Source organism: Fringilla coelebs (genome assembly GCF_963513975.1).
Source record: "Fringilla coelebs genome assembly, chromosome: 5".
Taxonomy (NCBI): domain Eukaryota; kingdom Metazoa; phylum Chordata; class Aves; order Passeriformes; family Fringillidae; genus Fringilla; species Fringilla coelebs.
This window is the reverse complement of record NC_140033.1, coordinates 10,993,928-11,066,016: the sequence shown is the minus strand read 5'-3', so window position 1 is coordinate 11,066,016 and position 72,089 is coordinate 10,993,928. Positions and strand designations below refer to the sequence as shown.

General features: G+C 38.4%; 1 protein-coding gene across 2 annotated transcripts; it reads left to right on the top strand.

Moving 5' to 3' along the window:
- Nucleotides 1-35,612: 35,612 nt before the first annotated feature.
- GNAI1 (G protein subunit alpha i1) lies at nucleotides 35,613-67,615 on the top strand. 2 transcript variants are annotated; one of them, XM_084206469.1, is made up of 9 exons: nucleotides 35,613-35,866; nucleotides 55,005-55,047; nucleotides 55,125-55,266; nucleotides 59,610-59,767; nucleotides 61,263-61,391; nucleotides 64,408-64,537; nucleotides 65,761-65,914; nucleotides 66,802-67,017; nucleotides 67,119-67,615. In XM_084206469.1, exons 1-8 carry the CDS (start codon nucleotides 35,749-35,751, stop codon nucleotides 66,990-66,992), a joined length of 1,065 nt encoding a protein of 354 aa, XP_084062595.1. In that variant the 5' UTR covers nucleotides 35,613-35,748; the 3' UTR covers nucleotides 66,993-67,017; nucleotides 67,119-67,615. The 2 variants fall into 2 exon arrangements, with proteins under 2 accessions (XP_084062595.1, XP_084062594.1); XM_084206468.1 differs by having other exon boundaries at nucleotides 66,802-67,615.
- Nucleotides 67,616-72,089: the final 4,474 nt, after the last annotated feature.

Below are 72,089 nucleotides of genomic sequence, written 5' to 3'. Positions count from 1 at the left end.
TTGTTTTTGGGGCACAAAATGTCTTAAGAAATTTTTCATTCCCTAATTCAACTCAAAGTCTAATGAACAGTGTTTATTTCCAGCTCTCCAGCACCCAGTGTGTTGATTCATCATTCTCTGCTTTATGAGGGAGAATTTTTGCCAGCAGGAACAGCAGAATGGACCCTGGGTTTGTATTGCAGCCTATTCATCCTGCTGCCTGTAATGAGAAGCCATATTACTTATCTGATGCCCATGGCTGCAGACATCAGTTGAAGGTGTTGTGAAGTTAATCTCCCCAATGTCTCTGAAAAAAGCTCCCAGGATCTGATAATGGCTGGTGTTTGATTAACTGCTTTGGCAGTTTGCAAAATTCATTTTATTATATGGCTTATGAAAGATGAATCCTACATGGTGTGACCCAAGGACAACAAGCCCTGTGTTGAGAGCCAGTTTAAATGAACTTATATATGTCTTTTTACATATGGTCCTGAATAAAGCTGTGCCTGGAGGGAAGTCATTAAGGGAGGGTCACTGGATGGGAACTCCTATTTCACTTTATAGTCAATGGAGAGAAATTTATGCTTCCCAGAAGGAAGGTAGAGGCAGAAATTTGTCTGACCTCCTTCAAATAACTCCTCTGGGCTGAGATGAAGAACAGCCAGAAATGTCCATTTCTTTGCACTGGTTATAGAGGGACCAGGAAAGGCAGCTTGGAGATGAGCTTGCCCAGAGGAAACTTGCTGAGGTCCTCAGGATGGAGCCAGTTGACCAGTCATGGTTCAGACCTGGGACACTGAGCAAAGATCCTCACTCAGGCGGGATGTCCATCCAGCACAGCTGGGATACAAAGGCAGAATGCAAGCAGTGCTGCAAGAGAGATGATGTTTAGGCGACAGGTCTGCTCTGGTCATTCACTCTTCTGATCTGGTCATGAGAAGGTGCAAGTCATGCTCCAGCTCACTGGGTTATGGGATGCACCTTCCATCTGTGTGATGGAACTGCATGTTACCCAAGGAATGAGGCAGTTTATTAAGTTTTATAAGCAGGAATCTCCATAAATGTACTACATTAACTTAAAAGCAGCACAAAGATCTGTTTTAAATATACTTTAACTCTTTTTTGTCCTTACAGCAGCCATTCACCAAACAAATTATCAATATTTCAAAGAAAAAAAATGTAATAACACATTAACACAGAAAAATAGTCCTATAGGGAGGTATATTTCAGCTATTTCAAAAGATCTATAAATTAACTGCATATTCTGAATTTGTTCCCCATGATTTTTCTTCATTCAGTGGGGAGGGATAGGCACTTTAAAGATGACCAACATTAGTAGATACATTTTGATAAGGAATCTTAAAACCTCTCTTTGGAGATGCCCATCTCTCTCCTTTACCTACAGGGAGCCAACACAGGCAGCTATCCTTGTACTTCCATGAGCAAACAGCAAGAGATGCTCCAGCCTTCATCTTTGCCTCTTCACTTTCTTTCCTCTCTCCCCTCTAGCTCATGTTTTTGGGCCATATGAGAACCCTCTAGGGCCATAACTGTCAGAAAACAAAAAGATAATTTTGACCTGCATCCTTTCTGTAAACATTGCTGTGGCCAGTTCCTGCTAGCACCAGAGGGGGAAAGCGCACAGGCAGGAAGGAGTAACCAATTCCAGGGGAACTGCTCAGCAGGTTTGGCAGCAAAGTGAAATCCCATGGTGACCACAGGAATTTAACTGAAATCTTCAAAGATTCCTCATCCCAAGCTGATTAGCACAAGTGCACTGTTTTATTTACATCCACGTGGGATGTTTGTCTTTCCCAAATTGGACTCCTGGCTGAGAAGCTCCAGTCACACTTGGCATGTGTGAGGCTGACTGCTTGGGGTGCCATGGGGAGGGGGCTGGTTGTCACCCTGCAGGGCACAGCAGTGAGTCCAGAACAGGGTCTGCAGCTGTGAAAAGGGACAATTATTGTATCTTTTGCAGTTTGGTTTCAACATATGCACAGTGGATTTATTCACTGTCAGTCTACATTCACATCTTCATTCTGCAGAAAAGTTTTCACCAGCTCATCCTAAATACACCTCTGCCCTTCTGAATCAAACAACATTTTTCAAATGTTCAGAGGCAAGAATTACACATGTCTTAGAAACTTCAAGTGTTGATCTATCTGGAGTTTAACAATCCTGGGTTTAAAGATTTCATTTGGAGTTTACTGAGTGCTAAATTTATCCTGGAGTGTATTTTCACAAAAAACACTCCTTTAAACATCTGCCTTCTTATCTCAATTGTAATCAAAATGGTTTTGGATCAGTATTCTCTAAATATGCAAACAAGCTGATGGGTGGGATTTTGTCTGTTTACAACATGCCACTACAATCCTGCATTTGTGAGTCAGCTGTGACATTCTGCAATTGATCCTGGGGCAGAACTTTAAAAGGCCTGTTAGTGTTTGCCCTGTTGAACAAATATTCGAAGATATTTGAAATCCCCACGTCTCATCTCTGCATTCCAGTGCAGTGCACACAGAACAATTGTGCCAACACTGCTGTATCCCATGTGAATAGCAAGGAGAAAGTTTTCCTATGTCAGGGTAGAAATATGGGTCCCCAAAAAATTATCCTGAGATGCAGTTCTGTGTTGAGGGCTATAGGGCAGTGCCAGGATGCCACCAAGCCTGAGGATTTTGACATTTGCAGGTTTTCAGTGCCACAGAGGTGTGCAGAGCCCAAAGGCCTGGTCAATCTGCCCATTTCCTTGAGAGTTCAGAAACCCAGATCTGAGATACGGGAAAATGGCAGATGGAGACAAGTGAGAGGACAAAGCTGGGCTCCAAACACATCACATTGCAGAAAGTTGCAATTCAAACACGCAGACTGCTCTGAGGAAGCTGCCTTAGTGCTCTAGAGCAGCTGTCTTGTATTTTATTGGACATAAACTCCTTTTGCAAAAATGGTGAAATGCTCTCTTGTGACATCTGTCTTGGTTGGAGAGAGATTATCAACAATAGCTGGTGAGAGCTGCATGCAGCCGAGGACAGAAGGCAAAAAGATATCTTTGCAATCTTTCAAGAGTATTTTGCAATGATCCAGACAATTTGAAACTGAGATACATTGGCCTCTTTCCTCTCTTACTCTGAGTGAGGGGTCCCCAGTTTCTGTTTTCCATTTACTCTGCAGTTTCAGAGAGATACCCATATTTATATGCCTCTCCAAGTAAACATTCACAGCTGCCACTAAAGAACTACAGGAGAGAAAAATATCCTGCTTTCAAGTAGAACTATTGCTAAACTAAAAACATGAGAAAGAGTAAGTCCCAAAAGACTGGTACTTTATGGCTCAGTCATGAAGTAAATCTCATAAAATACAAAGGGTCTTGAAAGCTTATGGGATATTTCCTGTCTCAGTATGGTTGTCTCTTGAGATAACTCTTCCAAAAGCATCTACTTTATGCATGAAATAGAAAAATTTATTTACACCTATTTCTGCACTCACTTTTAAGCACAGTTATTTTTATGAGGTTTTCTTCAGTCTAATAAACCTCAAACAACCATGTAATTTATAAAATCAGTATTTTGATGTGGGGTTGAGGTGTGTGTTTGTGCTCTATTTGGTAAATGCAAAAAGGAAGCAGTTTTATTTATGGATTGTACTAAAGGGCAGGGAGAATTCTGAGTGATGAAAGTCCTTCAGTTCACATCTGTGAAACTGTTGTAAGAGATGAGCTGTTCTCCAAGACATACCTGTGACTTTACCACAAAGAGTTGTAATATACACACTATATGTATACATGGCAATATAAACAGTTCATCATTTGTGGTAACATCTCTACCCTGCAGTTAAGGAGGAATTCAGTTGAACTTTCAGACTTCCCTTTTGTTTCTATCTCCCCAAAATAACTTAATCCAACTGAATAACTGAATTTTCTATGCTGTTTCTCTTTCCTGTGACCAGAGGGTTTGGGACTTTTTTTGACTTGTTTTGTTTGGGGTTTTTTGTTTGTTTGTTTGTTTGTTTGTTTGTTTTTAAAAGCAAATAAAACCACACGCGCGCACACACACACACACACACACAAAGATTGTAAAGTATTTCTTAAATTAGCAACTTGCCTGCTTGGGTAATTTTTCCCCCCATAACTCAACACATCTTCAAAATATTATTCTTGTTTTGCTGTGAGATTTCAAAGCTATAGGGACTGAACAGGCAAGGAAAGAGCTGACAGTTCTGCATGCAGACACAAACACTGAAGATAAACTTTAGTACATACACATTTCTGAGATAGTGTTTCTATCAAATTTTCTATTTATTTATTGAGAGGCTGGATTTACCTCTAAGTATCATGGAGACTTTTATACATCTGTACAACAATCCTGGTTTATTTAATCTTCTCTGTGGCTGTCATTTAGGAAAGTCAGAGTCCAGAGGCACTGAAAACATCCCCTGCAGGGCACAGCTCACTCCTCTCTGACATGAGCAAGCAGAAGGCAGTGTGAGGTTTTAAAGACACGTACCTGCTACAGGTGCCTACTTCATGAGAGATAAGAGATTTGGGGTTTCTTTCATCCTTCTGGGAGGCAGGGTTTAGAGTACACTGAGTGCCCAAATTATAGCTACACCTTAGGAGTGCTGCTTTCTTGTTCAAAAGGAGCTGCTAGACCTCAAACATTTCCTGCTTTGCTGCTTACAACAAGCCAGTGCTGCCTCTAGTAGTTGCAGAGCGATTGGGGAACTGCAGATGTGATGTTTGGAAAAAAGTGGTGCAGAGGATGAACAAACAGGCCAAATGATGTTTAACTTTGTCACAGCTTAAGACCTTCCATGCTCAAATAAATCTTTGGTCTTCCAACTGCTTTTCCTTATGTGGCATAATCCTGCCTCAGTGTTCTCAGCTGCTCAGCATTTTAAGTTGGTTTCCATAAAGCCTGCATTTTAAGCATTCATAGGCAATTCTTCTCATGAAAAATTATTGCTTTTAAAGCAGAGGGCAAAGGCAACATTTTCCAAAGTTGTTGGCTGCTAGAAAGATGGCCATTAAAATAAAGCATCTCTACTGCAAAACTGCTTTTTAAATTAAAACCAATTCTTTCAAACTACTTCCCTTGCCAGAATTGGGAGTTTGATGACTGAGGCCTAAAACAATAAAGAAGAAGGATAATCAGAGCTTAAGAAGTCCAGTGACAACGTGTAGCAAAGACAGAGCATGATTGATGAAAGGAAAAAGCTAAAAAACTAGCCTAAGTGCCTTTTTTATCTTCCTATTTTACTACTAGAGAAGACATCCCCATTAATCAGATCCCAAGCCATAAAGCTGAGAGAGCTGAGACATGGGAAGTGTAAGCATGGGAAGTTTCCATGAGCATCCCAACATGGTGCAGCAGTTGGTGCCTGCACACTCCAGGGAAGCTTGGGGAAGGCTGGACACGGAAAGGGAGTGAGGGCAGGTGGCTGAGCCCCAGGACTCAATACCTGGGTTCAGTGCACCCCTGAGGAAAGCTAGAGCTTATCACCAACTGCCCTTACGAGTCCCTCACCTGGAAGAAGAGGACATTGGTACTGCTGAACCTTGGGGATCTACAAAAATCCTCTAAATCTAAATTTTATTTACACTGCTAAAAACATGGAACTACTACTGCAATCCTGCTAGCAGAAGATGAGGTAAAATTGCTCCTGAAGCAAGCACAGTCTTTTCTGCCCTGAAAAGAAAACAAACTATTCCTGCTTGCTTGTATAGGCTTCTCTAAATCTCCTTACCATCAGGCCAGGTTGTTTCTCCCAAGATCCCTTCTCTGTCTGCACAAGAATTTCTCCTCTTCAATCAGACAGGTCTGAGACAGGTCCAGCTGGTTACTGCTCTTCTGGAAACCATGGAGTACCAATTTTGTTTCATTTTAGATCAACAAGTGATCTATGTGCAAGAAAAAGTGACTGGGCCTGAATTTTGTTCCCCATCTCTGCGCTCATTTTGTGTGCTTGCAGAGGGGGCAGGAAGATGCACACATCTTCCATTACATTTATTGGTGTCACACACACAGAGTGGTACCTAAACTTAACTCCTTTCTGGGCAGAAAGCCTCATTCTGCGCAATTTAAACTATTTAAACTATTTCTTAATCATTAATACAATTATTTATTAGTTGTGAAATCTGTTTCCAGCCTCACACAGGCAGAGATTTGCCAGTCAAAAAACTCCCTGGAACTTTATTCATTTGTTATTGCTAGCTGGATCCATATGTGCTTTTGCATGAAGTGATGAGGTGGTAGAAGAAAAACACACTTTTTTATTCCTTGTAGCTACTCTTTCATATCTCCCACATATATTAATATGAAATTAACATTTTACAGGAGAATGTGCAGTTTCCTCCATGCTAGACTCCCTTGCTGCTTTGCTAACTTTTTGTCATATGGTTTTCTAAACTTAAAACCTACAAAGATTAATGTTCATTTTATAACTTGGAGTTAATATTAAATATTTGGTATGAATACTAAACAAAAACAACAAAAACAAACTGTTCTGAATGTTTTGGAACAATGTAAAAAATTGTAATAATGCAAAACAAGAAGTATAGTCTTTTATTCAAGGCTGTAAAATCAACAGGCATCTTGTAGCTGAGATTTTGTTCCATTTGTGCAGATAACAAATGTTTGTGAATTTTAACCTAGACTTGACAATGTGACCATTTTAACAGGAGAAGTAATTAGAGAAAAGAGGTAAAATACTGAGAACAAATGCTGTTGTAAAAAACCCACTTACTACTGAAGTTAATGAGGAGCCAAGACACTACTAAATGGCACTGCAGAGGTGTTTTAAAATCATAGAATTAATTTGTTAGCAAATTATTATCACTGGAAACTGTATTTTAAGACTGAAAACATAAAGTTTTATGTCAGGGATTTCTTTGAGAAGTGTTTTGCAAGATACAATAAAAGAAGTGAGTTCCAATGGAAACATTTAACTTTCCTGTTGGGTATTCTCAACAACAACAGACATTTTTTCCTAGATTCTTGCAGGAACAAATATTTCAGCAGCAGGAAGGTAATTTCTTATAAAGAGATTTCTCTGCTTTGCAGAAAGACAGAATTCTACAAACAAATCACTGAAAAAGCCTATAGGTATAGAGAGGTATATGGACTTTTCCAGTCTGTAGTATACAGGGATAGCTCAATTACTATCCCTAACATCTAAAAGAAAACTAAATTTATCAAGAAATACTAGCAATAGAGATTAATGTCTTGGTGGAAATTCAAAGGATTTCTATGATTGTAGCTACTTCTAAGCAATTGATTTTCCAATATTCAATGCTTGATCAAACAGAAAAATATTTAATATAATGAAATTAAAATTATTGTGTGTTTAAGAGAATCTATACTCGGTATATTTCAGGTACAAACACCTAATTTCAGCCATGAAAAAGTTGCTTCTATCGTTGGCAGGTGGTCAGAAGTGACTGCCTGGGTGCAGGTGGGGGTGAAGGCAGGGCCCAGGGGATGCCTCCTCAGTCTCCCTGGTGAAGGAGAAACACTTGAGAAGGAGCAGATGGCCCTGCAATCAATACCCAGTTGTGCAACTGCTGTCATCAGAAGGGCTTTGGCTTTTAAAAACACAGAAACTTCTGAGAGGATTGAGGACTGTTAGGGATGGATGGGGTCCAGCTGACAGAGACAGACCAGAAGGTGTTTGCTCACATGATGACCTCACCTGGTGAGGTGTGCTTTAACCTAGAAATTGTGAAGGTTGGAAAGAACAATCCATGGGAGACTGCACTGAATTGTGTGGAAAGCAAAGGGGGAGGGTGGCAGGGACAAGAGATGCCTCAGAATCAATTGGAAAGGTAAAGAGGCATCAACTTTAGTAGTATATGAAGAGCTGCAACCTGTGGAGGAAGCAGGAGAAAGCAGAGCTCTGCACGGAGTCACTAAACTATTGGAATAACTGAGACAGGGTGGAACAGCTTGCAGAGCTGGAGGGAGCAACAGGATGGAGCAAGCCCTTCAGAAAAGGTGGGCAGGGAAGACAAGGAGGAGGGGTGGCCCACTGTGTGAAGGTGCAGCTTGGATTTATGGAGCTCTTCTGCGGGATGAATGCCCAGCTGGTGGAGAGCCTGTGGGTCAGGGACAGAGAAGGGGCTGGGAAGGCAGACACTGTGATGGGTTGTTGTTACAGACCCTGTGGTTATGGTGAAGAAATGCACAGAGATTGCTTTAAACTTAGGAGTATTTCTGGCCACATCCCCTGGTGCTCATGGGGAATTCAACCCAAGATCTGCTGGGTGGGAGGCTGTGGAACATAACCAGTCAGTGGTTTCTGAGCATTCTCAGGGGTAACTTCTCAATACAGGTAGGGGATGGGGCTGACCAGATCTCCCAGGCATCTGCTCTTGGTCAAAGTGTTCAGGGAAGACCATCAAGCATCACTGGGAGATTGATTCATTCATAATTGATTCAATGTCCATTCTGGGAGGGTTCCAAGTCCTGACTGGACTAAACCCTGAGCAACCTGGTCAGACCCTACAGCTACCCCTGCCTGGAGTAGGAGGTTACACTAGAGACTTCATGAGGTCTCTTCCTACCTGAATTGTCCTGTGATCCTATAATTTGCTGAAAAACAACTTGCACAGATGGATCATTAAAGCCAGTTCACAAATATCCCAGCTCACTCAGCCAAACCAAATACTGTCTGTTTACCAAAGAGGTGAAGCTGGCAGAAAGAAATAAGGGTCATAGTTTCAGGTTTCTACACCATGACAACCTGGGTCAAATGCACAGTAAAACAGTGAGGTATATCAGTCAATTGGCACACGATGACATACGTACAAGGAAGAAACCATTGTTCAACAGTTTACAGATGTCATGAATTAATTCATTTGAAGAAATATAGAGTAAACACCCTTACTGGGGACGACTAAAAATCTGTATTAGTCTTACCAAGGTTAAAGCATCAATGAATAAGTATTTTTGTATGAAGTCTGCTAGAAGTAAAGTCGGGTGGGACTTCGACTTTATTTATAAAGGTAATTCTTTAATTTTTGGGAGAGAGCAGATATAATATAAGTTGAACAATAAATCCTTTTAAGATTCATATTTGCCAGCATGAGTTACAATAATTTTCTGAGGGCCCCTTTTTTGATATTTTACTTTGAAATGCATTGAGGAACTTGAAAAAAAATTAGTTCTGCTTGTGCAAATTCACATCCAGTTCTGAGCTTTGCCTTCTTCCCCTCTGAATTTTGTCTTAACCCTTTGAATAAAGCTTTCCCACTTTAGATGGATTTTTATGGGACTTCATAAGCAGTCATTTGCTTTCTCTTGGAAACCCTGGTCAATCTGCCTGTAAAGGAATATTCACAAGGATGCCACAATGTGAATGAGCAACAAGGCAATCAGAAATGAGGACAGAATATCTGTGTGTAGTAGATGGTGGCTGCTCTCCTGATGGCTCTGACACTGAGTCCCCCCTTGCTGAGGGTGCCCTCAGCCCCTCCAGCCAATGCAATGCACAGGCTGACTGTCCCAGTGCTACAAACTCTACACAATTCTGGTTTCTCATCAGCTCATACAGCGGTCCCAATGACTGAGAAAATCTAGAAACAGGCCATTTTCTTGGGAAGAAGTATACATTATTCCCTTAGCATTTTAGGTCTTTGATGGTTTTCCTGTCTAGAAGGCACTTTGTTTTAGCCAACACCATACTGTTCTCATGAAGGTGTAATTTCACCAGCAATAATGAGCTAGCCCTCTCCAGTAAGACAAGAGCCCTTATAGTAAAAAAAAAAAAAAAAAAAAGGTCCCTGGAATTCTGGCATATATACAGAGGTTGAAATGGAAAAAAAAAGTTTGGCAAAATACTCAGGAAGTGAGTTCCATGCAACCTCCCAAGAAGAAAACATCAAAATCAAACCACATTAATATAATGCACCATAATATACCTTCATTTCATTTCTCATTTTTGTTCTCTGGCTTATAGACAAACACAGCTGTTTCTGTGATGCTAAACAAAAGACAGCTTTGTTGTAACTAAATACATCCCAGATGGGAGTGTCTCCGTGCAGTAAATCACACACTTAGTGCATGGTTTTGAAGAGACTTCTTTCAGAGATCCTGCTCGTTCAGAAGGGTTTCTCTCTGGGCTGTAGAGCAGCAATCTGCCTCCCTCAAAATACCAGTGCACCTGCAGCCTTGCTCCTGCAGCTGAAGTGTTAAAATGCTGTGTTTGGTAGGGGCTGCTGCTCAGCTATATTACAGAGTGAAGTCCTCTATCTAGTCTGAAAATCATAGCAGATAGAAACTATGAAAAATTCCATTTAACTAAAACCTTGAACAGAGCTAAAAGAATAATTATTTTAATCTTTAACAAAGTAATGCAAATCTGGAACATAAAAAAACTTTCCAAGCCAGATAATACTTAAAATAAAGAAGTTGGCTAATTCATCCCAACAAACTTTCAGTTTCTACTGAACATGTGGCTACTTTTCAGTAAAATTACTATGTTCCTTCTGGGAAGAATTGCCTGCCTGAACAATATACAGCTCACAGCATTGTAAGAAGATGCAAGTTGGAGAAGCAAAATCATACATGAGACATAAAGATAGAAACCACCACTAGGTGGCAAAATGGTGTTTTCAAAGCAGTAACATCGGGCTCCAAGTTCATTGATGCGGTTTTTAGAAACTTGTGCCCAAACAGGGGTGGTTAGATATCAATAGTGCGTTGTAATGTCGCAGTGTGTTTCACTTTGCTGGAAAACAACCACGGGTTTGTAGCCTGACTTCACACTGCTGCTGGCAGGGTTTCTCCTACTGGGTAACCAGTCTTTGGCAGAAATCAGTAGTCAGTACCTGCTCCTGTGCAAGCTCGACTGCCAGTTTGATTTCTGACACACCAAGTTTGATGAGACAGATAATCACTCACAGCATAGCATTGCAGACTGAAGGGTTTTCTTACTTTTCATCTCGTCTGGCACACAATAGGATAGGAGCCACTCTGACCTCGTTAGAATTGTGCAAGTATGCAACAGGTGAGATGGAGAGAAGAGTCAGTTCCCATGTAAAGGTAAAGCCTAGGTAATATTTCAAAGATGCTGTGAAATAAAATATTAAAAATTTCTGGTGCTACCAGGTAGATAAAACAGATTTCTCCTGCCAGCTGGGATGGGATATGATGCTGTGAGCTGCTGACCTGACCTCCGTGGGCTCTGAGCATCCATCAGCCCACGGAAACAGGCCTGTAATGTGCAAACAGTGCAAACACTGCACTGCAGGAAAGGGATAAAACCACTGCAGTTAATATCTAACCTGAAACTCAAATGAAAATAGGCATTGTGGGACATCCTTGAATACACATCCTTGTGTAAGGCCACAGGACTCACCACTGAGTCTAACTCTTTTCTCTTGGCTTTTAGTTGCCATGGTGATGGAATAACTTTTTCTCTGCAGCCTGTCCTCCAGCCAACACTAAATCTGTTCCCACCTCCTCCTTTGCAATGTGCCTTGTCCACTTCACACTTGTCTGTTCTCTTCTTCTCAGTCTGTATTAGTCTTGAACCACTCCTTTGTCTCTTCCACAAAATAAATTTGCCCTTATAAACCTGCCTTGGCTGCAGAGCACCTGGCTCCCCAAGGAAATACAGGATTTAACAGACCCCAAACTGCAGAGTAACTGCAAAGGGAAAAGTCTACTACAACTGTTGCAAATCAAACAGAGGCTAAGCACAGCTTGCTTTGCCTCTGAGCCTTTTTTCATTCCCCAAGAAGTTAATACTTAAAGTAAACAGCATGATTAGAGTGTGCTCCAGGATGGGACATTCCCTGGCTGTCGGTGAGCCAGCGATGTGCAGCAGCTGGGACCAACCCGGCCCAGTCTCAAAGGCAACTTCAGTCTCAGACAGCAAAACCTCAACATCTTGTCTAAATTATTTTCATCCTGCTGTGTCCTGACAAATCAACACAGTGTGCTGAAGTGAGGAAATGAAATGAAGAGTGTGGTCCCAAAGGGCATCTCACAATAACACCCTCAGCTCTGCACTGCAGCCTTCACAGGCACTGCTGGTCAGCCTTGTGTGCTCTCACCCGGGGTCACATCCAACGTGTAGTCCATGAAGTCATGAAATTAGGTTATTAATGGATGAACAGATGTAAATGCAAAAAAACCCCAGAAATATGAAATCAACATGAACTGGAAGGAAAAGGGAAAAAAACAATCAAACCTCAATATTCAATATTTCTCACAAAGTATCATAGTTATATGTTGGCTGACTTTTGTGCCTTTGGTTTAGTTCATACTATAATTATCTCACAATTAACTTTTTAATTAGTATTTTCTTCCATAATTATAGGCTTCAGAGGAAAATTCACTTTCTATTTACAATAGAAAATAAATGCTGTTTGGGAGGGGGAATGTCTGTTGGGCTGAGGCTCTGTGTTCTCTTGGTGACTAGCAGGTATGATATGTGATATTTGCCTGTCTTAATTTGAGTTAAAGCTTCATTCAGAGACCATTTTCATAGAATCAGGATGGTTTCAGTTACAATGGACCTTAAAGGCCATCTAGTTCCAAACCTACTGCCATGGGCAGGGACACCTTCCACTAGACCAAGTTGCTCAGAGCTCCATCCAACCTGGCCTTGAACACTTCCAGGGATGGGGCAGCTGCAGCTTTTCTGGGCAAAACATTCTGAAAAAAATATTAATGGATCTAAAAAGTAACACACAACAGGGTTTTTTTCTGGTTTTTTTTCTTTTCCTATAATTCCTATATTTTGTAACTCCAAAGCTTAAATATACATTTGCACAGAGAGAAACGAGCCATCTTTGGTCTTTTGAAAAAAATGTCAGAGGACAGGACCCAGATGAGTAACATTCAGCTTCTGTCTTGATAAATTTCTCTCTTGATAAATGCACATTATTTCTGCAGAAATACAATCATTGCTATAGGGTTCACAGTTCAATATACACCCAAAAGCCTTTCCAATAAGATGAAGAGAAGTCCCATGATTGTGTAGGGTGGGAAAATCATTTTCATCAGATTTGCCACACTTGCCAGTATGTTCAGGCCAGTATGTTTCTGAGAAAACAACCCAAACACTGATAAACCCGACAAGCCCCAGGCAGGTCTGCTCCCTCCCAGGAACAAAGGGACTGGTGTTATTTGCAGAGTACTCACATTACAGAAAATCAAGGGAATGAGAGTGCAATAAAGACTTGCACTGGCAGATGCAGAGCTGAATCAGTCAATATTATTGTACATAATTCAGCTAAAAAGTCCCATTTGTAATCTACTGGAAAACCTTCTTAAACAGGACATGCTAATGGCAAGTCTGTTCTCTCTTGAGTGGGCATACTGAATAAAAACCTGTTTTCTAAAAATGCCTGGAATATAAAAATTTGAATGAAATGAAATACTGACCTTCCTAAAAAAATACTCACCACCTTACAATTTGGCCTAATATTTTTTTGACTCCTGTAATCCCAATCAGGCCATATCTTTATAAAGGCTGAAAATGCAGGTTTCTTTCATCTGACCTGACATGGCCTGACCTCTTGTTGCCAGAAGAACATACATGTGTTGTACTGAAATTATAACAAAGAACAGTGTCTGTGGTGCATTCTGGGCACTTGAGTGTCTCATGTAATGCATCATGATTGTCACTAGGTGACTTCAGAAGTTGTCTGAGTTTTAGCCCTCTGTCAGAGCAGGTTTACAGGACCCAGGTCTGATTTATCTGCCAGTGGTCACCAGAGACTCAGAGGTGAAAAGGCTCCAACCCTTGCTGCCAAAACTGGAGCTGCCAGGATGAGAGCAGCTGTCAGGATGAGAGCAACCATAGGCAGGATTTGTGGAAAAACAGAGCTGGTCAAACAGTAAGAAAGAGTCCTGAAATCACACATCCAGTATGTGGTGGAAATGAAGCAAGAAATAACCAGCTAACTGCAGCTTAAAAGCTTCCCCTTTAGGCTGTGCAGCATTTTGTATGTGCCACAATGCATCCTGCTTCAGCACAGTAATGCACAACTTGGTTGCCCTTCAAACAGCACATCAGTTACTACACACTTCCCGTGTGTCTGAGAGTGACTCATAGTCTGAATTATCACAACAAATCATTTTAATAGATGTACTTGTGTTAATAACCAAGTGCCTATAGCTAATGTAACATTGTATGTTACTTAAAATATTGCTCCTTAGTGTTTTATTAAACAGTTGAATGCTTTCAAAAATTGGAATGTCAGACTGTCTCATATTGCACCATTTCACAGTTATTTTTAATTAAGCACTCTGACAGGAATGAGTATTTACTTAGTTAAAATAAGTCAAATTTATACTTAGACATATCACAGGCTCAGCATTTCTTACAAAACTGATGTGAAAGGCAAGTTCTGGCATCTGTTGGTCTGTCCAAGGTCACGAGCAGAACCTGTTGTTGATCCTGCCAGTTTACTGTAAACCCAACACACCTTCCAGGCCACACCCTGCTCACCTGGTTTCTGTGAAGGTGACTGATCTGCAGCCTTTTTCAACACAATGTTTGGATTCCTTGTCCCTGTGTCTGAAGGGGAGCATTACCAAGAGAATCAATGTTAACTCTGATGAACTTGGGATGAAAACCATCAGAAGAATTCGGTCTGTTCACACACGTCAGTACTAATTAGAATTGCTTTGAGCAAATGTTGTTTCAGTAGAGCTTGAAAAATGTGATTTGTTTGACAAAACTATTTAGCATTTCACAGAATCACAGAATCCCAGAAATAACTAGGTTGGAAAAGACTTTTGAGATCATCAAGTCCAACCTAACACCACCTTATCGACTAAACCATGGCACTGAGTGCCACGTATAGTCTTTTTTTAAATACCTCCAGAGACAACAACTCCACCACCTCCCTGGCAGCAGAGGAAGTCAGTGAGCTGTAAGCATAATACATGAGAAAGGGAAGTCCAGCAGTCCTTAATATTTCACTCTACTGTCACTAGCATTTCAAACTCGGTGCCTCTCACACATTTGGTACAAACATATAAATGTGATTGCCACAGTTTTCTTTTGGAGTTGATACACCCTGAACTCACAGACCAACATATTCACATGCCAAACCCCCGAGCCTGGTTCCTGGTCACCCTGCAGCTGCAGTCTGCACATTGCCACCGTGCTGGTGCAGACCCAGAGAGCTCACACAGCCTCACGTGGGGACTCTGGGGACTGGGTCATGCCTCCTGCTCTCAGCCCTGGCAGCTAACGCTGCTCTTAGAGATGAAAACACGGCACTGAGTCAGCCACTCCAGCTGTATGAACAGTTTTCATGCTATTTCAGATGAGCAGTGAGATTCAACCAGCACTCCACTCATTTCTCTGAGATCTCCTTGTCCTCCCTGTAGGACCACGAGCTTGAAAAATGCACCCACAACGAAATAAACACTGTGTTCCTAATTTAAAAGATGTATCTATACGAGGACCTAGTTCACAGAAAAAACACATTTTTTAGGCTCTAAAGCCGAAACATTTCTTTGGGCATGCTGTCAAGATCATCTATTTGAAGTAGTGTCAACTATTCAAAGCTACACAATATGCTGTTTGTTTATTGTGTGCTATAAATAAGAATGCACAAAAGAAGAAAAGACGCAATTGTGTTTCATCTTGGACAGTTAAATGGAGCAATTATTTCTGTTTTCAGATTTCTCTTTACACCTTCTAAATAATGGAATTTTTTTTTCAAAGCTTTCCATCAAAATACATAGTTTCAAAAGCACAGTTGGCATAAATCAGTTTTGCTGTGCTTAGTGGAATTCTGTTTATTTGTAAAGTTGATAATTTGCTCACAGAGCTGTTGTGCCTAGACATATCCATAGCTCAACTCCATTAAAATATTGTCAAACATTACCACTACATATGAAAAAAACAAAAATACATTTACACATTAATTAAAATATTAATGAGCAACAATGATTAAAATTATTGATAAATAATAATTAACAATAAAATTAATTAACTTGGAGGATCTTTTTTCAGTGGAAACATAAGAGTTTTAACATACCACGTGACGTCTCCACTTTTGGGGTATGTAGTATGGCATTTTGTAACAAAGCTTCATTGCACTACAAACTCATTTACAATAGTCATTTACTACAATGATATGTGGATCTAGTGTTTTAGTACTTCTATTGCTTTTCTTCTTACCATCTATGCGGCCCTATATTTCAGCTTCCTTCACTGAAATATTTCTTCAACCAATTTCCCTGCCATTCAGGTTAGGTGGAATCCCTGTGTTCAAGCTTTAACATCTGAAAAGTGTCACAATCTAGGTTAGTCATACAGGTTTCCTTTGTAATCACTGGAAAGGGTCTGATAAATCTGAGGAGTGACTCATCTAATCCCCAAATGATTGAACACAACAGGAGACAAAATGTCTTTCAGAAGTGTCTCTTCCACATTGCTTATATGACTGGACAAATAGCTTGGATTGGATACCTCATTTCTAGACAGCTAAAATGAGAAGTAAAAAAAATGTCTTGACCCGTTAGTCATGGGAGGGGAGTTTGGAGACACCTTTAACCACTGTGGCAGCACAGATGTCAGCTTGCACTGTGAACCCACCTGAGCCAAAAAGAAGGTAAACCTGTGGCCAGATCCAGGGTGCTCTCTCTGTACTCCTACAGGTACCAAGCACAGGGCAAGTGTTCTGCGCAATGTCTGCAGTGCCAGCCAAGTGCAGAGGTGAGAGAGATGGAAAGTGTAGGCTGAGACAGACAGGTCAGAGCACAGTAGGAGTACTACTGCACATCAGTGTTCACTGAACTGAGCACATCTAGCTTTCATTGTCCTGGAAGAATCTGAGGATTCTTTTTATTTCTCTGTGTAGAAAATTCTACAATGCATGTTCACATCCACTATATACCAACACATTGTAAAAGACATTTTGAGTAATACAGCTCCTCCTGATACCTTCTGCATTAAAATGAAGATGTGCTAGCAGTATGAATCCTGGCTCCCTCCTATTTCCTCCTTCAACCCCACACACCCACTTCCTCACTTCCACCAATTATGACAGCAAATGAAGCAAAGGGCTCACGACTTTCCCTGGCTAGTAGCACTTATTGGATCCAGTCATCTCAGCCTATTACTGCCCTCAGCAGTCAGTACACTTTCTTTGCAGCAGCAAAGTCACTTTCTTTGTATCTGCAACAGGAGGAGCAAAAGTCAATGTACATCAGCTTCTCAACTGCTACAGGTCACTGCCAGCCACGTTTGATTAGAAGGATACTGGGTGATGACAGGGAGAAAAATGAGCTGAACACAATCTTCTAACCATTGTTCTGTCAGATGTATTTGCAAATCATTATGATTTGTATTATTTTACATAGGAGTAATGAGAAACTCAAATAAACTCTGAGAACTCCATCTTTGTGCTAATAAAAAGCATAAAGCTAATTTCTTACAAATAATACCAAAAAAATTAACAAAGTTGTCATCCTGATTAGTTGCAGTTTGGGTGAATAACTGGGACAGAAGAGATGTGGAGAATTGGAGGCTATAGGAAAAAAATTTCAACAACTCTTCAACCTTTCCATCCTTCTCTTCCTGCCTACCAAAAGGACCCTTCTCCTTTCCTGAGATGTGACACGTGGCCAGTGAAAGAACCAGAACCAGGCTGTGAGTCTGAGGAAAGGCAACATAAAACTGCACAAGATAATGATTAAAAAACATCTAATTGAAAGAGGGAAAAGTCACTGAAGAAAAAATATTTATGATCTGGCTGTGCAATGAAACATGTGAAGCCAGACCAGGTACCTAGAAAGTCAACTGGAAGGTAATCACTGCAGTCAGAGTTTTCCTTTCCCACCATTAAAATAATTCTGTTGATCAACAGTAAATAATACACTGTGGGCAGGAGCTCTATACAGGGCAGAAATACAGAAACAAAAAACAGATTAAGCTTTTGTTATATTTAATTCTAATTGACAGAAGTACAATGACAGGCATTTCTCCAGTATTTCATAATTAATTGAGAAGCAGAACTAATGAGGTTTTCTGGAATCAATAGTGGCAGTCAAAAGCACCAGCCCCTTTTGGGCATGTTTTTCACACTAACCATGGTAACAGTGTTGTTTCCACTAATGTGACTCTATGTCACCTGCCATACTATGCATTATTTAACGACCTTTCTCAGACATATAATTGCTTTTTAAGATTAACAGGTGATTTGTAAGATTGTTTGATTGTATCCCTTGGAGTCAGCTGTCATACCAGCCCAGCTTTATGGTGGTTTTAAGAGCACAGGAAGAAATGAACTGGCTAAATAGAGAGAGCAAGTGCTCACACAATGCCCAGACTGAAAACCCAAAGGGATTTCATAGTAATCTGATGTTCAGAGAATGTAATAATATAAATGACCTATTCAAAGGCATAGAAACAGCTGTAGAGTTTAGCAAAAGGTCCTATGATTCTCTGCTAGCTTCTCATTTTGAACACTGTATCAATCCCTGATGTTTTTCCCAGGTTGATTCAATGGCTTTATCAGCTTTTAGTGACAGCGTTTGATTTCTACATCCTTTTCAAATTTTCAGTACAAAATCAGAAGCTTTTTGTCAGACTTGGTTGTCATCCCTCGTTCCTTCTTTTCAGCTGTGACTGTTTATTTATTGAATTTATTCCACCTACCCTCCAGCTATTAGCTACATATTGTCTCCATAGCAATCCCTCTCTTCTCCTCAGCACAAAAGCAAAGAAGAGGCCTGGTAATTGTGATTTGAAATGCAAGGTGTTATTTTAATGCTTTCAGCAGTGCAAACAGCAGGGAATATGGCACTTCTGATACTTTTGGACATCATCACTGTGTGCATTATTTTTTCCATATTCATGTTTCATCAACCATTTGCAAATTCTCATTTATCTTGGCTGACTTTAACATTGACTTTGCTCACATTTTATAATCAATATAAATTTAATGATACTGTGTTTTCATCAGGCTGCTTTCCTCATTTAATTTTACATTTACACTATGTGTCTTAAGAGGTCTTTATAGGTTTTCCTTCCTAAAATCACTTGGTTAAATTCTCCAGAAAGCAGGTGAATAAAGACTCTTTCTCTCTTTTTCCCACCAGCCTTTGCTATATATTTTCTAATATTTTGTGTGGTTTTTTTACAACAAACCACTATTGTGAATATCAACAGTTTACTTTCTCTCCTCAGCTGACAACAGTTGGTATATACCTATTCCCTTGAATCCTTCACAACTCATCCTATATTTGTGAGAAAAAAATACATTTTTGTATGGGTATGTTAAGAACATCCTCCAAGGGATTGGATGTTTTGTTTCTGCTTCATCCAAGGTTCTGCTTCCACGTTGAAACAGTCTTTGTGTATTAACAGAAATGGCAACCTATATTTAAAGTTTACTACAAATAACTGAGTATTGTACACATTTACCATTGATTGCAATGTTGCTAGACAGGAGCTGGAACAGAAAAATGACCTCTCTGTCACCAGGTGTTTTGTATTTTGTATTACTACTTACAGATAGAATTAAGTGGGGATGGTTCTTAGGAACACAGTGGGCTTTAGGCTCTGCCTTGGTTAGTTTCCTGTCTAGTGTGAGCCTTAACTAAACTTTATGTAACAACACTACACTAGGGGTGGACAGTTTTACATATAACAATATGGAGTGGAGGAGCAAAGTCAAAAAGGGCTGGCAGAAAATTGATAAAAAAGTTACCTACATTTAATATGGAAAAATCAAGCTGAGCCCCCAAAGAGGTTAGTGAAGTATAACATTTTCAACTGTGAAGAACCACAGGGAAAATTTAAATGGAGTTTAATGACCCAAAGTGAGTTCAGGCAGCATTTTAATATCTGCTTTTGAGAAATACAGCAAAGGGTACTGTGTTATTAAACACTATACTTATACAGATTAATTCATCCAAGTGAAATGAAAAGGATTAAATATTTATAAGTCTGTACTTTTGCTTTGACTTGAAGTAGATGATGGTCACTATTAAATACTCTGTGCAGCAAGAGCATTATCAGAAGCTCTCTGCAATTCTCTTACTTATAAGTTCATTGGGATCAAGATAAAAGTCTAAAAAAGATTTTCATATCCTTTCTGTTGTAAAGCACTATAGTCCCCTGAATCTTTTCCCATGCCCTTTGTAAATATCTCTTAGTCTTTTTTGTAGCCCCCTTTAGCTACTGAAAGACTGCAAAAAGATCTCCCCAGAGACCTCTCTTCTCCAGTCTGAATGACCCCAACTCTCTCAGCCTGTCTCCATAGGAAAGGTGCTCCAGCCCTCTGAACATCTTTGTGTCCTACTACAGGCTTGCTCCAGCAGGTCCATGTCCTTTACATATGGAGACTCCAGACCAGGACACGGAACTCCACATTCCAAGAACAGAGCAGAGCGGCAGAATCCCCCCTGTCCCTGCTGCCCACGCTGCTTTGGATGCAGCCCAGGACACAACTGGCTTTCTGGGCTCCAAAAGCACATTGCTGGGTCATGTCAAGCATGTCATGACCTCATCAACACCTCCTCCTCAGGACTCTCAATCCATTTTTCACTCAGCCTGAATTTGTGCTTGCCCTGACTCCACAGTGACATGCAGAGATGATGCACTGCTTCAAAACAAAAACAGCCTCAAGACATTAATTTGTATCAAATTCAGGACAATCATATTGGTAATAAGCGCTGATTGACAACTCAAGCTACAAAGACATTTTGTATTAAACAAAACTTCTTCAGTGTTCAGTGTTGTTTTGAACCAAATCTAATTTTCACTTTCCTTACATTCAGTCTTTTGTATACTTGTTCCAGACTGACAGCACACATCTTGCCAAAAAGCAGCAGCAATCCAAACAAGCTAGCCTTGAAGCAGAAGACTGCATGACAAGGAGTAAAGGCCTTTTTTATGACTTAACATAAAAAACCCCCTTCTTGATAAAATTCACCCCTCTAATCCAGTTTATACATATCAAAATCAGAAACCTAAAGGCAGATATGGAAATCTTGTTTTCACTGCAGCTTATAATTCACTTCTTCACTACAATAAAATAGTTTTGTGACTAAAAGGAGGTTTAAGGAGGGGGAAAATAGACCAGAGTGAATAATAAAATAATAAAATCAAGATTCTAATACTTGCAGCACCAGTTTGTATAAACAAACCATTTAGTAGTCTCAGCTACAAAAAGGTTGCCATGTTGATGTGTTCTTACCTGATTGTGCATTACAGTATTTTGGAATACTTACTGGGCTACATTAAGAGCCAGCTATTCTCAAGGAAGGAATGCCATAAAAGTATAATTAATTTGAGATAATTTTACAATTGCTGCATGTTAGTAATAGCAGTCTCATCCTGGAAGAGAAAGAGAGAATGCAAAGGAGGACCATAAATTATCCTTCAGCATCAACAGATTTCTCTTCAGGCTACAGGGAAAAAAAATATTAGCAGAAATACCAAAGAAGCTTTACTATAATATCCCTGCAGAAAATTAATATATATACACCTGTAAGACTTTTTACTGCAGTTAATTTTATTTATATATGCATATTTATACATCTCTATAGCTGTATCTGTATGTAAAGCCTTTGGCTTACACACTACAAATTACATACACTGAAACACCACAATTCTATGTAGTTTAAGACCTTATTTTTTTCACTGAGAGAAAACTGACACTGCTGTCATGTGGTGTTTACTGATGCAAGCGCAATTTTTCAGATATTTTGTTGATATTTTTTTGCAAAATTACTGTTTTGGCATAAGAAAGAGAAAAGCATTAACTCAAAGTCCTAAGCATCATTTTTTTTCAGTGGAGAAAGCAGGAAGAAAAGCAGGGGTGGCAAGAAGATTTAGCAGTGAGCTAAATTATTTGATTTGTGAATTCTGGAATTCAGTTCTGTAACTAAATCAGTCTATGGCTATTTTAGAGTCAGAGCAAAATCTCTCTAAATCAAGACATATGTTATTCATAGAGATCAATAGCAGATATGATCCCTCATCTGTAGCTTCACAAGCCATTTACAATATTTTGCAGATGTTTTTGCAAACAGGTGTGTCGAAGGTGGAAGACCTCCCAGATTTTTTATTTTGAGCCTTTGCCAGTGTTTCTATCAGTATTTAGATGTCAAACAAACAAATCAAATTTCAAAAGTTGGACTCAATGATCTTGGGGGTCTTTTCAGTCTTATATGATTCTATTATTCTAAATATTTCTAAATTTGGATATTATAAATTAGAAAATTGATCAACATACTGAAAATGAAAGGTTTTTTGTCCTTTTTTTTTTGCTTCAACTTCATCAAATGTGATTCTCATTTTGCACAATGCTGAACATTTCTGAGTTGGCTGATCATGACCCATCTGCATTATGTAACTGTCAAAAGGCTGTCTTGGCTTTGGATAATGTTGAAAGCAAGTATTGTACACAGGGTCACTCGCCATTTTTATGTAATTTTCCAGAGAATGTCCTAGTTCACATTTAAATGACTCTACGATGCAAAATTTCTCCCAGCATTCAATCAGCCTTTTGTCTTGCTCTGAATAGATCCTATTAAAAAGCAGAAATGTATGAATAGAGATACCACACTGCCTGCTTCAACCCACTGGAAGCTGTGACATGCTTGTGAATAAACAATATATACACATACATAAAGAGGAAGTTAGAATTAAAAAGTTTGGTGTGAGAAATAGCATTTATGTTTGGGTGGACTAGCTGCTGTGGCCAAGGCAGTACTGAAGAACACCTATGCCTAAGAAAAAGGCCATGGTTCTATGATGCCTTTGTAGTTCCTCACCCCTGAAATCTGGCTTGTTTGCTCTCTTATGGCCTTGAACAGGGCACACTGTGAGCATTCATTACTGCTCGTACTGCGGACACTATCAGAGGGTGTCCAGGTCACACAGACACTTTCAAACTGTGCTGAGGGACCAGAGGGACCAGGGACCCAGTTCTGCAGTGCAGCCAGGTATGGCAGCACTGCCTGGCCCTGAGAGCCCTCCTTGGAGAACAAACTGCAGTGTTTTCCTGTCACAGCCCCATTAGCTCAGAACTTGTTCTGCCCCTGTACTGCACAGAGTGGGGACTCCTGGGCAAAGCCAGCCCCCTGGCAGTACTGGTGACAGTGCCATCTGTACCTGTAAGCACCACAGTCACATCACAGGTTGAGCCATAATGGCACAACTGGAAAGCACTATCTCTTTTCTCCCCATTGTCACATGTATTCAGTTACATACACTATCCTGTTTAGATATCAGATGAGAAACTGAGGACTTGGAATACTCTGCACAATAACATCACTACCAAAGTGGGTTTTTCGTGCCAATACCAACTTCTTTTCCTGCCACTCACCAAGATCTGAAACTAGTAAGTAAGAATCAAAACTCAGCAGCCAGATCCAGTAAATGGCTCAGTAAAGCTGGTGGGTAGCCCTATACTGCATTATTATGTGCCCAGACTTCCTTTTTTCCAGAGGCTTTTACATTATTTTTAATCAGTAACATAAATCAGGCTTTGAACTATATCTGCAAGGCCCAGCAGCCATTTGGCTAGCAGTGAGCTAAAATGGAGTTCAAAGGAACATCAAAGTTATCAGGTATCTCAACCATGTTTCAGAATGAACTAAAAGGTTCCTTTTATTCAAATTACAAAATTCTGTATCACAGCCCTCTGTGGCAAGTTGAACAACTCTATTTTAACAAGAGGACAACCATGCTGCTTTGAGAATCTGCTTCACTTGGAGGATCTTCCTTTTGCAAGGTAATATTGAAGCAATTTCTAATCATAGATTTGTTACAGTTTATTTCTAAATTATTTTACTTATTATTTAAAGATACACTGACATTAAGGAAGTATAAAAATCGGATTATCTAGTTTAATATTCCATCTCTCACTGACCCTTAAATTGTGTATTTGTCATTGAGAAAGAAAGTTTCAGTGGTCTCCTCAGTGCCCTGCCTGGTACGAGGCAGCCATTTCACATCCATCCCTGCCTGTTCCCTGGTACCACTTGGATGTGTGACACCTGCTGAGAACTTGTCCAAGCTGCTGCCAGACACAGGGCAGATCACATTCCTCTTCCTTTTTATTAGAGATTCTCCCTGGGCATTTTAATGATGATTTATACTGTAGACTTTCAATTTCCTTTTTTTGGTGCATCCACATTAGTTCTCCACGTAGTACTTCAATATTGGTCTCATTAAAACCTCAAGGAGAGATAAAACTGCCTCTTCATACACTTATCCTTTGTTTAGCTATATAAACAAATTTTACCCTCCTTCCCAGGGCTCTGCAGAACAAGAATTTTAGGATACTGCAAATAAATGCTTTGCCTCATCATTACTTAATGTTTTGTTGGCCTGTCATGTGCACATTTTATCAGATATGGTATGATAACTAATTTGAAGTTATTGTACACTACATTGAACAGAACTGAAATGAGTCCTGCTTTCTCCAGAACCTTTCTACAAATTCCATCCCTCCATGAAAATCTGAGTAAAACTATTTACATGTATGTCACAGACAACAAAAATACATACCTATATAAGGACACAAAATTTCACATGCATTTTAAAAATCTGCCAGCTCACTTCTCTGCAATCCCTCTAAGGTCTGAATCATGGAAAAAAGCATTTTGCTACATTTGAAGTCTGAATGTCATGGAATATTTAGTCAAAACCTTAGACGTTTTCATCACAAAAGTAAAAAGATTCATTTTTGGAAAACAAAATTCAGTAAAATATCGGTTGGAATTTATTTTGTTCCTACCTTTTACTTCATAAAGAAGTTAATTGTGTATCTGTTTTCTGTCATTTTGGTCAGACTGACCAGCCTACTGTAGCAGGGGATATCTTAGCAGCACTATTGCAATGTTTTTACCATATTTTTTAAAAAATCAATTTTTCTATATGTATAATCTCATTGCTGCTTTTATAATTGATAACACAATAACATCAGATCTGGTTTTGTAGGAACAGATGCTTGTGGAGACCTATTCTTTATACATTAATTGAAAATACTTCATAAATTGAAAAGAAATGGAATAGCGCAGACTCATGCCAACTTTGCCTAGCAAAATTAAGAGTTGAGCTGGGACTTACTCTTATTTTTGCTCCAAAGGATGCATAGGTCAGTGAGTGAGAAGGCTTATTTAATATGAAGGAAACCTACCAAATAAGTCAGTTTAGAACTTCTGAGAATGATTTGAGGGTTGGGGGGAGATTGCAAGGTGGGGATTGAGGGTTGTTTGTGGTTTGATTTTTTTGTTTGGTTGTTTTGGATTTTTTGGTAAAAATGCAGTTTTAAGGATTCCAAATTATTTTTCTCACTTCCAACACTACTGATCTGCTTTCACTCTAAGACTGTTCTGGGGGAAAACTGCCCATGGCTTCCAGGTCTGTTGGGAACCCAGAGCTCTGCTCCAGCCCTTTGCTCCAGGAAGGACTGCTGTGAGCTTTGGGAACTGAAACCTGAGAACTGCAGCTATTCATTGACAGAAACATCCTTATCCATCATCAGAGGAACCACTGAGACCTGCACAGCTGTCTCAGCCAGCCAGTTTAGGAGCCCACAAGGGCTGAGTGGGCTTGTGAGCCCCTGGCCCCACAGGTGCCTGTCTGTAACCCATCCGTGACAGCTTTGGGCAGTGCACCTCTGCACTCACACCACAGAGCACATGCCATGATGGCACTGAGCCCTCCCCCTTCTCTCCAAGGCTCTCTGTCCTGCAGAAGACAAACCATTCTGAGTGCCAGCGCTGTACCTGCTTGTATCTCCATTTGTGACCAGCTCTGGATTGCTCTCTCCTACTCCAACACTCACCTCCAGCTGGAGCCCACTGCTTGTCTGGTTCCCTCTGTTTGCCTCTGACTTCTCTGACCTCAGCTGCAATACTGTGCTTTTTTAACATGCCCAAGATCTTTCTTCTGGTCATAATTTTTGTTTGCAGCTTGGTCCTACTAATTTAGGGGATAGCTGGATGCCTGACTCCCTTGACTCTAATCCCATGTTAAATGTTTTTAACCAGTGAAGCACCTTGTGAACAATTTTGCACTGCTGATCTGGACTGCCTATCCTTGGACAGAGCATCTGTCAAAAGTCTCATAGTCAGGGCAATGGTCATTCTGCACACAGCATCAGCATTCTCCAGTAACAAACAGTACTCAGCCTTTCCTGTTTAAATTCCTGATAGTTCTTTCTCATCTAAAAACATTTCCTGTTTTTGTTCCCTTAGACAGTTTTATCAATACATAGTTTTCTTAATCTGGGTTCTCCAAATTCTTGCATCAGAGGCTCACAGCTCAGTTTTATAGTTCTGCTCAGCCAGGAAAATATCTGGACCTTCCAAATATCCCTCGTGAGAGAAGCCTGAAAACAGCATCTATTTTCTTGGGAACAAATCCTAAATGTACTAGCCAGGACTCAACATGATGGAGTAAACTGTGTAGAGTAGTTTGCCAGACTATTCAATCAGGTGATCTTGTGACAGACAAGGAAGAATTATTTTTGCACACTGGAGAGAAGAATCTATTTTGTTACACAGGGTTTTTATTTCTATCTTCTTTTACCACTTTTTGCCAATGTCTCCAACATAGTGTAATGCAAAGCTACAACCAAGTCTGACAGATATTGATGATAGTGGTCATCTTTCCTTACAGTAGACCTGGGATTTAGTATTAATAACGTTGACAGTGTTTAGCTAATGCATTTTATTTTTATTTTTAATAATAATATTTTTAAGACAAAAAAATATGAGCATATTTTCATGTTTTTTTACAAATAGATGTCATGACTGTTTTACCTTTGCATTTTTATAAAAAAATTCTGCTTGAGTTTTTATTTTATTTTGTTCACACAATTGATTCTACAAACTATACTCATTAAATAAAACCTTCTTTCAGGATCCTCCTCTGGCACAAGCAGGTTTTTTGGGGGGGTGGAGGAGTGAGATTTAAACAGATAAACAGAGTAATCCAAGGCAAACCTGCTTACCCTTCAAAGTAAATATTATGTTCAAAATGTAATTTACAATACCAGGCACCATTAGACATAATGTATTATTCAGCTGAACACCATAATAGTATCCAATTCACGATAAAAATTAAAAATTAATAACTTTGCAATCATTGATTTTCTGTATTCTGCATAAATATGAGAAAAGTGCACTACAGTCTACTTGAGAAAAAAAAGTCACAGCCCATGATTTCTACAAGTTTTAAGGACACTGGACATGTAAACAAACAATCCAAAGAAAAACATTACCCAGGCAACTTCTACTAATTTATATAAAAGCAAAGCAAACGGCAAAACAAACAAAGGGGCGCTGGAATATAACCAAATATGTGCTGGGTTTACGTGTTCCTGTTTGCAAGACAAAGGAAGTAACATTCAAAACCGCTATTTCCTGCAATAAGGCTCATACCTGCTTTGCTCTGAGAAATTATTACTTTCAGATAAATAAACAAGATATAACCAGTCTTGTCACTACATTAGAGAATACCCTGAATATTTATCCAGGTCTCTGTGATGGCATGAAGTGTTTTGCCTTTTCTAGGCCATTTAAGAAGAATTAAATGAGAAAATTACTCAGTCAACAAAACCACAACATTTTGAAATAAACTTAGATGTTCCTATTTCAAGTTCTAAACTTTAATTGCATCTTTCCTACCAAATAACTTAGAATCGGATTTAAGACAAAAAGTATAGTAACCTTTCTCATTCACCCAGTAAAAACAATGTTTTTGCAACACAGCGTCAGCATAATTTTTTTAACTAGAAAATAATTTCGAAAGATGCTGAGAAGTCTGGCTGTAGACCAGGAATGCACTTAAACACATGTGTAACTTTAAGTGCTCGAGCAGTTCCAAAAGAGAAATTCTGGCTGTATTTACATCCAGTAATTTACATAAAGTAATAGTCACATTTCCATTGACTCCAGTGTACCCAGAACCATGAACCTCATTACCTCTAATAAAGTGCCTAAAACTAAGGCTTGTTGCTTTATTTAGGTTAACTGGTGTAGCTAAGGAAAAAAAGAAAAGATTTGGGTACACAGGCCCTTCTTCAAAAGCTGCAGAATTCAGAGCTAATTACAAGCTGAGAGTACAAGAATGTATAGGTGTAAGTATAACTCTGGATTGAATCTGGGACCTGGTGTGACTGAGAATGAAGAGGAACATTTTGATGATTCAGCAAACATGTAAACACAAAACCACAGCAAAGGCCTTCCTTCAGACCTGCTTCATGCCTCTGCTTCACAACAATCACAGAAGAAGGCAGGCAGTTTTAGCACTTTGTTTCTTCTCCATCTTTTATAATCAGGAAAATCTTTTAGAGTTATTTAAAAAAAAAAAACCCCAAGGTCTAGTATTAGGGTCTCTGTCATCATGCCTAGGGAGAAGGACAAACCCACTTTGATAAATATTTCAAAGTTATTTTACTTGGTGTTTATAGATCAGGACTCACAGTTGTTCAGCATTCTAAAATGGAAAGACTACTGCCATAGTCCACACGTAAAGAGGTGCAAAAATAAAAAGGACTATGTATTAAAAAAGTACTTCTCATTTCCACATAAATATTGTTCAACTTTCATTTGAAACAAAACAACTAGTATTTATTAGATAACATGGTCAAAATCTACCCCTTTCAATCAACACACTTTACCTACAAATTATTTTAAAATTGCAATTATTGAAAAACTCTGAATTTCTGTAAGTAATCAGTTCTATTCTTTGGTTTGTTGATATGTTTTGTCAGCAAAATAACTGCTGGATTTATACTATATTTATAACTGGAATTATATGCTTGTATTAATACATTATAGAATTAATTTATCATAATAAGTAATATTTTCATATGCAGTAAAACCAACTATTCAAGGTATCTACTGATATGAGCTACCTTTTAGAGCATGTGTGAAGACACAGATACGACAGTCAAAAAGTTGCTGTATTGTCTTACAGTTATGTTGTGCTTATGTGAAATAAAAATTGAACATTCCTGCAGCAATGTTCCTGAATATCTGATTTAGTGTAACATCTTATGCAGTTGTTTAATTTACTGTACTTTTATGAATTTGAATAAATATACATTATTGTATTTATAAATATAAATTATTGTATTTATAAATATAAATTATTGTATTTAAAAAGACACCAATTTGTGAAGACCTAGCATTGTAACAGGAAATATTATGCTGGTTGATAGTTTTGCTTATATATGCTAATGTTTACTTCCTACAATTCAAAATGGATAGAGGCACTATAAAAAAGATTTTACAGAGGTTAAATGATTCCCACTTTATAATGTTAATTATTTCTGGTGCGACAATTGCACATGAATGTACCTATTTATGTATCCAATTTTTATAAACAGGCAGTAACATTTACAAATACAACAACATTTAGTGTTTCAGAGCTGTTTCACACTAACTGGAAAATAATTTCAAATTACTAATACATACAAAGGAACAAAGTATAAGGTAACCACTCAGATCACATCCCAAAAGGCCATATATTTCATAATATTACAGGTGTACCTGATTTTTTGTGGTTTAATTTATGTATAATCCATTTCTGCTATGGATTATGCTAAAGACATTATGTCCTGAAATTTTAATTCTGGATTTTTTGGCGGACTCTTAGCACTATGGAAACAAATGTCTATCAGCGTGTGTGTATGTGTCTCTTTCTCTTATAGATTAATAAAATCTTCATTAATAAAGTGCTCAATTTTCCAATGAGCTTTTCCTTTGTTTATTTATACTATGAAGTCTGTACCATGATTAGTACATTTGCAGGTCAGGAGTAGAACAGACAGTAGGTTATGTAGTTTCTTCTGCTATAACTACTCAGAATTAAATCTAACATGGTAATATTTCAAAAATATGCTGGCTGCACAAAAAGAAATCTTCTTTGCTGAGCATTTACTCCTGGTTCTACCATACTCTAGGAAAGGACCTATCTACACTGAAATCATCAACTTAGACATTTCCACAATTCGTTAGGAACCTGGTCTCTTGGAAAGATTAACATAAAATGAATGAAGAGTCAAATTCCCCTCTTCCCCATTGCTCAGCCTTCTCCTAGCAAAATACACGCAGTTCACCTCCAAGGACCTCTGGATTACACAGTGTGCATACACAAAGCTGATTTTCTTCCCACATCACTGTAATTACACTGCCTTCATTAAAATTAACAGAATTCTCACTGTTAAATTCAAGGCAACAGTGAGCACTAGGATGTGCACAGCACTCTCTGGCACACACAGAACACATCTCCTCTCCCTGCCAGCAGCACCTCCCGCACACAGTATACACCTTGGAATGTTCCAAGGTGCTGACAATAATTATTTGCATCCATATTAACAAGCACTATAGGTGTTAGCATGCTACTGAGCTACAGCTTAATCAATTCAGTATTGCTCATCTACAGCGCTGGGAAACTTTAAAGCCAAACTTGTTTTGTGGTTCCAAGAAAAATTTCATTTTGGATTAAGCATATAAAATCTCTTAGTCAGAAAGGCCCTTCATAGAGGCGCTGCATGAGCTCCGCCCTGTCATTAGTGACATTGCTGAACAGGGACATTATCCTAGCTAATTAATATCTAAAGTATCCACTATCCATTAATTAATCACAGTAACGTGAGAGAAGAATCAGCGTTGTGTATGCATACAGTGTAATCCAGAGGTTCTTGAAGGTGGACTGCAAGCACTTTGCCAGAAGACTCAGCAATGGGGCAGAGGGGCCTTTGACATTTAATTCACATGGAGGGTTTGCTCTGTTTAATTATTTTTCATCTGTTCAAGTTTCAAATGGTCTAATACAGCTGTTGTTTTAGATTCAGAAAGCCAGCCGTGTCCTGGGCAGCATCTGAAACACTGTGGGCAGCCAGTCAGGAGGGAATTCTGCCCCACGGTGAGCATTGCATCCAGGTCTGGGGTCTCCAGCACAGGAAGACCAATGGATCTGTTGGATCAATTTCAGAGCAGGGATACCAAGTTGATTGGATAGATGGACCACTGCTCCTACGAGGAAAGGTTGAGAACTGGGTTTGTTCAGCCTGGAAAAGAGAAGGCTTTGGTGTGAGCTCATTGTGGACTTTCAGTACCGGCCTGAAGGGAGCCTACAAGGAAGACAGAGAGGGACTTTCCTCAAGAGCATGCAGTGACAGGACAAGGGTGAATGGATTCCAACTGACAGACAGTAGGTTTAGATTAGATGTTAGGAAGAAATTCTTTACTCTGAGGGTGGTGAAGCACTGGAACAACATGCCCAGGGAAGCTGTGGATGCCCCATCCCTGGGAAGTGTTCAAGGTCAGCCTGGATGGGGCTTTGAGCAGCCTGGTCTAGTGGAAGATGTCCCTGTCCATGGCAGAAGGGTTGGAATGAGCAGTATGGAAGAAGATACCTTGAATCATACTTTGGGAACATTTTATTTTCTTAGCACAAAAGGACCTTAAATAACTTAAGTAAAAAATATTGTAGTTCAGGTATTGAGATATAATTATGCATATAGTTACATGCTTTATTCAGAAAGTATTTTACCTTGCTCTATTTACTTTTTCAAGGGCAGAAATTCAAATTCTTGCCCACTTTCCTCTATTTCTTTTGTAACAACTGTATTCAATTTCTCATATATGTTTTTGTGTACTGTGTCTGGTTAAAGACAAGAGCAAACGATGATTAAATCAGATAATTTAAATTAAAATCTGAAAACCAGCAAAATAGAAGGCTGAAGGCTGATCATTATCCCCATAAAACACTGTGCATTCCATACCAAACACAAGAAATTTATCTATTAAGCCCATGCAGCAAGCAGCTAAAGATAATCTTACAGAAAAATGAGCCCAGGAGCTGGTGATGCAGATTCAAAAGGAGGTCATATCAAACAACAGCTATTTGTTGTTAAACCAAGCAAAACAACAAAATCTCTTGAAATAATCGCCTCTCAGGAATGAGGCCATGAAACACACAGCTCCTGAGCAATCTCCCAACTTGTGGGAAGAAGGTAAAAGCTGTACAGTTCTAACTGCAGGGATGGAATACACTGTCTCACATAACCATACTGCTGTGAGGCAATGCTAACCCATGAGTTAGAGCTTACACCGTCCCTGTTTTGGAATAACACATAGGGATCATTGGTGTACTGTCCAAATACAACTACTATTTATCTACTTAACTATAGTTTCTTTCCTTATCCAGTAGATTATTTTATCTTAGAAGAAAGTACTTTCAGACACCAGGTTCAGATCCATGGCAGCTCCAGGTAGTGATTCAGGCCTACACTGCTCCACAGCACCATATAAGCCATTATTTGTTATAAAGCACTGCACTGACAACCTTTGTTCTGAATACTGGAGTTTCCTGGCCACAACAGAGTAAGCACAATCATTCCTCAGCCCTCTTGGGCACTGTGAAAAGAGTTTCTGCTATTCCATGATCCTGAGAGCTGCTATGTGCGTGAAGTAACTAGAATACGATATTTATCCCCTGCACCATTATTGCATAAGTAGAACTAAACAACTGACATTGCTAAACACTGTTGAAAAGATCTCTTATAATTTCAAAGAAGACTGCACAAGGAAATAATATTGGTAAACCTGTGCCATGTAGTATTTCCAATTCTGAAAAATTAAAAATTGATACCAAATGGGTTCAAATTTTCATGGAATGCACGTTAGAATGTCCAGGAGTTGCCCTGGTTTTTTGTAATATTGTCCATGTACAACCAGGTACAATTTATCCACAGGGTTGTAACAGGAAAAGTAGAAAAATCCTAATTACAAAATAAAGTGGGTTTGGGTTAAATAGAACTAAGAAGTCAATCTTTAAGACTAAGCTATATGTGCAAAAGAGGAGATACTATCCAGTTCTGTTTTCCAGATACAGGGCGATAAAAAAGAAAAGGAACTTGGGTCTGTTTCACATTTTTTTGCCAATGAATGTAGTGACAGTGTTAAAGGGGAAAAAGGACAGAGAGAACACCCTAACAAATATTCCTGGTGAAAAGTATAGAAATGCAGGGGATTAAATGAAACAAAATCCAGGCAAATTTGAGGTGTCCTACTTGTAGTATCTTCATTTCTGTAACATCTGCCACTCTTATTATCACATTATTTCCACCTACCATAATCTCTGTGTACTACTTTCTTATCCCTTAATCTGTACTTTCTCTTACAAATACCCTAACCACGTGTTGTTTATCTCAGAAATCATTCTTTATCCTTGATTTCCAAATCAGAAAAGGATCCCTAAGCTTATTAATTTTCATCTCCACTAACTCTGTTCTTTCCTGAGCAGAAGTTGACATTGCTCCCTTTACCATGGGAGAGGCCAGGAACCCTAAAACAAGACGAGCTTCCATATATGAGATGAGCTGTTTTGTAAAAGTTTTTATCCTACACAGTACCAGGGTGGAAGTCTGCCCAAGAGAACACAAAATGGAGTAAGCACCTGAACAACTCAGGAAGGCAGAAAAGCAACAAACACCTCTCAGGTGCCCTAGCAGCCTCCATAGCAGTAGGACAATGAAGATGGCCAAATAAAATGTCTCAGAGGTCTAATAAAGTCTTGGGAACTGATGTACGTTGGGCTTTCTTTAAGAAAGAATTCTATACCATCCTTTGCTAGGGCTGAGATCATGCCTACCAATCAGAAGATGTGAAAAATATTTAAGTTACAGTTTGAGGGTTATCTGCTTCATTTTTTGCACCATTACTTATGGTTTATTCATCAACAGCATCCAAAGACTCCTGCAAAGAAGAAAAACCAACACATCCAATAAAAATAGAACATTTGATACACTTTTTCATTGAGTATTGCAAGAAAAAAAGCTTTTTAATTTGCTAAGTATAGTAATAGCTGAATCTGACTTAAAGTCTTTGCTCTCTAATGCTAAAACACCGGTGCTGTAAAATGCTGCTGTTTTTGAGCTCATTCTGGGGGCAGAAGTTCTTGAGATTCTATAGAAACAAAAATCCTAAGGACTCACTGGAATGATGAATCTTAATTTAACAGATTTGCCTTGTAGGCTTTTGCGCCTTATGTTTTGACTGAAGTTTTTCATGAGATTCACAAAGCTTTATCAGTTGTGCACAGTTCTATCTACGAATTTCAGTGAAATCAGTGCTTCACCCTATCTGTGCTCACCAGGTGGGGTTGTGGGTCCCAGTCACACCGCAGCTCAGCTGGATTATCCTGAGGTCCCTTCAACCCCGTTTGTTCTGTGATCCTATTATCGGCTAACGGGATCTTTCTTTTGCAATCCAAGTGCAACATGTGCGTGGTGGGGAAAGACTTGTAAACATTGCATAGTTTCCTCAGGGCTTTTATAATAAAGAGCAAAACAAGTCACAAAACAACCTCTGACAAGTCACAGATGTGCAGACAGCCCCATGCCAGGGCTCTGAGACAGGGCAGAGAATCACAGAGTGGGCCAGGTTGGAGGGGACCACAGCGGGGCATCTCTTCCAACCTCCCTGCTCCAGCAGGGTCATCCCAGAGCACATGGCCCGGGATTGCATCCAAACGGCTCTGGAGTATCTCCAGTGGGGAAGCTCCACAGCCTCTCTGGGTAACCTCTTCCAGTGCTCGGCCACAGCACAGTGAAGCTCCCTCAAGTTCAGGGAGAACTATGTGTGCACCAATCCCCCTGTTACCTCTCGTCCTACTGCTGGTACCACTGGGAACAGCCGTGCTGCACTCTTCTGACACCCCCTCCCCGATCTAAATACTTATATACATGGATGAAGGAAGGTCCATCAGAAAAGAGAGGGGGATGAGCAGCTTCGGGCCGTGAGGTGGGGACGGTTCGTTTGGCTTTGGGTTCGTGAGGTAAAGTGCTGACCGATCAGCCCAGGTAAGAGCCAGCTCGGCTACTGCCCCTCCCGAAGGCCGACTGCCAGCTCCCAGCGCGGGCGGGGCTGCACCCCGAGATGCTTCCCTGGATCCCGGCAGCGGAAACAGCGGGACAGGGGGACAGGGCGGGACAGGGGGACAAGGAGCTCCACTCCAGCATCCCCCCGGGGTACCCCAATGGCACAGCCCAGCCCGGCGCTCCCCCGCCCCGCCGAGCAATGGAACCTCCCGCGCGCGAGGAGTTTAAATTCGAGCCCCTCCCCGGCAAGTGCCTGGGGCTCGCGCGCGGGGGTGTCACGGGCCGCGCCGCTTCCATCCCCGTTCGCGTTCCACTCCCGCTGTGCCTCCACTTCCACCCTGTTCGCGTTCCGCTCCCGCTGTGCTTCCACTTCCATCCCCGTTCGCGTTCCGCTCCCGCTGTGCCCCCGCTTCCAGCCCCGTTCCGCTCCCGCTGCGCTCCCCCCATCCCGCCCCCCGCCCCAAAACGCCTGGCCGCCGCCGTGCGCACGCGCGGCCGCGCCCGCCGCTCTTCCCGCCGTGCACGCGCGCGCCCCTCCTCTCTCCCCTCCCGGCGTGGGCGGTGCGCGCGCGGTCGCGCGCCTCCGGCGGGGCGGGGGCGGTGCCGCGCGCGCAGCAGCCTCAGGGCCGGCGGCGGGAGCGGCGGCCCCGGTGCGAGGCCTCGGTCCGCCCGTCGGCAGCGCCGCTGTCCCCGCTCCGCGCTCCCACGGCCGAGCCTCCTCACGCCTCTCCCGCTCGCTGATTCCTGTCTTGGCCGTGAGCCGAGCCCGGCGCGCAGTACTCGCGACGCCGCTGCGCCCCAGGTGAGGGAGCAGGGGAAGGAGAGAGCGAGCGGGGAGCACTCGCTCCCTCTCCCTCCTCAGCGCCTCCCCGCCGCCGAACCCCGCCGCTCCCTGCTTCACTTCTCGCGGCGGAGCCAAACAGCCCCTTCCCAAGATGGGCTGCACGCTGAGCGCCGAGGACAAGGCGGCGGTGGAGAGGAGCAAGATGATCGACAGGAACCTGCGGGAGGACGGCGAGAAGGCGGCCAGGGAAGTCAAGCTGCTCCTTTTAGGTAAGGGATGCCGTGAGGGGAGGCTCCTCTTGAGGCAGCCGCTCCCCGAAGCTCGCTCGCGTACCGAGGGGTATAGTTTTATAGGAACCCTCCGGGCTGGGCAGGGGGCGGTGCTGCCCTCGGACCCCGGGGTACGTGCTCGGGGCCCCTCAGAAGTTCTGGGTTCGCGGGAGGCACTGCAGCCTCTCGGAGCAGGTGGGCGCCTCGGCTGCTTGAAGGATTAGAGGCAGCGCCCCGGGGAAGCGGCACGGCGTGGGCTGTCCTGACTTCCATAGGAAAGGGATAACGCCTGAAACTTTTGACCTGGATTCTCTGTTCCTCTTTTGAAAGGAAGGAAACGTTACGTTGGGAAGATATTTACTCTTAATGTTTCTTGTATACCCGAGCAACTCCTAAACTGTTGCTGCGAGAGTAAAGTGTGGAAAAGTGCAAAAAGAACAAAAGGCAAAGCACCATTTAACTTTTGAGTGGGTTTTTTTTTGGTTTTTTTTGTTGGTTTTGTTTTTAATTTTGTGGAACTTGCTTGTGTTTCTGGGATCTTACAACGGGAAGTACCACCTTGATGGAGCTACTACATGTGTAATATAATGACTTATCGCGTGCCATCGTGTGTTCTTCAGTTTTGCTCACAAGTACTTGACGTTTGCCTTTTTGTGTGCTTTAAGATATCTTGTGTGTAAAGATAAGGAAGTGAGAATTTTAATTAGAGTACATTTGTTCAGGACTAAAACTACTGTAGGCTGGGGACAGTTGAATGCTGCAAGATTTGCATTGAATTAACGTTGTGGGAAGTTTCGCAGTGTATTCTGTGTAGCTAAACCAGACTGGGTCTAATAGCGAGTTAAAAGAGTTGCTGAGTTGCGGCTTTCCGCTCAGAGGTGACGTTTCAGGCAAACGTTTTAAATGATGCACTGTATCTCACTCCCCTCGACGTTGATTTTGCTCTCCTGTAGTGCTCTATTCACTACAAACGTAGTAGACTGCTTAAAAAACTCTGTTGCTAAATTCTAAGATGTCTCCAGAAAGAGACAAAAGACTGAGCAAATTTTATTGTAGATGAAGAAATGAAAGAAACCTAGAATGGGAAAAACAAAGATCCTAAAATGATTTTCTAGATTTAAAATTTAACTTGTGAGATAAGCCAGAACAAAAGCTGGAATCGTTCTTCAGGAAATGGAAGTGGAAGCCTAAATCTTTTAGGTTTTGGGCTGGTACTGTGCCTAGTCCTGAAAACCTTTGGAATCCTCAGCTTGTTGTATGGAAAGGTTTTCCTGTATGTGGTAATAGCAATACTTCAGATGTTACTGCCTTTTTAAAAAGTGGCAAGATAACACTTCATCTGGCATTTGAAATTAACTTTCAGCTTTTTGCTGTTCTGTATGGAACTTGTTGTGCCTGTAGTTTGTTACTTGTTTTCCTATTTTTCATCATAATTCTTGGGTACAGATGTCATCTGTTTAAAGATGCTTTAAACTTAAGAATGGATTTTGTCACTATTTTAATGCTCTTACGTACTAAGTCCTAGGTTATGAGCTTAAATTTTATAAATTCTCTGTTTCTAAGGCTGAAAAGCCTTTCTGCAGGGCTCTCATGAGATCTAAGAACATAGAACAAATGGTCAAATACATGTGGGTTCTCAGGGTGTTCTGAGCAGCAGCTCTCTTGGGTTAGCATTTCCTTCTCCCCTGCTAAAAAGAGGTGTGAAGGCTGGCAGCCTAGCCTCTCCTGGGACCAGTGCTGGGATGATTGTTTAAACAATGATTACCTAAAACTTTAGTGAACTTTGGATGAGGTTTTGTGCATACACCCCTGAATGCACATACGTATTTCACATGTTTTGGAATTAAAGTTATTTCCCTTCCTCTTCCTTGAAAGTCTGTCAGGTGTCTTGAATGTGATGTGAATGCTTTATCTGGTGGCAAAGGTATTTAAAGTTATTTCCACTGGAGTCACTTTCTTCTCACCACTCACTTTCCCAATTGCTTGTTCAGCCCACATGTCACAGTTTATCATCTACTTGGTTGTACTCCTACATCTATTTATGGGTTTGTTCTGCTAAAAAGATACTGAAGTAAAAGAAAGTAAAAATTGTGGTCTGCTGCCAGGAAAATGCAATGTGCAAGTGGCATCTGAAACACCTTGTTTATGTAGAAAAAGGTCATGTAGCTGCACACCTATTATTATTATAATTGACCCATTAAATTGGATTTATTCCAGCATATATAAAAATTTTATTTTTGCATGGTGATTAGAGAATCCTGCTGAAGTTTGAGCTAGAATGCTCAATTGAGGGAAGATGTTTTCATAAAATCAATTGATTTCTAGACTGGAAATTTAATTTATTCCATCATATGCTTTTCTAATTTTTTTTTTCTTAAAGAGGAAGTTGCAGGGATTTAATTGAGAGAGATGTGACATTGCTGTACCTGAACCATCACTGTAAACAATATCACTGATGCATATTAGATATATATTTTGTTTTCCTGTCTCTAGGAATAGGCAGATATATTTAATGTGCACAAAATACTATTGAACTGGATTGTCTAAGTTCTTTTGTCATATCTGTAAATTAGTTCATCACTTCATAAAATTTTCAATGCAGGTGTTAGGAATAAAAATGCTGGATTCTAAGCATTATCCATGTATAGCTATTTCAGCCTTGTTATTCTATGTACTTCAATGTGCTATCCCAACAGCAAGAGAGCCTTTCCTGGAAAATTTCTGAGAACCATCGTTCTTAGAAGTAAGCTGAACTTGATCTTGTAGTTGGTAAGGCAGATGGAAAATGCTTGTTTATACATGGAATTTGATGATTTTATCTTTTAAAGCCATTACATAAACAAGCTTATTTACTTTAATACTATTTTCAATCAACATGTAACTTAAGTTTCATGAGAACTGAACAAAAAATATAAGTGCAATGTAGTATATTGGCCAACACTAAAAGTTCAACATAAAAAAGTATTTACTTTTATGTACTTTTTTTTTAAGCAGTTTGTTTGTGAAGAGTTCCTAAACTTCTGTGTCCTAATTGAAGTAATATTTTCTTTTCTTGTATTTTCTATCCTTCTTTTAACAGCTAAAGTTATACACTTAGTGTAAGATTTTTGAAATGCAGTTTATAGTTTGGCTGGCTTCCAGGCAGAGAAAGTAGTAGTTCCAAGTTGTTTTTTTTTTTCCTTCCATGTTTCCTCATCTTAACTTTTAATATTCAACAAATAGAAATTCTAGTGATGCTTGCAGAATGAATGTAATTCTTATATTGGGAGGTGGTGGTTCTGAGTGACCAGGCTGTGGGCTGCATTAGTAGACATGTAATCCTAGTCAGGTGTGCACATTTCTGTTGAATTAGCTAGAGCACATAAGACTGAATTTATGCCAACTGCAGGAGAACAGGCAGTACCTCATTTAGTAGAATGCCTTCTGGTATGAGGTTAAACTCATCAGGTTTTATGAATACATTCAGATTGGCACCGTGACTTTATAGGATTAGCACTTTGTCTTTTGAATTATCACATCCTTCACCTAGCATAGCAAATTTAGTGTTAAGGTTCTTTGTATCTTGGATGAAAAAGGCAATAGGTGTGTCCTAAACATTCTATAGGAGCAGGTCCTGGGGTCCAGGAAGCCACAGGCCATGTGTTTGACATCTGTCATTGTGTGTCTCCTTTCTGGATAATCACAGTTGTGGATGTGAGTTCAGTAGGTACCTTCGTCCTCATGACTAGCAGAGCCACTTTTCTGGTCCTGAATAGATCCTTGTGATTCATACTGGAATGTGTGCGTGTCATGTTCTTAAAGATAAGTGACATTTAGCAGGCAGTGCTGCATTTAATCTTTTCCATTGCAGCTTCCTGTTCCTTAAGATGGTAACTAGAACAATTCTATTTAATTGTTTTTCTAGTTCTTCACATCTCAGGCATCTTTTTCTGTCTGCTTTTCTTTTGTTCTAGATTGCATCTTTATGTCTGCTCAGCCAAACTGACTCCTGCTGCATACTCATCTTTTCAGCAGCATCATCGTCACAGTGCTTGGCAGTACCTGGCTTCTTCCAGACCCCGTTGCACATTGGACTGAAAAAATACATTTATGCTGCTTGTACCATTACTTCTCTTGCCTTTCCTCCAGAATATTCTTTTTCTCCACACTTGCAGACAAGAAAGAATTTAGAAGTCTGAACTTAAGAGAGCTCTCAGAAAAGCCTTTTTCTCACTAGCAAGTATGGCACATTTCAGAATAGTTGACCTTACCTTCATAAATTATGCCAGCCTAGTCTAAAACATTTCTACCAAACTATTTCCTGTCATGCCTTCAGAGACAGCTATCTACAGATGCGTACGACGTTCACCTCTTATTTAAAAGCTGAATTCTAATACGTAAGAGAAGGGTTTAATGTTTGGCTTTGGTTTGTTGCTGTTGGTCTTGTCTGTGTCAGTGTGAACACCCCTGCCCCCCCATTCTTGCCTGTCTCCTTAGATTTAGCAGGAGTTCTGAACTGGGAGCTTATGGTGCAGTTGGACTCTGTCAACCAGCGTGTTACTTATGTGGAGTGAGTGGATTCTCATAGTCTAATAATTCTCCTTGCTTTTGTGAGAGGAGACTCAGGGATGTGCAGTAAGCATACCCATTTAGTTCTGGTTGTGTTTGTACTACTGCAGTGTGAGTTCTTTTATGCTTGTCTCCATCTATTTGAATGTCGGTGTAAAGGTTCACAACATCATAATATCAGTCTTTCATGTGTGTATGGACTTCAATGCAAATTAACTTCAGTGATCTCAGGTCTTCTGTTGCATTATTATATTTCCTCTTATTGGAAGTTACCTTATAAAGGCATTATTTATGATTATATCATGATGTTAGTTCTTTAGCATTCTTAGGAAAATTTTCTTCAGTACCTATTGTTTCAGAAAGGGTTAAAGAGAAACTGTGCATTATGTGCTATCTTGTGATACCAGTAGCAGTGACTTTGCTTTTATAAAATCTTGATTAAAAAGTCTAGTTATGTATACATAAAAATTAGTCATATTCTACTAGGTATTAAGGATTTTTTAAAATATTTTAGGAGTTAGAAAACATTTTATGCTTGAAAAATGTTTTTTTTCCAACTTTTCATTCAAAAACAGTGTAAAGCTGCTGCTGTATTCTTTCTAATTGGAGGCCCTAGTAAGGTACTTTTTGATAAGCTATCCACTCCCAGCAGCAGTGGTACCTCAAGACCACTCATAAATTTTGTAATAAACTGTGATGTAATTAGTGTCTTCTTGCTTTTTTTTTGCCACACAGTTTATTGTATCATCGTCATATATGATAGTTTATTCTGTCCTATGGATTATAATACCAAACTTGTTGTGGATTTCAGCCAGCCTCCTCTTGTGAAGTTATTTTTAACCCACATCAGAACTAGACTTTACGGTGCAGCTCCCTGCATGGTTGTGTTGGCGCAACTTGAACTTGGGGCTCTGTGCTGTAGTTAGGCTGTAGTGATTTATATACTCATATTACCAAAGTGGGTTGTTCCTTTGCTGCCACATTTTACCCTTTTTTCTACCTTTTCTTTCTGAGAAGAAATAATTGAGTAGCCAGCCTATCCTTAAGTCTGGCTAAATAATTTGAAACCAAGCCATCAGTGTGGCTCAGAGGGCATAAAATTCTGAAGTGAGTTTTGCTGTCTTGTTGATAGATGTCTGCATCGTTTCCTGTAACATACTATCTGGCAAATGTTGTGGTACAGCAAAACTGGATGTAGAAAATAGGTATTTAAGATGTTCTGTTAAGTGTGAGGGTGTTTGGTTTTTTCTTTTTTTTGCCATGAAAACACTGAAGTAAAGATCTTAACTGACTTGCTAATTAGCTATTAAAAGTTTGCGGGTTTTTTTTCCAAGATGTATAGGAGAACCTGTATTAATAAAAACTTAGGATTCTGAATCTTAGTCATTGTCCAGCTTTTACCTCGGTCTGCTGTTCTGTTTATTCCCCTTGTTTGCTCAGTGCCTTACTGTTACCTCAGGCTTTGTGTAAATTACAGAATTATTCTGTAAATGGAACTCGGCTTTACCTGAGAGATTCTGTATCCACAAAGTATGGAAGTTGGTAAGGTATATAGAGTAGTTGGAAAAAGCAGAACTTTAGGTTTGTCTCACTCAAAACTTTTCACTCTTAGAAGTCCAGTTTTTTTAGTGGCTTCACTTAGTGACATTTCTGAGTGGAAGGATAACTGAGATTTTGAAATTAGACTATTAGGACAAAAATAAACTGGTTTTGCTGGGACACTAGTGTACCAGGACTGTATACTTCTGTAAGAAGATATTTGAACTGCTTTTTTTCTTAATGCTAAGTATTTTGTTCTCCTTGAGCATTAAGTAGCGACAGACAAGACAAAATAAGATTTCTTAGCAAGGATGGGAAGTAAAGGAGTGATTTTGTAGACTAATTACCCATATTTGTGACTGCTTATAGTCCTTTTACAGTACAGGTGTAAGAAGTATTAGAGTTGGGGATTTGGAAGATGCTTCCCATCATCACGGCTTTGCCCTTAAATTTTGCAAAGCTATGGAGCCAGCTTCAAGGTTTCTGGACTTTTCTATAGCTTAAAGCTTATAGGCCTAAGTATCACCTCGGGTCACAGAGACCTGTCTGCACCAGTCCTTGATTTGAAAGTGTGTTACCTGCTGAGGTTAGATTTTTGAGTTTGTTCCATTTTGCTTCAATTGCTGACTACCCCTTCCTTTGAAACATATTTCTCTATTATTTTTTAAAGTTAATTTTGGTGTAATGCTTTCAGAATCTCTTGCTGGTGGGGCTAATTGACACAGAGCAGTTAAGAACCAATTCTTTTAATAAGAGACTTGTTTAATATGTGATAAGCAAGTAAATTGATTTTCTGGCTTTGATAATTGAAGGGTAATTGATGCTTTAAATAAGACCACCTGTGGTACCGGTGGTAACAACTTGATAATCAAGTTGTCTTGACTTACAGGTGTATGCTTACATGGGTACTTGGTGTTTATGTTTACATGTAAGCTTCAATATTGTATGTCCCTATTAAATTGATACTGAAATTAGAAAATTGTTTTTGTGATGCAACTTATTTAAAGGAATCACCACCATTCATATATACTGTACTTCAACTTCTGAAACAGATTGGACCTCATTACTTTTTCAAATATTCTACTTAGAAATGTAGTGTTGCCTTTGTAGTGAGTAATATACTTAGCAAAGGTACCTGATAAAATTTTTAGTGAAATATAACAATATCTGGGCAACCAGAATGGACAGGAAGTCTTTACAATCATTTCTCTAAGCAGATTGTTTATTGTAGAAGTAATCAAAGTACTGTAATGAAAATTCCTGTTAAAACTGTGAAGTGGGTTTATAATTAATAGTCTAGAATTTAATATGACCTGTTTCTTGAATTGAAAGTACTGGTGCAATCAAATGCCTACCTGTAATCCCATCTTCCTTTTGCAAAGTTGATAAAATAATTTTTGCATATGACTTTGGGTTTTTTACACGGACAAAGCTGTTGTAGTTGTTTGAATCATGCTAGAAGTTTTTTATTGGTCACTGTTGTAAGGACATTCCGAATCTCTGGGGGTTTTCAATAGTTTCCAATAAAACTTAAAGAGGTTCTTGCCTACTTTCTAAATCTGTATTGGAATGCTGAAAATAAGAAGTGGATGTTGTCTTGCAAGCTGCAGAGCTGTTTTAGAAGCTCTGTCTTGCTAAAAAGGAAAGTGCTCTTGAAGCATCTGGCTAAATAGCTTTGCCCTATCACTTTTAAATGTTTAATTCAGGTTTTTTTTGCTGGTTAAGTAGTCAGACTGGCTGTCCTGATTAGACTTTGTTTGCTGCTAGAGTGGTCAATTCAACTGGTATTTCATAATGGTCTGATGAGGACCTGACTAAAAGTATAATGAGGAGCAGAGATATGTGCTGGATCTAGATGGAGTGCTGGAAATGCAAAGTAGGAGGTAGAGGGGAAAATGGATGCAGAATAGGATGCTTTCAATTTCTGTATTTCTGTGTCATAGTTCACTGTAGAATTGGATTAGGAATAATGTGAAGTTTGCAAGGTCCACTTGGTAGACATATTAAACTATATTCAAAACCCACTTTAAGACTTCTTTGCCACAATAGGAGACAGCCCACATTAAGGAATGTGCTGATTGCCAGTTAGAGGTAGGAGTTTCTTTTCGTTCCAAATCCAGGGAGCATCATGTGCTTCTTCATGCTCTTCTGTTTTGTAGGTTGTAGTCTTGACTAAGAAGAAGAAGAATCCTCTTCTACCGAGCATTTTTTGGTGAAGAATGTGAGATGGTGGTGGGCAAGTAGTACAACTGCCAGCCCAGTGTCCAAACAGAGAAGGGAATGGAGGCAGCAGTAAAGCTGTAGTAATATCAAAATAGAATACAGTGTGACTGCAGTACTGGAATACAGTTTTGAAACTTGCTCTTACTGCTCATATGGGTCTTGAATAAACAAACTGGGAGTAAACCAGACAATTGTTTTGAGTATTTATAGGTTTTATTTAAAGAAATGTTATTTTGAATCTTGTTGATTTCATGTCTGCTAGTAATGTTTTATGCAGTGCTGGACTGAAAATAAGTTGCAAAGTCTCATTGAAGTGCTGACTATATTCTTGATGCATTAAATATCTCTTGAAGCATTTTGAAAGTGGATTTCTCAGCTGTATGCAGATCCTTAATAAATCTGGTAAATTCTTGGCAAAACTGTTATATTCTTTCTAAAGCATATAAATACTTAAGCATAAAGCTGTTAAATCATTGACAATGATCCCTTCTAATATGCTTTAGGGCTACAGTGTTAGCTAGCAAAAGCTGTCATCTAATTCCTAGATGAGGGTCTATTTATATTGTTTTCTCTATCTGCTGTTCTGGAACATAGCAGCATTTGGGGTTAGGTTAGATCAGCCTTTGATTACATACTTGTTTGAAGCCTAACACCTATTTATGTAGGTGTCTGTCTTACTCCTTTTTTCTGGTATTATTGGGTGTCTTGGAGGGGTTTTAAATTTTTATATACTTCAAAGCTGTCTCAGTTTAATATGAGGCTGGCTAAATAAAAATTCTGTTTAAACAACAACAAAACCCCAAAAAAGCTGTATTTATGTACTGTTCACCTTACTTCAGGGCAGTTTTGTAAAATGCATGTGCATGTAACAAAAAATAAGGTGGGCTATGCTCATGAATTTTCTTTCTTGCTTCAAATACAAATAGGAGTTATGAAAATTTGTGTATTTGAAAGAAATTGTTCATTGATATCTAGGAACTTTTTGCATTTTAATCTCTGTCGCTTTAAGTCCCTCCAAGTTCTGGTGGAGTTGGTGACATTGAACTGAATTTAGGTCAACTATCAATATTCTTATTCTCCTTATTTTTGTAGATCTTAGTCCTTGAGTTACAGGATTAAAAACTCTCTTAAGTTAGGTGTGGATGAATACTTAAAATTTACATGAACTGAAATTTATTGCTTTGTTTCTACAATAATGGGACAGCTTTTAGTGTAATTGCATTTTCCCTGATGTGAACTTTGACAGTACCCATTTATCACATTTGCAACCAATGCCTTGGTGTTATGTAACAAGTAGAGTTTTGAATACAATCACTTGAGACTTACACGAGAGACATTTTTCCAGTTTTGCTAGAAACGCACACACAGTTTTCTGATTATACCAACTCTGCAGTTACATAGCTATATGAGGTAGCTGGGACAGTAGGTTCTATCAAAATTGTAGATAGAACAGCAGTAGTGTTGTTCTGAATTGAAAGTGGGGCTTGCAATGAAAATAAGTTGTTATTCCAAGTTGTTTTGTTGCCTCTCTGCCAGAACAACCTCCATAAAGTATGCCTTAGTTGCAGAGGAGAATTTTTTATAAACCATTTTTGGTTGTGATTAATGATAGCCTGCTTAGTAAGTTTGCTCTGGTATCTCTGAACCTGCCATCTTTGCACACTGTATTTATAGCACGGTGTATTGAAAAAGGGCATGAAGGCAAACCACACTGTGGAGAGCAATGTCAAGGCACTGTGGTTTTTTGGAAGGTTTATTAGATATACATTTGAAAGACTACATGAGGCATACTGTACTCTGTTGACAGAAATTGATGGTAACTCTCTTGATAGACATTTTAGGAGTAAAGGACTTGGTTCTTTCTGTTGGAGCAGTCAGCATTTATCTCCTAGATTGGGCTCATACAACTACTGAAACTCATGTTCAAGAAGATCTTTAATCATATTCTTTCATACTGTGATTTTAAATTATGTAGTAATTCTTTCTGAGCATACAACTTCGTATGGAAGAAGAAAGCCACTTGATTTTTTTTAAGTAGCAAATTTAATCTTAATTCAGTTTTGTAGAGCAGATAGTTATTTGCTATATTGAAGTTCCATTCAAAATCTTAACAAATTTTTGGGCTTTGAATTTTGAAGAGATTTCCAAGTATTTTAGATGACATTAGTGTGGATGCTGGCCTCTGATACATTGAAGTAGCCAACTGCTAATCTTATCAAGCCGGTGTCAGTATTGGCATCTCAGATAAACTTGAAGCCACGCATGTTTAGCTGCTGGTGATGAGCCATGTAGTTGTCAGGCAGCAAGTGTGATTACCAAGTGGTTTTCATCTCCAAAGGTGCATTAGCACCTGTCTTTAATTTCTGGCAGAAGTGAGAGTTTTATTTCCAAGCCTTTGATTCTCAGCTTGTTGTGGTCCTGCTGGATCTGGCACTTCACACGAAGGAAGCTATGCCCGTCTTAATTGAACCAAAAAGTACAATGGCACTGTCCCTGTCTAAGGCAGTGATACTGGTATTTAAGAGATCTCCTGTACATTCTGAACAGGTACACCTTTCTAAAGTAGCTTCAATTCAAAGCTACCACATTTCCTTTTGAATGTTTCACAAAGTTTCTGAAATATGACACTTGGCATTGTACTGGTGCTCTTCTTTCTAGTGAGATGACTCCCCAGTACAGTTATAAGTGATGCACATAATGATAAAAGGGTTCCTACTATGTAGCAGTAGCTAGTAATTTAAATCACCTGGGGAATATAGAAATGTGTTTGAAGAGCTAGGTAGAATTTGTATTCAAAAGCTGCATGCATTTAATTTCGTATGGTACATAAAATTGCACATAATTTCTGCTAGATGTCTGCTTATCACATGATTGAATTCTAAGCAAAAAGAACACTTCATAACACTTTGTCATAAAAAGATATAAAGCACTAATTGAAGAATGCATGTAGCTCAAAACTCAATTCATACTTCCAAAGATGTGAATAGAAGTTACCTTAAGGTTTGCAAAATGGAGTCTGTGCCCTCCTTGTTTGACCATAAGATTTATTTTTAGAATTCACTGGTTTCCAGAGGTTATATTAAATGTAAACCCATAATTTCTCCTTGTTGTTTCAATACTAAACTAATTAACGTTGTCTTTATCACTTGCCTATGTGTTTGCTCTAGTAACAGTCTAAGCACCAATTTAAGAAACTCAGAGCAGTCTGTTAGATATCTAGACCTGAATACAGGATGGTACCATGAGTTTATACTTGATTGCTTCTTGAGATGACATTTTATCTTAACAGTTTACTAAATTATGTCTTATGTATAATAGATTGACTATTTTATTTTATACAGTTTATTTCAAACATCTAATAAGAGAAATACTGAAGACCTAGGAAGGGAATAATTCAATAATAAAGTTGTAATTAATTTTTGTTTTCTTTGGGAATTTACAAAAATGACAGTGGTGTATGGGTATAAATGATATTGCTTCTGTAGGACTAAGCATGCAGCTGCTGAAACCTTGAGAATTCTCAGTTCTTTTATCTGAGTCAATGCCATAATTTTAGAATCTGTCACTTCCCTAGTTTAAATCAGTGATGTAATCTGTGATTCACACTATTACTACATGGCTAATTTACTGAAATATTTTCTGCCAGATACTAATCATACAGATTCTTAATTCAGTGAAAGATTCCTGGCACATTCAAATTCCAGTAGCTGTGGAAATTCCAAGACTAATGCCACCTTAGAAGTAATGAATAATATCTCCCTTTGGTTGACTGTATGAAAGCAGTTGGGAAGGGGAAAAGGGACATAAACTGCAAGGGCTAGCAGCTGCCCCAGAATAAGAATACCAGCTGGTGATAGATAACTTACTGTTGGGAGACTTTAGAAAGGGGGAGTGGACCAAATAAGAAAATTCAGGCAGGGTATTGTGGGTTTTGGAGAATGCTTCATTTGGTGTTCAACCTGTCCAGAGTGTGTTGTAGCAGTTTCACTGTGGGTTTCTTGTACTAGCATTGATGTTTTTTGAATATAGTAACACTGATTGGCAGCTTGCATTCTAATTTTAATCTCATGTCTGATGATATGTCATGAAGTGATAAGTTTAAGAGGTTATACTTCCAAAGTACAAAGCCACTTGATTTTTGTAAGAGATTCCTGACCCCATAGCAGAAAGAGTAGAAATCACTGGGTATTTAGCTTGTGCTGTGACCAGTGGCAGCTCAGGAGTGGGCACAGTTCAGCTTTCTGCTGTGAAGTTCAAGTGTCTGACAGAATTGGATAGGAAAGTTGTGGAGAGAGAACTTTACAGTACCTGAATCCAAAAATTTACAAGTCCATGTATTTTATTTTAAATTTCATGTGTGTCTTTATGCTTAAGTCAATCTGGTCTAAGTGTCCAATTCTACAGGCTTAAAAGCTGGCAAACATCTGTTGAAAGTTTTAAATTAATTACTCTTGTTCATACTTGAACTCTCTTCTGGTAACATACAAGTCTGTATACATTTTGTGGGTTCTGTTCCGTAGTCTGACTTCTTTAGTGTTATTTCAAAGCCAGCCCAGTTTTTCTCCTTAGTTTTTATCTAATGCTTAAGTTATTTTTCATTTACTCTGCATTTTTTTTCTATGCTAGTATTGTGAGGAGTATATTTATTCTATTAGGAATAGTTGTACTTGAGAGTTGATTTTGTCCAAAGAGGGATACTGTGAACTTGAAGTTTGCCTTGCTTTTTACTTTGGTATTTGATTGTTTTTTTCAGTAACCAATTAGCAAATGTGTCGCAGGTTAGAAATGTTGCTGTTAAGATCTCAGCCCTTCCTTTTGGTACATGGTTGTGTAAAACATTTGCTCCAGGAATGTATAGTTCTGGAATGCCTCCTATGTAGGCAGCGTGTGGGATAATAAGTCATGAGACATTCTAAGTAGTGTAAAGCAACATTTTTGCTTACCTGTTAATTTTAATCAAATTATTAAATGTTTCAATTCATTTTAAACGCAGATTTGCTCCACTTGGAAAGATAATTCAGTTTAAGATGGTGTTTGCTAAAATTTCATAGTAATGAGTCATAGGGCGATAAAATCATTTAGGTTGGAAAAGAACCTTAAGATTGAGTCCAACCCAGTCTTTTTAATTTTTTTAAAAATTACTTTTTGGAATTGACCAATTCACAGTTTGGAGAATCAAATATTGCTTTAGCTGTTTCTTAAATTTGTTTGAGCTCTGCTTGTCTTACTTGGTTCCTACAAGGGGAAGATTCATTGAGACTGATCTGTTAAGTGGTTTTTTGATTGTTTGGGTTTTGGGGTTTTTTTTAACATGACAATGCTTTGATTTTTTTTTTCTATTTCCAAAGTAGAGAGCTGGCCTTGAAAGAAAAATCATAATATGAGCTCAGTCCCTCTTCTTTAGCTGAGCATCAACTTCACTGTGCTGTGAGTGGTGGAGTAGGGTTGGTCACAGGCCTGGGTTTATGTGCTGGCTCTGAATTCATTGAGTGCTGTCAGAATTCATGCTGCATCCAGGCAAATACTGCTCTGGATAGTGCAATACTAGCTGGGAAATAATGACATGTGAGGGTGGAGCCTGAGTGATGCAGAAGACCCTTTAGATTATAGTAGAATCTATGAGGATAATAGGAAATTTTGCTATTTAAGTTGGATGTGCTTTGCTCCCATACTTTCGCAGTCTGCATAAGGAAGCATAAGGATTTACCTGCTTCCTGGCAAGCAGGTGTAAGAAGAGTATTGGATTTCATTCAAGTTATATTCTTACTCAACTATGTGAAAAAAAGTTTTAAAATTCTTTAAATTAGATTTTTGTAGATTGTGTAGCCCTCTTTTTGAGGAGCACATGAGAGACATAAAGTGTGCAAGAGGAAGAAAGGACCAATCAGTTATGAAAACTTCCATTAATGTAATGACCTAACAGAAAATGGAAACAGTTAACTGAAATTTCAATTTAAAAGTAAACAAACAAAAAATGCCCACTACTCTTTTAAATTCAGAAATTCCATGCTGCTGTTCTTCTAGTCTAAGCGAAGCTGTCATGTCTTTTAAATAATATTTTTGTTATAAATAAATCGTAACAGAGACAGTAAGAATCTTCAAATTATTGACAGTAGTGATCTAAAATCAAGTATCACACAAATAGCAAGCAGTAAATAGCATCATTTACTAGATGCTTGAGGAATATTCAATCAAGTCTGTCTAAATTTAGGTAGTGTTTGGTTGTGACAGTATAGCTAGTGCTGAGATTTTATACACAGCTGTTACATGGAATATTTAATACTGCTTGCTTCTGTCTAAAACTTTCTAAACCAGAGTTAGTTCTCATTTTGCTGTATGGGCAACTTATTTATGCTGAGATAAAGGAGGGAATTTTACAAAGTATATCTGTCAGAAAACCTGGCAGACTTCTGCATTCAGGAGTGCAAAAATAATGAATTTCCTTTCAGTATGGTTCAATGAGTAAGGTGAAATTTTCCTGTCTGCTTTGTAAAGATTATTAGGAATGCTGCAGTCATTTCACTGCACAGTAAAAGGAAAAATCCAAACCAAACAACCATTTCTGTTTTCCATTAAATAACATAGGGGAATGCACCTTCCAGGAACTCACTGCTGATGTTAGGTACTCTGTAATAAATGACTTAATTATTCTATGTGTATTTTGGGTGTTTGTGGTTATTTTACTGAGAATGCTTTTATGATAATTGTAGCTATTTGGTGCATGTGAATTCTAACACCATAGAGAAACATGCACATCTGACTCAAAAAATGGAATATTAAGTGTATGACAAAAATAATTAAATTCTTTAACTGTAACTAGCCCTGACATTGACTTTCTTGGTTAGTCAAATGTGATACATTTTTAACAAAACATTTTATGAGGTTATGTAAAGTAAATGCTGTAGTATATATATTTCTTAATATCTCTGAAGTTGCTGTTGAATGCAGGGAATATAACATCTTCAAATTTAAATAAAAATATTAATCCAAAGCATTTTATAGTAATTTCATTAATTAATCTAAGCTTTAAATCTTTGTCACCTATTTGTGCTTAAGTGCATAATTAGCTATTTTGAGATTATTTGGTTTATAAATGCTTCAGGTGTCTAAATAACAACTGACTTTTGTATTGGTGTCTGATTTCTGTTTATATTAATGTTCTTCCATGGCCACTCAGATTCTTAACTACTGCTGCTCTGTAAAGTAACTTGCCAGTTTATAAAAAACTAAGTCTTTTCCTTTGACATGATCTAAAGATGGCATTAAGCAATCTGGATTGATGGTGACAGGCCTGCTCTATTCGTTAGCTCTATTCCTCTGAGCTCAATGTCTCCTCTTGGTGCCAGCACTTATTCTGTGGTGTTGGAGGAAGAAAGGTGTAACCACATCAGTAGCAGTGCTGGGGAGAAGGTGGGACAACCTTTGACAGCCAGTCTTAAATTGGGCTGAGCCTGTCCTGAAGTATTTGGTTTACTAAGAGGAATATCCTAAAAGGATCACTTTTAGTATTTAAGTATAGAAATGCTCTGTTCTACAGAAATAAAAGACTGAGATTGGAAGAAACCTCTTAGAGGTCATCTAGTTTAGGCCTTGGCTCAACATCAAAATAGATAAGTCATCTAGTTTAGGCCAAGCTAACATCAAAATAGATAAGGTTGCTTGGAGCCTTGTCATGTCCAGTTGAATCTTGAAGATCTCCAAGGCTGAGTTTCTACTTCCTCTATGGGCAGTACAGCCTCTTCATGGAGCAGATTCCCTGCACCTCCTTCCCCTATCTCTCTGAAATTGGCTGTGCTAGAGGTTCTTAATTGCCTTAATTTCTTGTGTAGGTCTGACAAGCTTGCTTCTGCTTTAAGCTGTCTTAAGTGGATGCTACGGAAAGAACAGAAATTTACAGATATCCAACCTTCTTCTCCCCACACCAATCTTTCTAGGATTAAAATGCCCAGTTCCTTGTAGCTTTTCCTTGAATGTTATGTGCCCTCTAAACATCTAAATGACCTTCAGCTGTTTTTTGTCTTATCTCATTTACTGGGTGCTGAGGGGGAGAATTGGATACAGTACTTGGATACAGCATAATGAATGCTGACTGCTGGGGATGAACAGTGTCCTTTGACTTGTCTGCACTGTTGCCACTGCAGCAGTGGAAGCTGTTGGCCAGGGTAAACCTAAACACCCACACAGCTGTGTGATCACTCTCTTCTCCCTTGGGATAAGGAAAGAAAATAGAAGGAAGGCAAGAAGATACATGGATCAAGATAATGATGTTTTAATAGGGAAAACTATGGCTTGCACACAGTAGCAGAGCAAAGAGCAGAATTAATTCCTTCCTTCTCACTGGGGGGGGGCAGGTGTTTGGCCACTTCCTGGAAAGCAGGGCCTTGGCATGTGTAATGGTTGTGTGGAAAGAATCATAGAATCCTTTAGTTTGGAAAAAGCCTATAATGTCATTGTGTCCAACCGTTAACCCATCACTACCAAGCCCACCACTAAACCATGCCCCCCGGTTCCAGAGCTAGAGTTTTTAAATACCTTCAGGAATGGTGATGCCACCCCTTTCCTGAGCAGCCTGTTTCAATGCTTGACAATGCTTTTGATGAAGGCATTTTTTACTGATAGTCAGTCTTAACCTCTCCTGGTGCAACCTGAGGCCATTTACTATTGTCCTATCACTTATTACCTGTGAGAAGAGACTGACCCCACCTTGCTAAAACCTCCTTTAAGGTAGTTGTAGAGAGTGTTGAGGTCTCCCCTGAGCCTCCTGTTCTCCAGGCTAAAAAACTCCAGTTCCCTCAGCTTCTCCTTCTATGAATTATGTCCCAGACCCTTTACTATAATCACACTTCCAAAGGTTATAACAAAAAAATGTTCAGACAAACACTGTAACAACAAATGACTACCCCTCTTCCTCCCTTCTCTGGGTTTTTACTGCTGAGCATGGCATCATGGTGTATGGAATATCCCTTTGGTTGACTTAGGTCAGCTGTCCTGGCAGTATCCCTTCTCAAGGTCTTGTCCATACCCAGCCTACTCACTAGGGCTGGGGATATGGTGGAAAAGAGAAAATACCTTAATGCTGTGCATGCATTTTTCAGCTATAAGAGACCCATCACTTTCTCTTACTAATGAGTGTTACCAGCACTGGTTTAGCTACAAGCCTGAAGTGTAGCACTATAAGAGCTGCTGTGAGGACTTAATTTTGTCCCAGACAGACCCAGGGCAGCATCCTGTAGTGTGGTTGACCTTCATCACCACAAGGCCCCACTGCTGACTGTTCAGTTTCTTGAGCCCCACAGTTTTCCTAACCCATTAGTCCCAAATCTGATGTGTTGGATGTGTTATTCTGTGCCACTTGCAGGACTTCACAATTGCCTGTGTTCTAAGACTGCTCAGCTCAGTCCTGTAGCATATTGAGAACCCTCTGAATAGCACCTATTATCTAACACTTGCAACCACTTCCTGGCCTCCCAGGTTAATGTCAGCTGCAACCTTTATGTCATTGCATTCTGCCTTTGCTTTCAGGTCATTGGTGAAGATGCTAAACTGTGCTAGCCCAATGTTGTATCCTGGAGACTGCCTAAATGCCTTCCAGTTAGGTTTTTGAACCATTGACACAAGCCTTTAAGTGTGGATGTGTAGGCAGATTTTCAGACACCCTGAAGTTGGTACTTATCCAGCTTGGTACAAGGGCTGCCATGGACAGTGGCATTGGAAGCCTTGCTAGAGTCAAAGTAAATTACATCTGCTCAGTGTCCTTCACCCCCAAACCCGCCTGTTTCCTCATGAAAACTTAGTAAGTACAGTTTGTACTTTGTAAACCTGTGTTGGCACTTTTCAATAACCTTTATTTTGTCAAAGATGAATTTGACTGTCATGCGTCAGGTTCTTGCCCTCTTTTTGGAGACAAATAAGTACAGCCTTTGTCAGTGCCTTTCTGTGGTCAGGGTTTTCTTTGGTTATATTGGAGTTGGACAATGGGTGATCTCTTTGCATTAGAAATACCTGTAGAGTGAATGAAGATCGTACTCGCTTCTGCAAAGCTATATTGAGAAAGGGGAGCTGGGAGAGGGAGAATTCAGCACAAGTTACAGAAAAACTGGGAGTGTGCTATCTAAAGGGATTAGACTGCAGCTGTAAGAATTCCACATATTTTTTAGGGTAAGAAGCAGACTAAAGATAGATTGTTGAGACTTTAAAAACTGCATCTTTTTCCCTGCCTGTTCACAGAGATACTGTTTTTCTAAGCTTTGTATTTTAACATAGCTTTTTGTTTAGTGTTGTTGTTGTTAAGCACTTAAAATGATATCAGGTTAACTGGCAAACCTCATGCCATCTGTTCTAACAAAAAGTAGGCCTGCTGTTGGTTTAGTCATGCAAGAGTCAAGACAGTACAAGGCCTGAAGTCCTGAAGAATTTTAAAGTGTTCATTTGCAGTTTTGGAAGACAAGTAATACAGTGTGAAGAATGGAGTTTGGTTAGGGGTTTGGTTAGATTAAAAAGACAGAGGAATTAAGCTTTAGATCCCTTTGAAGTTGAGCAACTTATCACCTGTTCGCGTTAGAAACACCAGCAGACTGTGTAAAGATTATGCTCACTTCTGTAAAAGAAAATGCTTTTTATAACTGAGATTTGTTCTTAAAATGGCTTGATTTTGAAATTTCCAGATGAAGGTGCATTTTTATATTAAAAATCAGTTTGTAACATGTTCAACATGTTGTAACCTGTTGAAGGTTTTTATATTGGTTAAATACATGAAGTGTAGAATCAAAATGTATTTTCAAAGATTAGTAAAAGCCTAATGGTGAATTTTCTCATGTTTGTTTTTCAGGAGCTGGGGAATCGGGGAAAAGCACAATTGTCAAGCAAATGAAGTAAGTGTGGTGAAATACTGTGATAGATAAATATTTTTTAATTTGGATAGAAAATTTATTTTTTTTTTCTTCCATAGGATTATCCATGAAGCTGGTTATTCAGAAGAAGAATGTAAACAGTACAAAGCTGTTGTCTACAGTAATACCATTCAGTCCATTATTGCTATCATTAGAGCAATGGGGAGGTTGAAGATAGACTTTGGTGATCCAGTCAGAGCTGTGAGTATTGATGTACACACACAGACATACAGCTGAAATATCCATGCTATTTCCTTCAGAAATCTTTGTGAGATACAGTGTTTGATAACTAAATGCCTTTGGCCTTTACACACAAGGTGACCTGTGGAGTAGTCAGCACTGGGTTGATTCACAACTATTTGGTTTAGATACGTTTTTCTGAATTCTGTCTAAATTTGGAGAACTAAACAGCTGAATCTTATGGAGTCCACAGTCATGTCACTATTTGTATGGACTTGGGGGTAATTTAAGTTAGGCACCTTAAACTAGGTAATTTAAGTTAGGCACCTTGAAAAATACGGCTTAAATAGGGAGGCATTTACCTACTTCTGCACTTCTCTGTTAGATCATAGACACAACAGTTCCTGAAGCATTGCCAGCCTCTGAGCTGAATCCTGTTTCATACTGATTTTCAGTGTTGGGGTCTTTATTTTGCTCAAAGAGACATGGGCATGAACCTGCTGCTGGGATCCCATTTTTTCATTATACTAATCCTGGGATTTTTCCCAAGAAATGAGACCTTTTCCTAAGCTTTTTTGTACATTTTCCATCCTATTTCATCTAATGTCCCACATGCAAATCTCTGAGTTTATTTGCCATTCCACCTATTGGTATCTGCAGTCCTAATCCTGTGCTCTTACCTGTGGTGACCCTGATTACATCCACATCTGGTCAGGCAGGGAGATGTTTGGAATATCTCTGTAAAATGCTCAGTTTACATTTTTTTTTGCTTGTCCTCTCATTACAAGACTCTATACAATCTGTACTTCAGTGCTGAAACTGATCCCCAGAGTTGTTGGTTTGAACAGCAGTTTAACTTGGTTCAGGGTGTATGCTTTTATCTCCTCTCCACAGAAATCAGAAATCACAGTGCACAATGCTCGCCAGTACTGGTTTGGAAGGCAGAACTTGCCACATTGTGGCTGTCTCACAGAAAAGATGGAGGAAGGATTTTTTTATTCATGAACATGTTCATAAGTATATGTAAGGTAGTCAGGAATATTTTGTCATAAGTTCTTTCCATCGCTATAAGGTGGGATTACAGTTTGGGAGGAGAGGAGGGTTTTTTAAAAGTAGAAAACTATGTAGATGCTTCATTCTTGACAATTGTCAAGATTTTATTGGTTGTTTGAAAAGCAGTTTATAAATGTTAGATGGTATTCATTCAGTAACCTTGTGAAGTGCAGTATGTATGGTTGTCATAAGGAAGATGTTTGTAAAATTATGTATAGTGAGTCATAAAGTTGTATCTGAAGTCTAAATCTAACTGACAGCCAATTATAGCCATTATTTTATGTACATATGTTAATTCTACCAGATATCTCTTCAGTTGTAACTGAACTAGTAAAACTAGTAAAAGCTTCAGTTTCACTGGTTATTCCTTTCTACATTTGCTCTCGTGTTAGCTGTAGTCTGCCCTTGAGACCAAAGTTTTCCAGAGCACTGACAGTATTTCACTACTTGTTAGTTCAGTGTTTGTGCAGTCCTCTCTGGAGTCTGGCAGTTGATGCTGGAAAGAGGCAGATGGTAGACTTATGTTACTGAATGCGTAGTAAGAGAAAACGGAGGAGGAGTAAATTTAGGTGTTAGCAGATAAAATGACTAACAAGAAGATTTTGAGGGCCATATTATATATGATGTCAGTTTTAAGTCATCTGAGTTTCTCGACTTCAGAGAGCTGTATAAATTATGAGACAAGCTTGTGTCAGGAACAAGCTTAAAATGGCTGTCCATCCCTTTGTACTTAGCCAGGTCTTGGTGGTCCAAACTCTTTTTTTCAGAGGAGCTAGATGTTAGTACTACTATGTTCATACCTTAATTATTTTCAATTTTGTTTTAATTTTTTTGTCTTTAGCGTAAAAAATAGCTCAAAATTGTAACTCCTGGTCTAAACTGTTACATTCAGATTATTTTTCTTAAAATTATGAGGTAAATTTCTGATGGTTTTGTTCTAAATGGGGGAAGGTATCTTTGAAAATCATATACTCTTATTTCTGTCATAATGGTAGAGCAGTGAGCTGAATGTTGTCTTTTTTCAAGTTATTGAATCAAGGGAGCACAGGTAACACCAGCAGATCAGGTGTAAATCTGGTGTATCCTGCTTTGTGCTACAGGATAGTTTAAGTAGAAGCATTTAGTGAAAGTACTTTGATGGCCTGTGGACCACTTTCGGAATGTGAGATTTGCACCGTTTGGAGAGATTGTTAAATTGGTTATTTTGCATTACCTTCTGTATGGAATCTGGTTAAAAAAATGACCCCTGTAGGAAAGTATCTAGCATTGATGAATAATTAAAATAGGGCTTGATCATTGCATACTGCCTCACTTGTGGTGTCTGTGGTAGTTGTCATTTTAGCAAAAGGAAGATGGGATAACAGAGATCATTTTTTATTTTAATGTTTGGCCTTTAAAAAAGCTGAAATCAATTATCTTGTTCTACCTTCCCTTTCCCCACTCCACTGTTTGAGAGCATGTAGACATACATGAAAGTCAGACCATCTTAGGTATAAATGTCATTGTCTTTTGTGACAAAATTGTCCATTTCTAAGCTGTTTCCATTATGTGTCTTAATATATTGTCCCTTCTTAAAGATGCGCTGCTTTTGTGAGTTGTAGGTTGTGCATTTGCATCCACAAATAGTATTCAAGACCAGAACTGTCATTCAGGTTTCTTTTATGCAGGCATAGAGTTCAAATTAAAGCTCCTGAAATCTGACTATCCAACCCTTTGATCTTTACAGCTCTAGATTTTATATGTAATTATTAGTGCAATCTGTTAAAGTTTATTATTTGGTCACAGTTTGTTCTGTGTATGTATAGCAATTAGTATTTTTGTTTGATGAATGTTGTTTTAGATTTCTACCTACTCTAGCTTTCAAAGGACACTTTCAACTATACATCAACAACCTATTCTTCATATGTATACCTACAAATGTGTATATAAATGTTTGAATCTCTTCAAGCTTGGCTTGAGTTCACTGAACTGCAAGCCTTTTGTTTTCAACCTCTGAAATTCAGTATTACCCAATCCATCTGTAAACAGTTTCCCTGTTAGCTCACACAGTCTTTGATTATTTAAGTCTACAGTGGACAGTATCTTTAGAACAATCACTGCTTTCTGTGCTTATCCTGCAAATGGGGTTTTTTTTTCCCCACAGCTTTGTTTTGGAACAGCAAAGTGACAGATTTTTCTACAGATTTGCATATGTGTCTTCACTTAGGCTTTGTGAGAATAACCTTATATGTTGCCTTTTTAAATCCTCCTCTTTCTTGTAACATTTTCAGTTCCTAGCTGACATGTCTGAGTCTCTTTTTTTTCTCCTTCCTCCTTTCCAAATTCATTGTTCTCTTTCTTTTAATTACTGGACAAACAGTACATGCTGTGGGTAGTTGTTACAAGCTGATTTTTTTGGCTAACGTACCTTGGCATTGGATCATGTTCTCCTAATAACCAAGGTCAAGCAGCTGCCCACAGGAGAGTACTAATGTGAATTTTCCATATACCCATCTGCTATCGTTCCTTCAGTGCCTTAAAGGTCTAAATATAATAGAAATACTTTAGAAAATAAAATACTAAGTTTTGTTGCTCAGTCAAAATTGGATGTTGCTGGTGAACTGGTCAAATGCTGATAAAAGGGGAATGGTGGATATACATTCTGTATTTCATTTGCCTCAAAGCCAGTTATTATATATAGTTTTAAAATCCAGCATTTGCTCTTAAAAACCTTGATGCTTGTTTCATATTGCATTACCAAGAGAACCTTGTCTCTGTAGAATAATTAAGGCTGCAGATATTTGTAGCTGATTTATCTGGAAAGGTTTTTAGAAGTGTTTTTGTAATTCTTGAGATGCATGATTTGGGAAGAGTGATTATTTGTCACTTTCAAAGTTGTGTAATTAATTAAAATTAAGCATTTAATGTATTTTCTTCAGTTGTACAGCTATCCTTCTGAAGGGCCTAGTTTATATTTGTAACCATTTTATCCAGTATGTGGTATTTTATGAGCAAATATGGTTAACTTTAGTTTTGAGCACAAAACATGTTACTAGTCCTGTTTATAAAAACCTCGCTCAAGTTATAAACAGACCAGAAGCTTTGTCAGCTAATGATAAATTTGATTACTAGTCTTTTCCTGTTTTAAAAACATGTGGGAATTAACATCCAATGCAGAACATTGAAATAAATTGTTTTCTTTCACATTTTTTGTTTGGTTACATTCGCATTTACCAGGTTAAGTAATGCATTTGCTGAATCTAGTTCTTAGGTGATAATACTTCTGTTGTATTTCTCAATATTTCACTCTTCACCCTGTTTCCATCTTGAAGGATGATGCTCGTCAGCTCTTTGTGTTGGCTGGAGCAGCAGAAGAAGGATTTATGACTTCAGAGCTTGCAGGAGTTATCAAGAGACTGTGGAAAGACACCGGGGTTCAAGCCTGTTTCAACAGATCTCGAGAGTACCAGCTCAATGACTCTGCTGCCTAGTAAGTACAGTGTGATATACAAGATTCTCTTTGCCTTCTAAATAGTAGCTAAAGCAGTATGAGATGTCATGTTTTGACGGATTCTGCTCCCACGTAGATGGAAGCCACAGAAGTGTCTGGACAAAGATAGTGTCTGCTTGGGTCAAAATGCTGCAGCAAAGCTTTGAGGTTGGAAAGGAAAAGGCATAGTGTAATTACGAACTTGTCACGTTCTGACCTTGTGTTTCACTCCCTTAAAGCACACAAGGGTTGATTTGAGGTGCTTTAATAGGTTTTCTATTACAAAAGCATGACTAAAGTGTCTTTTTAGTATCTGAATGTGTCCAAAAAAAATGTAATTACATGATCTCTATCGCCAAGGATACTACTTTTTTCCATAATAGTTTTTTCCTTTTTCAACATTGCTATGTTTTCATTGTTAATTAATGGTCTCCATTGGAAATCTGCTGAGCCAGGAAACAATTAGAATGTATCTTTTGTGCTAGGGCACTTAAGTAAGGAAATAAAACATTAAGGAACTAGGAAGGCAAAAATAAGATGATGTGGCAGTAAGTAATGGTAAGTCAGTCAAGGAAAAGAGTCCTGAAGGAAATGCAAGATGGTAGAGTGGCAGTAGCAGTAATGTTGCCTTGTAGTGCCATTTTTTTAATGATTCTGAGGTATTTTGTAGCGCTTGAAGTTGTTTCTCAGCTGTATAAATTTTTTTCCATATGGAACGCTTCATTTGGTGATTCGCATACTCTCCTGTGCTAACCTTCTGTGGTCTATTTTGTTTTTTAGACAACTGTGACTCAAGTTTCATAAGAAAACTGTTCTTCTGGCCATATAAATGTATCTGTAAAATTGTTAAGTTCTTGTTACACAGAAAGTAAAACATAATGCCTTCCTTATTTACTATGGGAAAAGTACAAGTAAGAGCTGTATAGTTTTTGGAAACACTGGATTTGGCCTACATTGCAAGGAGCTTGGCAATGAAAGCATATTCTTTCTTAAAAATACATGCAATTAGGAAATCTCAATAGAAAGTTAATTATTACATATTAGGCACTTTCTTAGACACATTAATTCTGGCCAAAACACTTGAGTTATTCTTCTCATAACTGTTATCAATTAGAGTGATTTTGGGCTTTGTTTATGGTTCAAAGTAACCTGCAGTTCAATAGGTTGCAAAGAGGAAGATGTTATGATTAGTGCTGATAACATGGGTGTTTATGGAACCATGTTTGCAGTTCAGAATTTCTAAAGAAGAATTCTTTGTAATGGAATAACTTGCTTAAGTTTTCTTTGTACTAGGATGAAATATCATCATGTCTCAAAAGCTTATTTCGAAAAAACTTGGACATTTGAGTAGAATACTGTATCTTGTGTCTCAGAGAAAACTATTATAAAATTCAAGCACAGTGTAATGAATGGACTTTAAACTTATGTAATTCTTTGCAATTATTTTGTTGCTGTTTTATGAATAACTGAAAGCAGTGTTTGTTTTTACCTTTAGTTACTTGAATGACTTGGACAGGATAGCACAAACCAGCTACATTCCAACTCAACAGGATGTTCTCAGGACTAGAGTGAAAACTACTGGAATAGTGGAAACTCATTTTACTTTCAAGGATCTTCATTTTAAGTATGTAAATCATACATGGTTATCTGTCCATCAGAGTTCCTGTAAAATTATGAAATATGGCATTCAATGGTGTAATTTAACAGATTTGTCTAACCACAAGCTTAATTATGATTCCCCCACTTTTTATGGAAAAAAAATACTTGTGCTTGACTCAATTTTCAGAAGGTATGTGAGAGTTGTTGGAGCTCCAATAAATGTCTTATTCATATTGAAAATGTTTTGTAAGGATACTTTTGATATTAATTAAATCTGAGAACAAAGTATTACATATTCTGCCATGTTAAATAGCTGTTCTATTGGATTCTTGTTTTAAATTCTGTTGGAGAACTGGAAGTTTATAAGAGTTTGCTGGTGTTGTATGAAAGAGCAAAGCCATTTTCCCAAAGAGATGAATTCAAATGTCCTGTACTCCAAGGTAGTATTTTAGAGGTTGGTAGATGAAAGAATGTAACTTAGTTTTATGTGGTGCGAGATTTAGAAAATAATGATAATATTTTGAGCATTTTATGTCTAAAGACACAGAATCAGAGAATGATTAGGTTTGGAAGGGACCTTAAAGATTGTCTAGTTCTAAGCCTGCTGCAGTGAGCAGGGATACCATCCACTAGACCAGGTTGCTCAAAACTCCATCCAATCTGGTCTTGAATGTTTTCAGGGATGGGGCATCCATAGCTTCTCTGGACATCTTGTTCCAGTGCCTCACCACCCTCACAATAAAGGATGTCTTGCTAATACTTAATCTAAACCTACTCTCTTTCACTTTGAACTCATTCCCCCTTGTCCTCTCACAATATGCTCTTGGAAAAAGTTTGCCCTGACGCACATGCAACATTCAAGGTGAAAACACAAGATAGTGTTTGCCATCAGCATGCTCTACCTCCTGCTGATGAGGAAGAAGAAGAAAACTCAGTAAAACACACTTGAAATATAGATTTAGATTCTGCAGAAATTGTTCAGCATGTCTGTATTGTATATTTTAGTATCTTCATAGAATTAGTTTTTTTTCATGGAAATGCATTGCAAATACTGAAATATGGGTGCTTCAGGACTGGGAAAAATCTGTTTTCTTTCCTTGTTTTAGGGTTTAAGAATACAAGATTGTATTAATCCACAAAAGAATAGCTAATAAATGGTAATTAATCTCTTGCAAACCTAAGAAAAGTTGTCCTTGGCCAAGCCTGAAGAGAGAACCTTCAGTATTCTCAGGAACTCTCCATCTTCTCACTTATTTTCCAATGTTTCTTGTTCCCTACTGTAGATGGGTCCAGTCTCTACAGATTATTGGGATTGTTACAAGGACTATATGGTTACACTTCTGTAAAGTGTGTCTTTGAGCCAGGCCTGTGGAATTGTTTAGCTGTAATATTGTACATTCAAACATCTGTACCTGTGCCTTAGGCAATAGGCTTAATGAGTTATTGGGAGGGCCTGCAGTATACTCTTAAATAACCTTGAAATGAACTTCTAAGATCATCCAAACACATGAAAGGCTTGATTATACTAAGACAAGGGTACATAGGGATGACTAGCTGCACAGAATCATTTTCTTTCATTTTCTCTCCTGGTCTACTCTGTGTGTTTAGTTTCCTTCAGGTTGGGCCTCAATTCAGCCTTTTCTCTAAAGCAATTAACATAGCTTTGATTATTGATTCAGTCTGATTTGCAAATAGCGAGTCATCTTCATCCTGTTTTATAGCCTAGTCCAAAAGTTGAATCTGATTATTTACTAGTTTTGTGTTCAAAGAACACTTTTTTGGTAGAAGTGTTAATTCTTATGAAAAATCAGGTCTCAGTATGAACTTACAAAGCACAGCATTAGAATTGACAGAAGTAATTACTAAAATTTAAGGGATTAATTATTAAGATGCAGTACAAAGTACAGTATTATACAAAATATATTCTATGGGCACAGCCATTGCTAATTATTTGAGAACTGAATAGTAGGTGGCTGGCTCACATTTGTATAGATTGATGTCCAAAGACCTCCCTTCAAAGATTTTTCTGAAGGTAAGGAGCACCTCTAAGGAATGTGTTTTTCAGCAGGAATTATCTTTCAAGAGTTTTTGACCTGGCATTATCTCAATGTAGAACCTTAAAAGGACAGTGAGCATTGTCACTTCTGCAGTAGTTTTTCCAAATATAAGACCTTGTTAGAGGTTACAGTGTTTCTCACAGTTTTCTATGAGAAAGCAAAGGATTTTTTTTTAAATTTGTTTTCCTTTCTACTTACTTTTACTGTGGTTTTTTTTTTTCAAATTAAAACCTAGCAACTTGAAACACTTGAAGATATCTAAAAATAACAGCTGTAATTGAATCCCTTCAAGTGCAATTTACAGTGTTTCTGTAGTGCACTAATATTAAATCAATTGGGTTTTTTACCTGCCCTGTACTTGCAACCTTGCAACTCATGGAAAACAGGAAAGGGGGCTAATAAAAAACACAAGTCAGCTTCAGGAAGTGCCAAATGGGAAACTTAATTGCATTTCAGAAAATGCATTTATTGGAGGGAAAATGAGGGGGATTTTTACTATATAATGCTTATTTTGTCTTCTAAAATAATCTCTTAAAAATATTCCATTTAAATATGGCCAATTGAGGAACAGATTTAAGTTGTAATTCGACTTAGAAGAGAGAGGAGCTAAAACTCTCCTGGACTGACCGTCCACTTTGATCAGTATCTTTTATTATGGTGGACTTTTTAGTAAAGCTAACTGTATATTTTTATTTTATACAGATTACCATTAACTTTGTTAATGAAGTATAATATTGTAAGTAGTTAATTTTGTTTGTCTTTCATCTCATACTTTCTCATGTTCTCTAAAATATATAGGAGGACTTTCAAAGCTTTATTAAAATTGAGGTGTATACTGAGAAAATACAAGATACAGAGTTTTTTGCCTTCTTTTTAAGATGATGTTCTCAGACTTACACAGCTGATAATTCCAGATTTTGTTAGTTAATATTCAGAAAGCTAAAAATTCCAAAGTTCATTCTGCTTTTTACTTGTGTTTTGCAGAATGTTTGATGTTGGAGGCCAAAGATCAGAGCGGAAGAAATGGATTCATTGTTTTGAGGGTGTTACAGCAATTATTTTTTGTGTGGCTCTGAGTGATTATGACTTGGTCTTGGCTGAAGACGAGGAAATGGCAAGTACCATAATGTTGAAGAAGGGAATAGTTGTTGCACAGGAGCTAAGCTTTGAAAGAAAGCTGTAAATGGGTCTTTGAAGTATTACTGCTTTATAAGATGAATGGGGTTTGTGCAAAAGGTCTCACTGAAATGGTGATAGAATTCATGCTTTTGGGTTCCAAAGTATTTCCTCATATTCTCATAAGGAATACTAAGATAAGCATTCTTTTAGCTACACTTTTCAAGGAAAAGCTTTAAAGTTTTAAAGGAAGCATACATTAATGAAGATACGTTGTCAGTAATACACATTTTATTCTCTTTATTGATGCTAGAAGTACATAGTAAGAATTTTTTTTACTTACCTGTATCTGCTTTACCACATTTTCTTTTCCTTTCCTTTCTCAGTCTTCAGTTTTCTTTATTTCTAACTGTGTTTCTCCAATCTCTTGTCTTAGTTGCAGAAATGTTTCTCTTCTTTTTCTTTTCCAACACCCTCGACTCCTTTCTCCTCTTTCAAGAGTTTACTCCTTCCGTGTCCCTGTTCACAGAGTGCATTTTACTATCTTGAGTGGTCTGAAGTGATGCTTACCCCTCTGTATGTGAATCATTAACAGACTTTGTGCTCTTCCTTGCATTCTGCAACTTTCTATAAAATAATATTTGGGGAGGAAAGACAAATAAGAAAACCTTTCAAGTCAAATATAGTGTCAAAGAAGGTCATAGCTAGCATCCTGCTACTTAAATGACTGGAACTTGGCCAAAGTGCTTACATGTTGGATAATTTTTCTACAGAGTTAAATATTATGGTAAGAGTTAAAATACCTGCTTACTTGATTCTCTAGCTTTGTAGAACTTTCTTCCTTATTCTGGAATATCAGCTCGGTGCAGAATTATTTTCAGTTTCCAGAAGATCTAATCAGTGTTGAGACAAATTCAGATAACTTAGCAATTCTTGTAGAATATCTGTACTGCAAAATGTCAAAACACACAAAAAATTCTGAAATATTGAAAATTCAAACCTGGAAATGAGAAAAAAGTAGTTGCTTAAACCCTGCTTGTGTAAGTGATCTTTGTGGTAGTCTTGGCCTCTCTGTATGTCCCTGCAGTAAAATGTGATTTTGTTTGCTAAAAACTTAGTTTGGTAACTGGTTCATTTGTAAGCAATCAAAAATATGTATCCTTATTTTACTACTGAAGTCTGATAAAATAGAAAGTGATGGCTTTGTTTTTTCAATTACAGAATCGGATGCATGAGAGCATGAAATTGTTCGACAGTATCTGCAACAATAAATGGTTCACAGACACTTCTATTATTCTGTTCCTGAACAAGAAAGATCTTTTTGAAGAAAAAATCAAAAGAAGTCCTCTCACTATTTGCTACCCTGAATATGCAGGTATTTGAGTGGTGCAAATGTCAAGGTGGTTTTTTTTGTTTGTTAAAATACCTAATTTTCCATGCACAGATCATGAGGAGTTCTATAACTTCAGGCATCTAAAATATTTTTATGACCTAAAATTTAGATAGGGGTTGTTTTGATGGGTCACAAATAAAACAGTGCTTAAGTCTTTTTAACGAGGTGAAATATGCTGGTCCACTGATAGTATTTACTTGTTATTGCTGCAACTGTTCAGGCTCATTTATTTAGCTTGTTCTTGTTTCTAAGAAAATAAAAAGCTTCTTTTGTACTTTGATGTAAGTAGGAATTCCTGAGATACATGAGAGACTTTTGAACAGGGACTGTGCATACATTTCGATATTGTGGCTTATTCAGGAAATATACAGCAAAAGAGCATTAATTCATTTAACAAGTCTTAGCATTTTTATGTATCATTTTCATTGTAACTTCAGACAGAAAATAGCATGTTGGAAGTAAAAAGCTTGGAAGAAATGTGTATGCAAAGTGTCTGTAACTGAGTGTGGGAAAACCCAAAAGCTTTTAAAAACATAAAAATTTAAAGCAAGTAACTTAAATGAAGGAAACAAAATATCCTGACCTGGGAAAAGTGATGGTTCATTAATGACTTGTTCTTCTGGCACTGGAGTAAATAGACTATTCCTGCACCTGGAACTGAATTGAGTGCTAAGCTTTTATTATTACAAATACATTCAAAAGGTCTCCTTCTGAGGTTTTTTTAATGGTATCTTAAGGCAATGGCTGTGGAATTTCTCCTCTTCAGGTTTAGGTTAACTGTTTCCAAAGAACCTCTTCCTTGAAAGATAGTGTGCATCTTGTTCTTCCTTTGTTGGAAATCTGCTTACTGAGCAATTTTCTTTTTCTAGGGTCAAACACTTATGAAGAAGCAGCTGCTTACATTCAGTGTCAGTTTGAAGATCTGAACAAGAGGAAAGACACAAAGGAAATCTACACTCACTTCACCTGTGCCACAGACACAAAAAATGTGCAGTTTGTTTTTGATGCTGTAACTGATGTCATTATTAAAAATAACCTTAAAGACTGTGGCCTCTTCTGAGAACAGACAAAAAGGTTGTTAAATGGTAAATTACATGCCTGAAAACAGGACTTAAACATTTGGAATATGCCCACGCTGTGTAAAACCTGCATAGATATACTTAATTCTCTTTTATTTTATTTTTAGGTTTGGAGATAGACTTCGCACAATTCTAATCTGATTCTTTTCAAGGTGAAAGAAGTACAAAATGCATTGTGCTCAATGATAGATCAGTACTGTACTTGCCTGTTTTAACAGCTTTATTTATGTTTGTCTTGTAAATTTAAGTAATTAGTTAACACTGAGATGTCATTTGATTGTATGTAAACTTACAGTTGTAGTAATGTATTTGTATAAACGTTGAACGGAATATTTTAGTAACTTGATGTCCTCTAAAACATTCCTCTAAAATTTCCATGTTTTATGAAGATACTCTTAGAGGAGACAGACACTTTTTGCCTTTGGATTATTTAAACATCTTGTAAAATTAAATTTTCTTTTCATCTTAAGGGTGCATGCTGCCTTATTCTTTATGTTTGTTGGTAATACTGTATATGGCGTTAGCTTTTTTGATATTTAAATAGCCTCATACACCTTCTCAGACTTAAAGAAACATAACCAATAAACTTATTTTTTTGCCTTAAGTTTTGAAAAAAAATCTTTTTTATAAATTTAGGATAAACACAAAGATTATTTTAAAATTTAAATGAAATCCGCAGTTTATGAAATCCAGGCTTGCAGTCTTTGCAATGGAAATGTGGCAACACTGGGAAATTGTTTAAGGGTCAGCTACCACTGAAGCTGATGGAAGTGCAAAAAGGAAGTTGTAAAACTATTTCTATCAATAAAAAAAAATTGATGCTGTGGTGTTTACTTGTGGATTGAATGGAAAAGTTACCTTTGGGGTGTTTTAAATAGACAGCTGACTTCAGAGTAATTTTTTTTCTGCTTACTTAAAACATAAATTCATGTTCTCCTTAAACCTTTTTGCTATTTTCTGGTAATAAAACAAGTTGGATAACTTAATAACCATAGAAAGATTGTGTTCTCCCACAAGACAAGGGGGCTTCACAGGTTAAAGCAAATTCCTGTTGCGTATAGCAAGAATCTTCAGTGTTTTGGGTACGGTGTTTTAGTGAGCTAGAAGTGCTGATTTTTTTATTTCCTCTTTAATTATAGCCTCACAGTTTCTTATAAATTTAAGATGATTTTCTTCTGGTTATGCTTTCATTATGTGATTTGCTGTCTTAGGTACCTATCATCCATTGCCTTAGGGATAGTGCCAAAACTGATTTTTTTAATACAGTTTTTAAAAGGAATAAGCTTCTAAATGTAAATAAGTTGATGGTTGTCTTAAATGTATGTTGTCATCTAGAAAACACAAACATACCAAACCTGGAGATAAAATTTTCTATAATTGTTAAAATATTTCAGGCAGCTACAGTACACCATAAGTTCTTTGAGAAGTAAATAAGTCTTGGAGCCTGTGGCTATTTTTCTATATTATCTTAGCATTTATGTTCTTTGGAATGTTCAAAATATTGAAGTCATTGTTCTGTTGTTTAAATTTTAATTGTGTATGTGTTTAAGTTAGGCCTCTGCTTGAGTAAAACTTACCTGCCCTTCTCATTCTTTAATGCTTTCTTTGTTAGGTACAGAATTGCTAAATGCCTTTTAAATGAAAGATTAGAAAGGAGATAACTTATTGCTGGAGGTTGTTAAATATGTTGATACATTCTGAGCTCTTTCAGCAGTTATGGTAAGCAATCTGTATATCCTGGGCTGCTTTTAGGTGTGCTTTACGGTTCTGGATATGATTTTAAATCTCAATGAACTACTTTGTGGATTGTATTTACACCTACGTTCCAGCTGGTTTTTGTACTTAATGTAAAACAAAAATTGGGATTAATCAAATAAATCTAAATTTTGTGCCTTGCTTGAAAGAAATGTTTTTCATTAAATGTGCTGATGGAAATCTTTTTTGCATCCACACTGTGGAGGTAACTAGGTAGTAAAAATGAGAAGATAGGAAGTCAAGAGTAAATGTAAAATCTTTGGGCTAGAAGCATTAGGTTTTTTTATTAATTAATATTTTTCTTAGCCCCCTCAGTTGGAGAATTTTTGGAATTTTATAACTAGTGGTTTATTAAGTATTTGTATATTAACACTGAACAAAATTGTGAGCTAATTTGCCTTGCTAGTTCACAGATAATCTTGTTTTTTCTGACCTGATGCATAGCCAGCAGGGATGTTTCCTTGTAGAGGTGCTGCATTGGTAGATCAATCTTTGTCCAGAGATAAAGTTGTCCACCTAGGCCACTTCTCTAGAAAAGCTCCAAGATTATTTCCATGCAGTCCTGGTGGGAGCCACACACTTAGTTTTCACTGAAGCTGTAGTAAGGCTCCATATCTCTGTTCCATCAGGAGCCTGCTTCTCTGTCCGAGCACTGCAGAAAATGGAAGAAATGCTGCAGGCGCTCCCCTGTCTAAGGGGGACAGTCTTGGCCCTCAGCAGCCTGAGCTCTGTTTTCTTCCAGTTCCCCATTCCTCTGATTTCTTCATGAAGAGTGTGCAGGCAAACTGCTTTCTATAGCATGACACAAAGAAGTTCTCTCTATTACCTAAGAAAATCCTGCAGGATATTGTAAGTGTACTGTATGTAAAAAACCAGACCTTTGTGGAGTCTTTTCCAGCCCCGTGGTCTTGTGCATGTCTGTGGTTGAAGTCTCTCAGTAAAATGCAGCTGTCATTAAACATGTAGTTATTTTTAAGAGGCTTAACACTGTGGAAGAGTGGTTTGGGAAATTTGCTATTTGGCTTTATTATGCCACCTATGGAATCTGGAGGTTAATTTGATGTTAAATGTAGTAATCTTTCATTAACTAAAACAAGGTTGAGGATCACAGCATGGGAACAATGTAGATTTGCTGGTTTGCTCTTTCTGGTTCCTTGTAGGCAATTAGCAGCTTCATGATTTAAAGTCTACAATAAACCTTAGGGAGCAAAAGAGATGCATCTCCAGCATGCTGAACAGCATGGTGGCTGATGTGCATTCAGAATTGGGGAAAATTAAAGGATAATTGTCTCTTTCAAATCAAGCAAAAAGGAAACCCTGCCAAGGTACTAGCTATCCTACTGTGTGAATGTGTCTTTAAGTTGTTATACTTCATATTAGTAGCTAAGATCCTGTGGGTCAAAGAGTAATGCCAGGGTTGTAAGCTTCAAATCCTTGACTATATTTCATTTTAGAAGTGTAGAAGGTGCAACAAGAGTCTTTAAGCACCTCATGCTTGAATAATTAATAGCCTGTGGAAGTGCACTCATGGTCCATGAATGTGGAACATGAGACTGGTAAAAGAGGAACTTAATCAGTCATGGACTATAAGCAATACTTGTAGTTTTTGCAGAATTGTTGAGGTTTTGGACACTGATGAATAGTAATATGGAAATTTGAGTTGCACAGGTGCAAGAAAACCATTTTGTGGTTCTGCTTCTGGGTTCTTGCAAAGAAGCTGGCTTGACATAGAGGGAACTAAGACCAGAGTTTTACTTACATTTCCAGGTAATGAAAATATACTGTACTTAAAAATGGCAGTTAAAATGCATTTATCAAGATTTTTGTCCTTGGTGTATTTAGAAGCAGTGCTTTTCCAGACGAGGTGCTTCTGGCTGGTTTGCTCTGCTTAAGTCTTCTTTTTTGTGCTAGTGAGAAGACTTTGACTGTTACCTGACACAACAGAGATCAGGATTATTGAGCAGTTTATTGCTGGAGTAATTCATTTGATCTAAGGCATAGTTATGTTTATTTTTAAAAGTTGGTAAGTTAAGACCTATATAGGGCAGTGTAATGCTATGCCATTTTTGGTCATACTCCCTTCTTGGTATTAAGACAGGAAAAATTGAGCCCACAGTGTAGAAATACGTGTCTGTAGCCCTGTACTTCCCTAGTGCTATGTGTCAATTCTGAAAGGAATGTCAGAGCATCTGTTACAAAAGAAACATTTATTCATGCAAGGATGTACTGATAAGAATGTGCCATCTGAAAATTGACTCTTTTTAATTGCAGCGGAACAAAAGGCATTTAAAACCAAATACATTGTCACTGGAAGCCACTGCAGCTTCACAGAACTAGCTGTTCCCAGCTACCTTAGTCTTCCTCCTTTTCTATCCTCCCACTAAGAGAAGTTTGGGGAGAGGTGGTGTCACTGTGCTTTCCCTCACGGGTTGTGCTATTTGTGTCGACATCTGAGGAACGAACCTTGAATCCTGCCACAGATATGCTGATCTGTACTTTCTTTTGCAGATAAAGAATATACAGATGCCTGATATAAGATTATTATTAATATGGTAATGTAAGAATATGCAGATGGATTAGAAAATGAATGTACTTAAAACTGCATGTGTTTGTATAGAAAAGCACGAGGAAAAGTCTAGGAAACCAGGAGCCTGAGCAGATGAAGCTTTTTAGTTCTGTAGTTTACAGTTCCATGGTGGTCCACAGTCTGATCAGAAGTCCTTGCAACATGAAACCTAGCATATCTCAAATACCTCTTACAAGTGTCCTCCTGTCTACGGAATCAGAATGCAGTGTGAGACACTACTGTACAAGTGACTGAGGGGGAAACACATAGCAAATAGAAACATACTTCTAGGTTTTCTCCATTTGTCAAAAAAAGGAAGAGTTTTCTAGACTAAATCAAATGAATAAACCATCTATTTTGTACATAGTTTCGTTATCATTTGTCTCAGGAGCTATAAAATCTTCCTGTGAAAAAAATATTGGGAGGTACGGTCACAAATTTTCACTCTTCCTCTGTTCCAGTGTCGTGATTCTCTTGAATTATGATTAAAAAAAACCCCAACCCACAAAATCTGTTCTAAAAACGCTATGAAACTGTCATCCTGAGAATGTTAAATAGTTTTGATTAAAAAATGTTAATACTTGTCCTGTAAGTCAGGATTTTTTAATAGATTAAAACAAAGATGAAGCTATTACTGTTTTGATTCTATAAATCACAAATTTGTAATACCTTGTTTAACTTTCAAGAGCTTTATTAAAACACAGAAATTTTTTATGAGAATACTATTAACCTTGACTTGATATGAATTGCCAAAACT

Excerpts from the sequence above, each read along its gene's own strand:
- GNAI1 (XM_084206469.1), top strand. The coding sequence starts at position 35,749 with ATGGGCTGCACGCTGAGCGCCGAGGACAAGGCGGCGGTGGAGAGGAGC. Across the intron at positions 55,048-55,124 it reads ACAATTGTCAAGCAAATGAA|GATTATCCATGAAGCTGGTT; the intron begins GTAAGTGTGGTG and ends TTTCTTCCATAG. Across the intron at positions 59,768-61,262 it reads CTCAATGACTCTGCTGCCTA|TTACTTGAATGACTTGGACA; the intron begins GTAAGTACAGTG and ends TTTTACCTTTAG.